Source organism: Entelurus aequoreus, linkage group LG05, assembly GCF_033978785.1.
Source record: "Entelurus aequoreus isolate RoL-2023_Sb linkage group LG05, RoL_Eaeq_v1.1, whole genome shotgun sequence".
Classification (NCBI taxonomy): domain Eukaryota; kingdom Metazoa; phylum Chordata; class Actinopteri; order Syngnathiformes; family Syngnathidae; genus Entelurus; species Entelurus aequoreus.
Window position 1 is genome coordinate 85,060,357 of NC_084735.1, and position 61,016 is coordinate 85,121,372.

Below are 61,016 nucleotides of genomic sequence, written 5' to 3' on the forward strand. Positions count from 1 at the left end.
TCCACAGTATTCTGGACATCTGTGTTGGTGAATCTTTTGCAATTTGTTCAATGAACAATGAAGACTGCAAAGAAGAAAGCTGTAGGTGGGATCGGTGTATTAGCGGCTGGCTGCAGCAACACAACCAGGAGGACTTTGAGTTGGATAGCAGACGCGCTATCCGACGCTAGCCGCCGACCGCACGGATGATCGGGTGAAGTCCTTCGTCGCTCCGTCCATCGCTGGAACGCAGGTGAGCACGGGTGGTGATGAGCAGATGAGGGCTGGCTGGCGTAGGTGGATAGCTAATGTTTTTAGCATAGCTCTGTGAGGTCCCGTTGCTAAGTTAGCTTCAATGGCGTCGTTAGCAACAGCATTGTTAAGCTTCGCCAGGCTGGAAAGTATTAACCGTGTATTTACCGGTCCATGGTTTAATAGTATTGTTGATTTTCTGTCTATCCTTCCAGTCAGGGGTTTATTTCTTTTGTTTCTATCTGCATTTAAGCACGATGCTATCACGTTAGCTCCGTAGATAAAGTGCTTCGCCGATGTATTGTCGTGGAGATAAAAGTCACTGTGAATGTCCATTTCGCGTTCTCGACTCTCATTTTCAAGAGGATATAGTATCCGAGGTGGTTTAAAATACAAATCCGTGATCCACAATAGAAAAAGGAGAAAGTGTGGAATCCAATGAGCCAGCTTGTACCTAAGTTACGGTCAGAGCGGGGAAAAAAAGCGTCCTGCACTGCACTCTAGTCCTTCACTCTCACGTTCCTCATCCACGAATATTTCATCCTGGCTCAAATTAATGGGGCAATCGTCGCTTTCTCGGTCCGAATCGCTCTCGCTGCTGGTGTAAACAATGGGGAAATGTGAGGAGCCTTTCAACCTGCGACGTCACGCTACTTCCGGTACAGACGAGGCTTTTTTTTTTATCAGCGACCAAAAGTTGCGAACTTTATCACCGATGTTCTCTACTAAATCCTTTCAGCAAAAATATGGCAATATCGCGAAATGATCAAGTACGACACATAGAATGGATCTGCTATCCCCGTTTAAATTAAAAAAAAAATTCATTTCAGTAGGCCTTTAAAATAGACAAAGTGCAAAGCCATAGGCTCACTCAATTTCAGTAAATAACTTCAATTTGGAACACAGCATCATCGTTTTCAATGTTGACTGGCGCAGGTGTGACGCCATGATGTCACAGTGAAGGATATGAGCAGAGTGGAAAGCTGCACTCACACTCAGTCAACACACACACACACACACACACACACACACACACACACAATGTAAGTCTGCCACACACTTCTGAGCGTGAATGCCCTCTCTGTTTCTATTCTTTTGACTTTTTCTTCACCCAGAAGGAAAGTAACAAGTGTTGCTGTGACGTGCAACCACAACATATGTAAATGTCATCTAACGTTCCTACAGTCACGTCTTGTGAGTGCCTACTGTAGGCGCCTTCACACTTACAGTAGAGGGGAACTGCTTATTTTGCCTATCATTCACAATCTTTATGTAAGACTCGGTTTATGTCCACGACCTTCTACTATCAAGATGAGAGGCATGATTTATATAATCTAGAATTAACTTTCACCAGCTCAGAGGTTACGCAGCAGCACCATGAATTGATTAACTTGGACCCCAACTTACCATTTAGTGGTCAATTGTACGGAATATGTACTGTACTGTGCAATCTACTAATAAAAGTTTCAATCAATCAATCAATCAATCAAGCTCAACATGTCATAATAGCAGCGTAAGCTAGTTAGCCTCAGACCTCGTCCTCCCCAAATTCAAGACTCTCATGGGAAAAAATGCATTCTACTATTTTGCCACCACACAGTGGAATGCACTACCAACAGACCTTGAACCTCTAAAGCAGGCCTGGGCAATTATTTTGACTCGGGGGCCAAATTTAGAGAGAAAAAATTTGTCTAGGGGCCGGTATATCTATTTTTCAGAACCTGGCCAATAATGTCTGATTGAAAGCTAGAAACGTTATGACAGACCGCCTTAAAAAAACGGAATGGAATTTTACTTTTTTTTTTACTGAATGAGACACCCACCATGTACACTACCGTTCAAAAGTTTGGGGTCACCCAAACAATTTTGTGGAATAGCCTTCATTTCTAAGAACAAGAACAGACTGTCGAGTTTCAGATGAAAGTTCTCTTTTTCTGCGCATTTTGAGCGTTTAATTGACCCCACAAATGTGATGCTCCAGAAACTCAATCTGCTCAAAGGAAGGTCAGTTTTGTAGCTTCTGTAACGAGCTAAACTGTTTTCAGATGTGTGAACATGATTGCACAAGGGTTTTCTAATCATCAATTAGCCTTCTGAGCCAATGAGCAAACACATTGTACCATTAGAACACTGGAGGGATAGTTGCTGGAAATGGGCCTCTATACACCTATGTAGATATTGCACCAAAAAGCAGACATTTGCAGCTAGAATAGTCATTTACCACATTAGCAATGTATAGAGTGTATTTCTTTCAAGTTAAGACTACGGTAGTTTAAAGTTATCTTCATTGAAAAGTACAGTGCTTTTCCTTCAAAAATAAGGACATTTCAATGTGACCCCAAACTTTTGAACGGTAGTGTGCATGAAAATAAAGAATGTGGGATTTACAAAATTAACTATGAAGGATAAAACACTGAATATTGACAACATATGAATGTCACACCCCCCTCTCCATCCACATATTTTACAATCAAGCGAAACACAACAAAAATGCAACAAACACAGCAAAATATGAACGCGAAGGGTTAAAAAAAACCCCACCTACAATCTGATATATTTGATGTATCACTAAGATTTACAACTTTGTTGTAAAAATCTCCTTCCATGTCTGTCCCTCACACCCACATTTCAGGCTCTGGAAACGCTCTGTGGAAACGCTCCCCACCCACACTGCTTGGTGCCTCGTCTGAGCTGCTGTGACTTATGTTACCATAGTAACTAATTATATTACTATAGTAACTAATTAGATTACCATAGTAACTAATTACATGACCATAGTAACTAGTATATCATGCAAAAGCGCAGATTCCAACTATTGAAATACTTTGTATAGTTCAAGACTTCCGGTCATTAGAAAACATCACTGCACATCATAATGGCAGCTACACTTTCCATCTTGAAGATCGAAAAAAATTATTTGGGATTGTCTGGCGGGCCAGATTGAAAAGCTTAACAGGCCGCATGTGGCCCCCGAGCCTTATATTGCCCAGGTCTGCTCTAAAGGCTTAGTGGCCACATGCGTGGACGTCACCTTTTAGCTCTTATTTCCAAAATTGTGTACACTACTGAATTGGGGTCTTATGGCTGCTTATGTGGACACTTATACTGCCATCTGGTGGTGTCAGAAGAGTATAACATACAATGGAATTTGGAAAAAAGAAGTGTAAAAATAAGAATTAGCATGTCACTAAACATGAAGTACACGTTTGTGTACATCATATCAAAAGATGATTCTTAGTTTTTATTCTAATTAGGGTCCAATAAGCCCAAATAGCAAAGAGAAATATAAAGAAGCATTTAAACAAACAGCTTGGGCCTTAAGAGGTTAAAATTTGAAATTCCCTACTAAGTTTTAAAACTGCCATAAAATCATGGCTCACCTCAACCTCTACCTGATCTGAACCAAAATTGATCCCCAGCAACTTTCCGAAGCATCAAACAGGTTTATATGTGGTTATAGTGTTTATATATATTCTCATTCTGTTTTGCACACTCTTGGAGTCAACATGTGTATAGTCATGTACATAGTGTGTATACCCCCCATGCATATATATATGTGTATGTATGTATATGTACACTACCGTTCAAAACTTTGGGGTCACATTGAAATGTCCTCATTTTTGAAGGAAAAGCACTGTACTTTTCAATGAAGATAACTTTAAACTAGTCTTAACTTGAAAGAAATACACTCTATACATTGCTAATGTGGTAAATGACTATTCTAGCTGCAAATGTCTGGTTTTTGGTGCAATATCTACATAGGTGTATAGAGGCCCATTTCCAGCAACTATCACTCCAGTGTTCTAATGGTACAATGTGTTTGCTCATTGGCTCAGAAGGCTAATTGATGATTAGAAAACCCTTGTGCAGTCATGTTCACACATCTGAAAACAGTTTAGCTCGTTACAGAAGCTACAAAACTGACCTTCCTTTGAGCAGATTGAGTTTGTGGAGCATCACATTTGTGGGGTCAATTAAACGCTCAAAATGGCCAGAAAAAGAGAACTTTCATCTGAAACTCGACAGTCTATTCTTGTTCTTAGAAATGAAGGCTACTCCACAAAATTGTTTGGGTGACCCCAAACTTTTGAACGGTAGTGTATACTAGTGTATATATGTACATAATTCATCTTTTTTTTTTAACATAATTTTTTATATACATGTTACAGGTTATATATATTTTATTATTGAATGTATCAAATGTGATGAATATTTAATGGTCCACAATGGAAACAAGCCTTTTGGCTTTTTGTGCCATCCATTTGCCTTTTTAAAGCATTACATGGCTTCAATTCTTTAAGATGTCAATAAACTTCTCAATCAATCAAAAAAGCTCTCTGTGATCAAGGCGCATAATAAAAATTAGCGCTTATAATAACAATATCGCAAATACTTGGTTAATATCCAGGTCAAGACATGTAAATGGGGTATTGTTTTGGCATTTTTTGGATGTATTTTTAGAGGGCTTTGCGGGCGGAATAGTACTTTTCGGACTATAAGTCGCAGTTTTTTTCATAGTATGGCCGGGGGTGCGACTTATACTCAGGAGCGACTTATGTGTGAAATTATTAACACATTACCGTAAAATATCAAATAATATTATTTAGCTCATTCACGTAAGAGACTAGACGTATAAGATTTCATGGGATTTAGCGATTAGGAGTGACAGATTGTTTGGTAAACGTATAGCATGTTCTATATGTTATAGTTATTTGAATGACTCTTACCATAATATGTTACGTTAACATACCAGTTGGTTATTTATGCCTCATATAACGTACACTTATTCAGCCTGTTGTTCACTATTCTTTATGTATTTCAAATTGCCTTTCAAATGTCTATTCTTGGTGTTGGCTTTTATCAAATAAATTTCCCCAAAAAATGCGACTTATACTCCGGAGCGACTTATACTCCGGAGCCACTTATACTCCGAAAAATACGGTACTACCATTAGCCGCATTGTTAGCCACCTTGTAGTTGCTGTATTTACGACTTAGAATGCATAAAAAAAAGACAAACATGTGTGTTCTTGTCTTACATAGGGATTGTGAATGATAGGCAACATTTTTTTAAAAAGCGCACTTCCCCTTTAAGTGTAAAGGCTCTTATGCACTTAAAAGCCTAAGTGCGCAAGTGCACCAATTGAGACACACCCAGACGCTACCAGGCTTGAAATAACGAGAGTCATTTTTAATGATTGTACAACCGACAAATGGGACAATTTGGGACAAAGCGACACTGAGAAAAGTTCCCCACTCCAGAACCAAGTACACAGTGTACGCACAGTAATCAATGTGTTCTTTCAGTGTTCACAAAGTACTTGTAAAGTTGTAGTGACATGCAGTAGCATGGTGTGTAAGTGTGAGCTTCACACAAGCACTAAAACATGCATCTGTCTCCAAGCTTGTGCGTTTTTTAAATGTATTTAAAAATTCCTTTGTTCTTCCGTCTTCTCAGCACATAGTTATGCAGTGAAATCCACTACAGTCGGCCACAGCTACGGCGGCCCAGGTACTGTAGCACACACACACCTTTCACCTTCAGCGGTCACGCAGTTGCGTAAGGATGCCAACTGGTGTTTCTGTGTGACAACACAATGTGTGAACCACACTTCCTTACAAGAACTGTGTTGGACAATGAGTTGACAGCACTGCTCTACTTAACTCAAAACGGTTAAGAACCCTCGTTTTAAAGTACTTCTCAGTGTTGACGCATTCACGCACTCGATAGCCTAAGTACAGAAGTGTGCTAACTGAGAACAATTAGCTCCAACTAGGTTGGAATATGTGCGTTAGAACCTGGAGGCCGATAAACGGACTAGGTGATTTCAGAGGCCAAGAATCAAGAATTTTTATATACAAAATGTACAATAATTGTGCAAAATAAGTAAGGAAAAAACTATTGGCTCTTAGTTCCTAAGTTTGTAAACAATAACAAAAACGACAACAAATATTTTGTGATGATAAAAGAATATCAATCTAATCACTGTAGTGTTGACCAAATACTGGTATTAATACTGTCAATAATTGTAAGGATCCGCCCATCTCTGTGTACATTTAAATGCTAGCGGTTAGCTATGTAGTGTAACAGGTTTAGCCTTCCTCGTCCTCCAGTGATCAGTTTACTTTTGGGAAACGCAGTTAAACTGCCGCCATGGAGGCGAGGATTAGTGATTTGAAAGCTGCAAAATGGAGAGACATTAGTCACTAGTTTGCATTATGACGATATGATGACAGTAATAAAAGCTCTATTGTTAGCCAAATTTAGATCATTAATATGGTAAATATTGTGCAACCCTAACATGGAACCATCATAAGACTTCAATATATGGAACCATCATAAAGTATATAGACAACGAACCATCATAAGACATATAGACATGAAACCATCATAAGACATATAGACATGAAACCATCATAAGACATATAGACATGAAACCATCATAAGACATACATACATGGAACCAGCATAAGACATATAGACATGGAACCATCATAAGACATATAGACATGGAACCATCATAAGACATATAGACATGAAACCATCATAAGACATACATACATGGAACCAGCATAAGACATATAGACATGGAACCATCATAAGACATATAGACATGGAACCATAATAAGACTTATAGACATGGAACCATCATAAGACATATAGACATGAAACCATCATAAGACATACATACATGGAACCAGCATAAGACATATAGACATGGAACCATCATAAGACATATAGACATGGAACCATCATAAAACATATAGACATGGAACGAGCATAAGACATATAGACATGGAACCATCATAAGACATACAGACATGGAACCAGCATAAGACATATAGACATGGAACCACCATGAGACATACAGATATGGAACCATCATAAGACATATATAGATGAAACCATCATGAGACATATGGACATGGAACCAACATAAGACGTATAGACGTGGAACCATCATAAGACATATAGACATGGAACCATCATGACACATACAGACATGGAACCATCATGAGACATATAGACATGGAACCATCATAAGACATATATAGATGGGACCATCATGAGACATATGGATATGGAACCATCATAAGACTTATGGACATGGGACCATGATAAGACATACAGTATATAGATGGAACCATCATGAGACATATAGACATGGAACCATCATGAGACATATAGACATGGAACCATCATAAGACATATAGACATGGAACCATCATGAGACATATAGACATGGAACCATCATGTGACATATAGACATGGAACCATCATAAGACACATAGACATGGAACCATCATAAGACATATAGACATGGAACCATCATAAGACACAGACATGGAACCATCATAAGACATATAGACATGGAATCATCATAAGACATATATAGATGGAACCATCATAAGACACATATAGACATGGAACCATCATAAGACATATAGACATGGAATCATCATAAGACATATAGACATGGAACCACCATGAGACATATAGACATGGAACCATCATTAGACATATAGACATGTAACCATCATAAGACATATAGACATGGAACCATCATAAGACATATAGATATGAAGCCATCATAAGACATATCGACATGGAACCATCATAAGACATATAGACATGTAACCCTCATAAGACATATAGACATGGAACCATCATAAGACATACATGGAACCATCATAAGACATATAGACATGGAACCATCATAAGACATATATGGAGATGGAACCATCATAAGACATATAGACATGGAACGATCATAAGACATACGTATATGGAGATGGAACCATCATAAGACATACGTATATGGAGATGGAACCATCATAAGACATATAGACATGGAACCATCATAAGACATATAGACATGGAACCATCATAAGACATACGTATATGGAGATGGAACCATCATAAGACATATAGACATGGAACCATCATAAGACATACGTATATGGAGATGGAACCATCATAAGACATATAGACATGGAACCATCATAAGACATATAGACATGGAACCATCATAAGACATACGTATATGGAGATGGAACCATCATAAGACATATAGACATGGAACCATCATAAGACATACGTATATGGAGATGGAACCATCATAAGACATATAGACATGGAACCATCATAAGACATACGTATATGGAGATGGAACCATCATAAGACATATAGACATGGAACCATCATAAGACATATAGACATGGAACCATCATAAGACATACGTATATGGAGATGGAACCATCATAAGACATATAGAGATGGAACCATCATAAGACATATAGACATGGAACCATCATAAGACATACGTATATGGAGATGGAACCATCATAAGACATATAGAGATGGAACCATCATAAGACATATAGACATGGAACCATCATAAGACATATAGACATGGAACCATCATAAGACATACGTATATGGAGATGGAACCATCATAAGACATATAGACATGGAACCATCATAAGATATATAGACATGGAACCATCATAAGACATATAGACATGGAACGCGGGACCTAAACAAGTGTTGGCTGTGATCCATTTCCCTCTGCCAAGAGAACCATCACAGCCAGGACCCCCGGGTGACTTTCTCCCCCTCAGAGGAACCCACCTCCAAATGTTCTATTTTTTGGCAGATACAAGAAAATAAATGTAGCCAGTGGGGGTTGAAGGAGGTGATCCAATGTGTTTTCTCTGCTTGTCTCTCTTGGTCTGAGCGTCTCTCGGCCAATTAAATTGTCCAGTCTAGCACCCGCTTGCTTGTTCCGCTGGACCCCCCCCTCCCCCACACACACACACACACACACACACACACACACACACACACCCTCCTCGCCCTCCCTCTCTAAAGGCCTGGTGGAGCCCTGGGAGGTTTGCTGGGGATAAAACGTGCAGCTTCAGAGAGGCCAGGGACATTTGGGAGCACCATGGCCAGAAGGACGGCGTGCACGTACCTCCGGGGGGTCGTCCTACTCGCCCTGTGGAGGCCGGCGCTGCAAGGAGGTGAGTCCACTTTGCTGAGATCAGCTCTCACACTCTGCACACACGCACACACACACAACGCTTATGTTTTATTCTCACTATTGGACAAACAGATGGATGTAACATGCAATTCATAGCTGCAAATAGTGATCATGCACGTGTGACTTTGCTTTGAGGAGGAAGTCGTAAAAAAAGGTGTAGCGTGAGAACCTTTGTGACTTCATGAAGTCATGGTGTGTTTTTTCGTCGGGGGCTTTTTAGCAGCTCTTTTAAAAGCCGCATCATCAGCCTGTTCTGCATCCTGCATCCCATCACAACCTGCTTGTCTCGTCCGACACGCCTCTTCACCATCTTCTTCACACGCAAAGTCTCCACTTCAGGGAGCATGATGAGAGTGTTTCCATGCTAACAAGCTTCAAGTCCAACACGCTACTATTGTTTTCATTATCAATGTTGACAAAAAGTTGCAAATCCTGAAAAATCCTAACCACTTTGTAGAAAATAACAGTAAATGTATAGTATGATAAACATCACTTTTTCTAAATGCTTTGTATGACTTTACCAACCTTAACTTTTTTTAACTTTAAAACATTTGTACGCATGTGCAGGACTAAAAAGATGTAGAATATTAATATAAAGAGTAAAATAATGCAAACTATTGAATAATGCACTACTAATAGGAAACCAATAAGAAACAGTAAAGAAAAAATATATATATATATGATTATAATATATCCTGAATTCATCATGTATTATTTATTAGGTATTATCTATCTTCTATTATAAATTACTATGTTTATTACAATGTTTCTGTTTATAATCTATAAAATTGTGTATTTACTTCTAATTAAACAATGCTTATGTCAGCATTATTTTTATTGTTTAATTTAGGTATTGTTATCTTACATACTGCACTTATTTCTTACGGGACAATGGTTCTGTACATTTGTATTTCTTTATTATTCATTAATTAGTAAATTAAGCTATCTGCAAACGTTGCTATAACTATGAAAAAAAGGTAATGTGATAGCAATTTGCTCAAAGTTAAATTAAAATTTTAAAAGCAAAAAATATAACTGTATATATATATATATACACATATAAATATATACATATACATATATATACATGTATATATATATATATATACACATACATATATATACACATATACATATATATATATATATATATATATATATATATATATATATATATATATATATATATATATATATATATATATATATACACACACACGCACACACCTGACCACCGAACTCATTACTATTACAGACAGATGAGTAATTTTTATCCGATATAATTAGTAATTGTAAAAAATATACGCATTTAAAAATATATGTGGTGTATATCTATCTATCTGTATCAATATATATATATATATATATATATATATATATATATATATATATATATATATATATACATACATATACATATATATATATACATATATATATATATATATATATATATACATATATATATATATATATATATATATATATATATATATATACATATACATATATATGTATATATATACATATATATATATATATATATATATACACATATATATATATATATATATATATATATATATATATATATATATATATATATATATATATACACATATACATATATATATATATATATATATATATATATATAAACATACATACACACACACCTGACCACCAAACTAATGACTAATTACGGACAGACGAGTAATTTTTATCCGATATAATTAGTAATTGTAAAAAATATACACATTTAAAAATATATGTGGTGTATATCCATCTATCTCTATCTATCTGTATCTATATATATATATATATATATATATATATATATATATATATATATATATATATATATATATATATATAAACATACATACACACACACCTGACCACCAAACTAATGACTAATTACGGACAGACGAGTAATTTTTATTCGATATAATTAGTAATTGTAAAAAATATACGCATTTAAAAATATATGTGGTGTATATCTATCTATCTGTATCTATATATATGTATATATGTATATTATATTTTAACACTGAATTAGTAATGTTACACTTTATTTTAATTGTACTCATGAATTATATCTAACCTACTTACAGTTTACAACCATGTCAAATTAAAGGCCTACTGAAATGAATTTTTTTTATTTAAACGGGGATAGCAGATCTATTCTATGTGTCATACTTGATCATTTCGCGATATTGCCATATTTTTGCTGAAAGGATTTAGTATAGAACAACGACGATAAAGATTGCAACTTTTGGTATCTGATAAAAAAAAGGCTTGCCCCTACCGGAAGTAGCGTGACGTAGTCAGTTGAACATATACGCAAAGTTCCCTATTGTTTACAATGATGGCCGCATGAAGTGAGAGAGATTCGGACCGAGAAAGCGACAATTTCCCCATTAATTTGAGCGAGGATGAAAGATTTGTGGATGAGTAAAGTGCAAGTGAAGGACTAGTGGGGAGTTGAAGCTATTCAGATAGGGAAGATGCTGTAAGAGCCGGGGGTGACCTGATATTCAGCTGGGAATGACTACAACAGTAAATAAACACAAGACATATATATACTCTATTAGCCACAACACAACCAGGCTTATATTTAATATGCCACAAATTAATCCTGCATAAAAACACCTGCGTGTTTGTTATGCTAGCTCCTAGCTCCTCTGCTAGCTCCTAGCTCCATAGAACACGCCAATACAATTCAAACACCTGATCAACACACACCATCACTCAGCCCAAAAGACCGTTTCCTTAACCCAAGGTTCATAAAGCTTATATATTTTTAAAAAGTTACGTACGTGACGCGCACATACGGTCAAGTTATCGAATGTTTAGCAGCCAAGGCTGCATACTCACGGTACCTGATATTCAGCTGGGAATGACTACAACAGTAAATAAACACAAGACATATATATACTCTATTAGCCACAACACAACCAGGCTTATATTTAATATGCCACAAATTAATCCTGCATAATAACACCTGCGTGTTTGTTATGCTAGCTCCTAGCTCCTCTGCTAGCTCCTAGCTCCATAGAACACGCCAATACAATTCAAACACCTGATCAACACACACAATCACTCAGCCCAAAAGACCGTTCACCTAACCCAAGGTTCATAAAGCTTATATATTTTTTAAAAAGTTACGTACGTGACGCGCACGTAGGTACGGTATGTGTTATGCTAGCTCCTCTGCTAGCTCCTAGCTCCATAGAACACGCCAATACAATTCAAACACATGATCAACACACACAATCACTCAGCCCAAAAGACCGTTCACCTAATCCAAGGTTCATAAAGCTTATATATTTTTAAAAAGTTACGTACGTGACGCGCACGTAGGTACGGTACGTGTTATGCTAGCTCCTCTGCTAGCTCCTAGCTCCATAGAACACGCCAATACAATTCAAACACATGATCAACACACACAATCACTCAGCCCAAAAGACCGTTCACCTAACCCAAGGTTCATAAAGCTTATATATTTTAAAAAAGTTACGTACATACGCAAAAAAAAGCCAAAGCTGCATACTCACAGTAGCACGTCTGCGTCTTTGTCATCCAAATCAAAGTAATCCTGGTAAGAGTCTGTGTTGTCCCAGTTCTCTACAGGCGTCTGTGTATCCAAATCAAAAGTCCTCCTGGTTAGAGTCTCTGTTATCCGAGTTCTTCCATCTTGACTGCATCTTTCGGGAATGTAAACAAAGAAGCGCCGGCTGTGTACTGTTGTGGCTGACTACGTTCGAAAAATACGTCCATTTCGCACCGACAACTTTCTTCTTTGCTTGCTTGGCTTCCTTCTCCATAATGCAATGAACATGATTGAAACAGATTCACGAACACAGATGTCCAGAATACTGTGGAATTATGAAATGAAAACAGAGCTTTTTCGTATCGACTTCAATGTGGAAGGCATACCCGTGTTCGCCGGGCTACGTCACGCGCATACGTCATCCTCAGAGGCGTTTCGAACCGGAAGTTTAGCGGCAAATTTAAAATGTCACTTTATAAGTTAACCCGGCCGTATTGGCATGTGTTATAATGTTAAGATTTCATCATTGATATATAAACTATCAGACTGCGTGGTCGGTAGTAGTGGCTTTCAGTAGGCCTTTAAATGAAAACATGTGTTATTACAAAGATAATTAACAAATAAACCTTAGGCTTCGGTCAGGCTGATTAGAAAAATAAGTCCAAACAAATACACTGCATAAAAAGGGACTCGTATGTAACTGGCGAAAAATACATTTACATGCATATACCTTGTGCTAAAATAAATTAACAAAATTAGTGAGGAATATGTATGTAAATATGTAAAGTGTAAATGAAAATATAGTTTCACCATTTGAGTCATAATTTTTGCGCTTAAGAAACTTCTCTATGACTTTAGCTGCGGACTTCTTCTGTTTGAGGTTGTCATTACTGCCACAAGTGGTGGAAAAGTGTATTACAACTGAATATTGTTGCGGCTCATACTGACCACAGCTGGGAAACAGGTGTTTTTTAGGTGGCCCTCTGGGGGTCGCTCCACAATGGGCCCCTTTAAAATGCAGGACGTAAACAAATGATCAGTTACTGCTGAGACATGGAGAGGTTGTTGGATTAAATCAAGCTCTGCTTCTTCCTACTCCTTTTTCGGCCATGTTGAATGGTGCAAGTGTCCCAAAATAATTACCATTAGCAAGGTGAAGAAGGAAAGTAAACTGTAAGAAAAAAAATCATGGCCTACAGCAGGGGTGTCCAAACTTTTTCCACTCAGGGCCACAGACTGAAAAATCAAAGCATGCTGGGGCCATTTTTATATTTTTCCTTTTTTAAAACCAATACAATATGTAGGTTTTTGTTTTTTTTAACCTTTATGGCTTTCCTCAAGTTTGGCCCCCGGTACCCGGAAGGGTCTCAGTCAAAAAAATGTTAGAAATAAGTCATAAATTATTATTTTTTCATTTAACGCTTGAATCTCGAGATCAACTTCAGGTCTGTCTGTCGTTATAACGATTTTTAAAATTTTGTTTTTATGTTTATGCCCTTTATGTCAAAACCCTTATTAATATGACAAACACACAAACTATGCAACATTTCCCCCCAAAACTAGGGATGTCCGATAATGGCTTTTTGCCGATATCCGATATTCCGATATTGTCTAACTCTTTAATTTCCGATACCGATATCAACCAATATATACAGTCGTGGAATAAACACATTATTATGCCTAATTTGGACAACCAGGTATGGTGAAGATAAGGTACTTTTTAAAAAAATTAATGAAATAAAATTAAATAAATTAAAAACATTTTCTTGAATAAACAAGAAAGTAAAACAATATAAAAACAGTTACATAGAAACTAGTAATTAATGAAAATGAGTAAAATTAACTGTTAAAGGTTAGTACTATTAGTGGACCAGCAGCACGCACAATCATGTGTGCTTACGGACTGTATCCCTTGCAGACTGTATTGATATATATTGATATATAATGTAGGAACCAGAATATTAATAACAGAAAGAAACAACCCTTTTGTGTGAATGAGTGTAAATGGGGGAGGGAGGTTTTTTGGGTTGGTGCCCTAATTGTAAGTGTATCTTGTGTTTTTTATGTTGATTTAATTTTTTAAAAAAAACAAAAACAAAAAAACGATACCGATAATAAAAAAACCGATACCGATAATTTCCGATATTACATTTTAACGCATTTATCTACGCATCTCTACCCAAAACATTTCAAAGTGGAATATTTGATGTGAAGTAATTGGAACCTTAAATAGGTCAATAATTCATAACAATAAAAAAATAAAAAGAATAAGTGTTGAAAATAAGCCAAATTTACATTTTTGTTTTACTTTTTACGCTTAAGTCTGTAGATCTGTTGATTATAAGATTTTATAATGTTTTAATTTTTTGTTTGTTTGTTTGATGCCCTTTTTGTGAAAGATGTTTCACACAAAATATGCAATATTTTCCCCCCCAAAATATTTCAAAGTGGAATTGTTCCAGTGAAGTAATTGGAGCCTTCAATAGGTCGATAACAGTCCGCATGGCAGCTTTGTGTTATTAGTGTCAACATTGCAACTTTTTCTTGTTACATTTCACCTGTTTACTCTTTTATTACACTTTTTCATGTTTTACATTTTTATTGTAGTATTTTCAGAATGTGCCGGGGGGGGCCGTTAACAAATTAGCTGGGGGCCACAAATGGCCCTCGGGCCGCACTTTGGACATGCCTGGCCTACAGGTGATGATTCAGTGGCCATTGAGGTGCTGCACAACCCCAAACCTTATTGAAGTGATTTGTTGACTTCAAATTGTGTGTTCATGAATCATTCCCATTCTTTGGGAATCCCCACCGACCTCAATCTTTTTTATATTTAAGCATTTCCTTTTATAGTCCTTCATTCTGCAACTTTCTATTTCTGGACTCGATGTTTGGGCCAACACTACATAGGTGCCGACAACTCTCAATTACACACAAAGAGTTGAAGCATGTGTGCTGGATGAGAGGCGCTGTGCTAGACACACACACACACACACACACACACACACACACACACACACACACACACACACACACACACACACACACACACACACACACACACACACACACACATTCCTGCATGTCTAGCATCTGATGTTGTTTATTTAAATTCTTGCTATTTTGATATCTTAAACCCCTCCAATTAAGCGCTAACAAAGCCGCTAACAAAGCCATTAACAAGCGGTGACTCATAAATTCCAAAAAAGTCCAGCCCAGAGGCAACAAAAAAACATCCTGTCTTATTTTATTTGCAAACCTAAGGTACATCTTTGAGACTTTTATTAGTAGGTTGCATAGTGAAGTACATGTTCCGTACAATTGACCACTAAATGGTAACACCCGAACAGGCCCGGCCCTAACCAATCTGGCGCCCTAGGCAAGATTTTAGGTGGCGCCCCCCCACATCGGCAGTGAAGTGCACAAGAAACCGAATAGCTTTGTCTTTGACCTTTTTTTTTACTTAAAGAAAGCAAATTAACAATCAGAATAGTTAACAAGATAAAAAAAAATATGGATAAATAAATGAATACAAAAAATAAAAAATGAATATATGAAATACAATATTTTTTACATACATAAACACAAAATTAAACGTGTCAACAAGTTGCATAAAATAAATTAAAAATACAATATAAATAAGGCACTGCACAAAACAAGATATCAAACCAGTATGACTTTAACAACCATATTACAAAAAAGGGGATCCTACAGAGTTCTCTATTTGTGCTTTTTAATATTGCATTAACTAGAATGACTTACAAATTACTGTACACCAGGGAGTACTGTAATTACCTAACGTTACATTATTATTTTCCATAACAATTTAGCCCCCTTCCACAATATTAACCCGACGTTAAAACAGAACTAGCTATTTATTGATTAGCAATTGCCGAATCATGTAACATTAGCTTAATGCTAAAAAGCCAGGTTACTATCACATTCTGTAACAGACAAATAATTTCATGTAGGCTAACGTTACCTACCTGCTACCTCTGTCTTTTTCTCGTTTCTCCTCTTCTTTTCTCCCCTGGGCACCTGACAGTTTTGATATCTTGTGTTGATTTTTTTTATGTGGTGACATCCAAAAAGAGTCATGATATAGGAAGGGAGGGGGCGCACCGTGCCGGGGGAGGGGGGGCGTAATGTTATAACAAATAATATTTCTATTAAATAGGCTTTACTTTGCATTTTAATTAACGTGGGATTATTTTATGTATTTAGAAATAATAGTACCAAATTTTTATTATTATTTTTTTTTCCTCCAACATTTGTGGCCCCTGATGGACGGCGCCCTTAGCATTTGCCTAACGGCCTATGCCACGGGCCGGTCCTGCACCCGAATAATCTTGTGGAAAGAAACAACCATATTAGCATGCTAACAGCAACAACGAGCGATTGATTGATTAAGTAAAGACAACCCCAACGTTTGTTTATGTTCTATTTGCATTCATTTTCTGAAAAACTGTACCTTGTCAAGTCCTCCTTACTTGAGCTAAAAAGGTTGAACTATTTGCATATGAAGGTGTGTTGGTACCTGCTGGGGGAGCAGCTGGAAAAGGCGCCAGTGCTGCAACTGGATTTGGACCGGGTGGCGCAGGAACTGGATATGGACCGGGTGGTGCAGGAACCGGATTTGGACCGGTTGGCGCAGGAACTGGATATGGACCGGGTGGCGCAGGAACTGGATTTGGACCGGGTGGTGCCGGTACAGGATTTGGTCCTGGAGCAGGAGGGGCCGGCCCTGGACAAGGAGTTGCGGGAGGTCTGTGTTGTTGGGTTTTTACGACAAGAAATATTAGCTGTCTGTTTGTAGTATTAACGTGGACTCTGTGCTTAAAACTGTACCCCTCAGGTGGCTTCGGTGGTCAGGCACCAGGAGGTTTCAGGCCCGGCACCTATGGTCCAGGCAGTGGTGGACCTGGAGGATTTGGTGCTGGTATGACAGAATTTGATCTAGTAGAATATGCTTCTTTTATACAGTATAATTCTCTAAAATTAGCATGACTATTTTAATTGGTCCTCTTTCGACAGGTGTCAAGCCTCCGAAAACAGGTAAGACTATCTGGTCCAGCTTGTTTACAATAAATGGAAATACCATACCATGTATTCAATCAATGTTAAATATCACTTTGATCATTCCAATTGAAGGTGGTGCCTATGGTGGTCAAGGCTTCGGTACAGGACAGGGAACTGGAGGTGGAGGTGGAGCTGTGCCAGGTGGTTTTGGCAGCTATGGAACTGGGCCTGGGGGAGCTCCAGCTGCTGGTTTTGGTCCAGGAGGTCAAGGCACAGGCATGTTAATAATAATGTAGATGACAGATATATTGCACTATGTCGTATATACATTTGCAAACTAATGAGATTATGTGTTGTCCACTTACAGGTGCTGGTGTCAAACCTGGGAAGTCAGGTAAGAAGTTTTACCTGCTGAGTAAACATGTTTCAGTGGGTCACCCTAAATCAGGAGTAGTCGACATACATCTACATCGGTCTTAAGAACCCTTGCTGAACTGCTCTGAAAATAAAACACATGTCCTTTACCCTTAATTAGGGTATGGAGGCTTTGGGGCAGGGGGCACAGGTGGAGCATTTGGAACCCAAGGAACTGGGGCCAACAGAGGTCAAGGTGCTGGAACAGGTCTCGTACCTGGAGGTGAGTGGTTCATTCAGACACAGCTTTTTCAAACATAATCAAATGAAATGATTTATGTGGCGTTAAATCAAGTCTACCTTTGAGTTAGGTGGCTTTGGAGGAGGTTACGGTCCAGCCAGTGGGAATCAAGTTCCAGGAAGTGGTGGAATAGGACCCAAACCCCCAAAGACTGGTACAGGACAATCAGTAATGTTACATCTAAAAAATAAATAAGACTCTGAATTTCTGATCTTGTTATACCTGGATCAGGTTATAGCTCAGGAGGGACAGGATTTGGACCTGGTGGTGGAGCAGCTGGTCCTGGTGCGACAGGATACGGGCCTGGTGGAGCAGGATATGGGCCTGGTGGAGCAGGATATGGGCCTGGGGGTGCAGGAGTTGGGCCTGGGGGAGCAGGAGTTGGTCCTGGTGCAACAGGTTTTGGGCCTGGAGGTGCAGGATTCGGGCCAGGTGGAGCAGGAGTCGGGCCCGGGGGTGCAGGGTATGGGCCTGGAGGTGCAGGATTCGGGCCAGGTGGAGCAGGAGTCGGGCCCGGGGGTGCAGGGTATGGGCCTGGAGGTGCAGGATTCGGGCCAGGTGGAGCAGGAGTCGGGCCTGGTGGCGTAAATACATTTTTGCCACAAGGTGGTGCTGCAGGGATGGGACCAGGTGGGAAGAGTAGCGGCAAATCATCAAAACAACTTCCAGGTAGAGTCTAATACAATAACTGTTTTGTGTTTGAAATATGACCATTTTATATGAACTTTGTTCCATGGCCTAAACTCTTATGCTGTCATACATACAGGTGTCGGGGTTCCTGGACTCTATCAAGGGGGATTTGTACCAAGTCAAGGTAAGCCATTTGACACATTTACTAAATACAGGTGTTGTAAATAAATTCCTTCAAGGAATACAGAAAAATAAAAAACATTTCCTATTTACTGGATAGACTTTGGAGGACGTGGTGTTCTCCCTGGAGTGGCAACTGGTTCTGGACTTGGGTCTCAGGCAGGTGGGTACCTAGACTTGAATTTAGACATCTCTTCGAAGAGCATACATTACAAAATGTAACTGCTGTTCTTTAACTTGCAGGTGCCAGAGTACTCGGCCAGGGCGGTGCCGGTCAAGGAAGCGACAGTAAGTGTGATCATGACGTCACCCACGTACAGGTGTATCCTCAGCATGTCTGAAATGGATTTCTCTCTTTTAGATGGTCGAGGACAGCAATTGCCAGGGATTTTTCGTGGGTACCCTCTGATATCTCCAAAGTCAGGTATGTCTGGAAAAGTATTGGTTTTTTCAACAAAAAGACTTTCAACTAAAATTGGAATTGCAATTATTTTTTACAGGAACAGGGAAGTCGAAGAGCCCGGCCAAAGCTGCAGCTAAATATGGTAAAAGCACCTTCCTGTGGGTTTCTGGCAAATGTTTAACAGCATTTTCCTAGACTGGCTAGTTGTTTTGGTAGCAGCTAAACTAGCATGTCGCGAGACCGGCGATACTGTGTACCCGTAATCACGTCTGCGCTAAGCAGATGCGCAGAGGGTTGAAATGGCATCTGTATGGTCTGTTGACAGCAATGTTTCTTTTCCCCACTCTATTTGAACCACTTTTTATGGATTTATTCTCGGAGAAAAATGAGAATGAAAGGGTTGAAATCCATATTCACACTTTCTTTTTTTTAGTCCCACAATCTATTTTTAGTCACAGATGCAAGTAAATTGGTTGCTCTGTACAGCCCTGTTGACTGTGGCTATTGTCCACCAGGTGGCGCTGGAGGAGGTGCGCTTGGTCAAGGTGGCAATTTAGGAGTTGGCACTGGGGGACTCCCTGGTGGAGGGCTAGGTTTTCCTGGCTTTGGAGGTGGAGCTGGAACAGCAGGTGGACCTGGAGCGGTTCCTGGATATGGGGGCGGAACTGGAACGGCTGGCGGACCTGGAGCGGTTCCTGGATATGGGGGCGGAACTGGAACGGCTGGCGGACCTGGAGCGGTTCCTGGATATGGCGGCGGAGCTGGAACAGCAGGTGGACCTGGAGCTGTTCCTGGATATGGCGGTGGAGCTGGAACAGCAGGTGGACCTGGAGCTGTTCCTGGATATGGTGGTGGAGCTGGAACAGCAGGTGGACCTGGAGCTGTTCCTGGATATGGCGGTGGAGCTGGAACAGGTACTGAGCTTCAAGCAGGCTCAAGTGTGCCTGGAGTAAAACGTGTTAAAACGCGAAGCATCCTTGGAAGCAACGTCCCTTAATCAGTCAATGTTTTGTGCCCTAGGTTATGGTCCTGGATCAGCCAAAGCACGCAAATATGGTGAGACACGGACGCAGTTCAGTGTCACACAATTTAACAAACTATCCGCAGTCACTGAGGACAGGTCTGGATTAACTTTATATCTAGGTCAGCCTGGTGGTGCCAACACTGGTACGACTGGAGGGTTTGGTGTACCGGGAGGAAGTGCTGGTGTTAACACAGGAGTTCCCGGATACGGTCAAGGTGGTGCGGTCACTGGTCCAGGATATGGTCCAGGTGGTGCCGGAAGTGGTCCTGTAGGAGGTGGTTACGGACCAGGTAGTACTGGCGCTGGACTAGGCGGAGCTGGGACAGGAATAGGATCTGGAGGTAATTATGACTCTTTCAATTTGGAACAAATAGACCACGACACAATCTATATTGATATCATGACGTTTAAATTTGAATACCTACTACAGGTTATGATGCCAATGCCAAAGCTCGCAAATACGGTAAGAAAATACCTCAAAATGTAGACATGGAAGGTTTAACTAGGTTCCATCGTATTTACTGAAAAGAGAAAAACATTTCCTTACAGGCATGTACAGTGGAGCACTTGGAAGTCAAGGAATAAGTACTGGAGGACAAGGTCCTGGTGGTGCTGGTACAGGCTTTAGACCAGGAGGCGGAGGTGGACCTGGAGGTGTTGGCACAGGTTATGGCCCAGGAGGAGTGGGGCCTAATGGTGTTGGAACAGGATTTGGACCAGGAGGAGTCGGACAAGGAAGTGCAGGAAAAAGCTACGGACAAAGTGGAGTTGGAGCTGGTGGTGCTGGCACAGGCTATGGACCTGGGGGAGTAAGGCCTGGTGGTGCTGGGACAGGGTTTGGACCAGGAGGAGTCGGACAAGGTGGTGCAAGTAAAAGCTATGGACCAGGTGGAATTGGAACTGGTGGTGCCGGCACAGGCTATGGACCAGGCGGAGTAAGGCCTGGTGGTGCAGGTACAAGCTTTGGACCTGGAGGCGTCGGACCCGGTGGTGCTGGCACAGGTTATGGACCAGGAGGAGCAGTTGCACCGGGTGGTACTAACACAGGTTATGGACCGGGGGGAGTAAGGCCGGGCGGTGTTGGTACAGGGTTTGGACCAGGAGGAGTCGCACCTGGCGGTGCCGGAAAAAGCTATGGACCAGGAGGAGCCGTTGGACCTGGTGGTGCAGGCACAGGTTATGGACCAGGAGCAGTTGGACCTGGTGGTGCTGGTGCTGGTTTTGGACCTGGCAGGGGATTTGTGCCTGGCGGTGCAGGTACCGGCTATGGACCAGGAGCAGGTGCTGGGCCTGGAGGTGCTGGCACTGGATTTGGACCAGGAGCAGGAGTTGGGCCTGGAAGTGCTGGCACTGGATTTGGACCAGGAGCAGGAGTTGGGCCTGGAGGTGCTGGCACTGGATTTGGACCAGGAGCAGGAGTTGGGCCTGGAGGTGCAGGATATGGACCCGGAGGTACGACAAAATTCTAACATAGAAGGCATGGATATAATGTCAACTGGCTAAATGTCATCACTCTTTTTGTTATGTCTCAATTTCACAGGTTATGCTGGTGCCAAGGCTCGCAAATATGGTAAAAAGAAAACAACTTTGTAAAACATGATGCTACTGAAGTCTAGAACACCCTCAGTAACTCTGTCCTCTCTCTAAGGTCTTCCTGGGGGAACCAAGGGTGCAGGAGGACTTGGTGTTGGAACTGGACCAAGTTCTGGCCTAGGAGTGGGAGGAGGGTTCCAAGGACAAGGTCCTGGACAAACAGCTGGACGAGGAGCCGGTGCAGGACAAGGGGCAGGTGGATTGCCTGGTTCTAGTGTTGGAACTGGAAGAGGACCTGGTGGGTTTGGACAGGGTAGCACAGGAGGTACGAAAAGTGGAAAATAATCATCTTCAAACATTTGTGCTGTTACATTTGCCCAATTACTTATTTCATGAACCTTCTCTTCACAGCTTCTCCTGGTGGGGCCAAGTCTCAAAAATACGGTGACTTTCATCTTTAAAATAAAGCTTATTCATATTAAATAATTTATATGAGGTATATTTAAATTGGCACTAATTGTCTGTGATCTTGTCCATAGGGCTTCCTGGTGGCAGTGGAACTCCTGTGTCGGGTCAAGATGGAAGAGTAGGTGGCACTGCAGGGACTGGAGGAGCACTGGGGACTGGTGGAAACGGATATGGACCTGGGGTTGCGCCTGGTGCAGGTTTTGGACAAGGCGGAGGCTACAGTGCAGGGACAGGAACTGGATATGGACCAGGTTTTTATGGAAATATAATTTACAGCTCTCCTAAACAAAATCCTAAATATGAACTTAACAAATTGCCATTCACAGGTTATGGAGCTGGAGAAAAGGCTGCCACATACGGTATCAATACGTCACTTAATTCAAGTGAACATTTGAATAAACTTTACTATACAGCTTTAGTGTTTCTAAATGTTCTGTTTGATTTCTTTGCAGGTCAAGGTGGGGCCGGTGGTGGGGCAGGAGCAGCACAAGGTAAGAGATTTTTGCTAGAAGCTTTTGATGTATGATACTGACCATGGAACGATGGGAATGCATATATTTTCAGTGATAATAACTTCTATGTATTGTAGTCTGCCTTTGGTCTTTCAATTAACATTTTGTCTGGCCTTATTTAATAGGAGGCTTTGGAACGGGAGGTTTTGGAACAGGCACAGCAGGTCAAGGTTAGTAAAAATGAAATGTAGCCCATTACTGACCTCCAGTGGCATTAGCCAGAATGGCAGCAACACAGACCTTAAACTTACCAGCCATGATGATCAGAGAAGCTGAAAAAATATGCTACAAAATAGAAGATAGAACAATATATCTTAATTTGTTGTTATTATTGTTCTATCCATCACAAGAATAATCATTTATTATGGTATCTTGTGTTCAGGTTATGGCACAGCAGGATCCAAGGCTGACAAATACGGTAAGACATTGTGTAAATGACAATGATTCCCGGTAGTGGACGCACTTTTATATTAACATATTTATACACATACACCCCATAGGTCTACCTGGTGGAGTGTCACCTGGAGCAGGAGCCGGTACCAGTGCTCCAGTCAACGGCACTGGCGTTTACACGAACGGAACCCACGCCAGGGGTGGTGCTCGCACAACAACCAGACCTGGTGGTAAGTTACTGTCACAGTAAAAACTGAGAGGAAAGGTTTAGAAATCATATAAGGAGATTGCAGTCAGTAATCCAAGTCTCTGCTGGGTCAGGACGTGATGCTGCACGAGGCACGCTAGCGCCGTTACCAGCAGGTACACAACACGACAACGTCTTTGTACAGCACATTGAAGAAATATGCCTGATGTGTTGTTTCATCCAGGTGGACGCGGTGCTGAAGTGGGAAAGGATGGAAAAGACATTGATGGAGGTGTGTGTCCAAGAATGAGGACAGAAAAGGAGACAATAGGGTGTCCAAATAAGAAATGTGATATCATATCCTATAAACTTAACTTCCTCAATACTTGTCAGCTTTAGATACATTTCTAGAAACAATCTTAGCTGCCAATATGATCATCCAATTGCTATTCTGACGATCAATTTCAATTTTAACAATCTGTCCAATTCCAGGTGAGGGTGGTCCCGGCGGTGTGATTGAGGGGTCTGGCATTGCTGCAGGAGAAGGTGTGTTTAAATAGACTGAGTTCTTCAGAACCTCTTTTTAGTTGTAAAGTAGGGCTTGAAGAGCTACACCATTAAAGGTGGAGACAAAAGACAAATTATTTTTAAATATTGAAAAAATTCAAAAAAGTTGTTCTACATGTAGAACAGTATAAGATGTTGGATGAAAGTGTGCACACAAATTCACCACTATTGCAACAGGGGGATTTGGAGGAAGACCATTTGGCGCTGGAACTGATGGAGATGGTCTGAAGGGAACAGGAATTCCCATCCTTGGAGCAAGACCAGGTACTGAGTCACAGATTTTACACATCTTCCATATGTTGCCCTAACGCTGCTATTTTGTTCCTGGTGTTTTCAAACAGGTATCGGTGGGACTCCACTTCCAGGTCAGTGTTTACTTTGTAGACTGAGATCTTGGCGGAGTCTTAGTGCCCTTTACATGTATGCTGTTGTGTTGTCCTACAGGTTCCACAGGAGCTGCACCTGGTAAGTTAGCATCTAAACCAGTGGTTCTTAACCTTGTTGGAGATATCGAACCCCACCAGTTTTATATGGGCATTCACCGAACCCTTCTTTAGTTAAAAATAAAATGTTTTTTTTCAAATTTAAAGGCCTACTGAAATTAATTTTTTTTATTTAAACGGGAATAGCAGATCCATTCTATGTGTCATACTTGATCATTTTGCGATATTGCCATATTTTTGCTGAAAGGATTTAGTATAGAACAACGTCGATAAAGTTCGCAACTTTTGGTCTCTGATAAAAAAAAACCTCGCCCCTACCGGAAGTAGCGTGACGTTGTCAGTTGTTCACTCCCTCATATTTTCCTATTGTTTTCAACGCAGCTAGAGCTATTCGGACCATTACCCCATTAATTTGAGCGAGGATGAAAGATTCGTGGACGAGGAACGTTAGAGTGACGGACTAGAATGCAGTGAAATACATATTTTTTTTCGCTCTGACCGTAACTTAGGTACAAGCTGGCTCATTGGATTCCACACTCTCTCCTTTTTCTATTGTGGATCACGGATTTGTATTTTAAACCACCTGGGATACTATATCCTCTTGAAAATGAGAGTTGAGAACGCGAAATGGACATTCAGTGCCTTTTATCTCCACGACAATACATCGGCGAAACGCTTTAGCTATGAGCTAACGTGATAGCATCGTGCTTTAACTGCATATAGAAACAAAACAAAAAAAACCCTTGACTGGAAGGATAGATAGAAAATCAACAATACTATTAAACCGTGGACATGTAACTACACGGCTAATGCTTTCCAGGCTGGCGAAGGTTAACAATGCTGTGCTAACGACGCCATTGAAGCCTACTTAGCAACCGGACCTCACAGAGCTATGCTAAAAACATTAGCTCTCCACCTACGCCAGCCAGCCTTCATCTGCTCTTCAACACCCGTGCTCACCTGCGTTCCAGCGATCGACGGAAGGACGAAGGACTTCACCCGATGTGTTTGGCGGCCCGGAGACGTAGGAAGTCAAGGTGAGGTCGCCGGCTAGCGCGTCTGCTCTCCAACAAAGTCCTCCTGGTTGTGTTGCTGTAGTCCGCTGCTAATACACCGATCCCACCTACAACTTTCTTCTTTGCAGCCTTCATTGTTCATTAAACAAATTGCAAAAGATGTCCAGAATACTGTGGAATTATGAAATGAAAACAGAGCTTTTTGTATAGGATTCTACGGGGTACCATAACTTCCGTTTAACTGACTACGTCACGCGCATACGTCATCATACCGCGACGTTTCAGCCGGATATTTCCCGGGAAATTTAAAATGTCACTTTATAAGTTAACCCGGCCGTATTGGCATGTGTTGCAATGTTAAGATTTCATCATTGATATATAAACTATCAGACTGCGTGGTCGCTAGTAGTGGCTTTCAGTAGGCCTTTAAGACAAAGTTATGTTTTTTTACTGGTGCACAAAATGAACCGTGCATCAACATCACCTTGTTCAAAGAAGAAAACCAACACAGTGCATGAACTCACAACAAATTACACACATGCAAATCAGTCTGACTTCTGTTGTTGCCGTATCCATTAAGCCGATAGGGAGAAGTTTTTATTTACACGATGAGTCGGGTGTGTCTTGACCTCTGCGGCGGAGGCTCCGTCGAACCCCTGAGGCCGTCTCACCGAACCCCTAGGGTTCGATCGAACCCAGGTTAAGAACCACTGATCTAAACATATCACATTGGTAAGAAGACCATGTCTGCAAAAAAGCTTCAGTGGATGATCTGTATCTGCTATCAATGCAGGTGGTGGAAGAGCTGTCCAACCAACCGGTATGTAAACCCGACAGTTTTGGTCTATTTCCAAATTCTGTGTCCATTAATGGCATTTGACTTTGAAAATACCCACTGTATCTATGAATAGGAATCTCCAACAGCAAAACTTCATGATCTATTGTTTTGCAGGTGGAATCGGCGTACTGCCTGGTGCCAAACCTCTCAAACCTCCAGGTGAACAAACACAAATACGATAACACAAATTAAGAGTCTTCACTCAGCTCCCACTAGCAAATTAGATTTCTTATAAACCTTAATTGAAGCTTACTCAGTGGCCTAGTGGTTAGAGTGTCCGCCCTGAGGTCGGTAGGTCGTGAGTTCAAACCCCGGCTGAGTCATACCAAAGACTATAAAAATGGGACCCATTACCTCTCTGCTTGGCACTCAGCATCAAGTGTTGGAATTGGGGGTTAAATCACCAAATGATTCCCGGGCGCGGCCACCGCTGCTGCTCACTGCTCCCCTGTGGGGGTGGGTCAAATGCAGAGGATAATTTCACCGCACCTAGTGTGTGTGTGACAATCATTGCCACTTTAACTTTAACTTTTAAGTTGTAAAACAGGTTTGATGTTCTCCTGTACTTTACCTAAAGGAGTCCCAAGAGGGGATACACCAGGTGAAGGAGAGGGAGAAGCGGGTCCTTTTGGAGACAGATTTGGCACAGGAGGAAGACTGACAGGAGTAGAAAGTACTCCTTCCAGTGCAGGAGCGGTAGGAGGAGTTTCAGGTGGTGTGAGAGGAACTGGAAGAGGAGGTGGCCCTGCAACTGGAACTGGAGTTGGACCAGGTGGCACAACTGCAGCAGTAGGAGGAACACTAAAACCCTCCAAAGGTGCATTTTCTGTCTTACAAATGTTCACATCTGACAAAACTTTGGAAACTGATCTATTAGTCTGTTTCTGAATGCAGCATACAACCCCGATGGCACTAAAGTTGGAGCTTCACCTGGTGGAGTAGGGGGTGGCACTGCAGTATTTGGAGGAGGTCCAGGAGGAGTTGGTTTCGGTCCTGGTGCAGTTGGAGGAGGCCAAGGAGGAGTTGGATTTGGGCCTGGTGCAGTTGGAGGAGGCCAAGGAGGAGTTGGTTTCGGTCCTGGTGCAGTTGGAGGAGGCCAAGGAGGAGTTGGATTTGGGCCTGGTGCAGTTGGAGGAGGCCAAGGAGGAGTTGGTTTCGGTCCTGGTGCAGCTGGAGGAGGCCAAGGAGGAGTTGGTTTCGGTCCTGGTGCAGCTGGAGGAGGCCAAGGAGGAGTTGGTTTCGGTCCTGGTGCAGTTGGAGGAGGCCAAGGAGGAGTTGGATTTGGGCCTGGTGCAGCTGGAGGAGGTCCGGGAGGAGTTGGATTTGGGCCTGGTGCCGTTGGAGGAGGTCAAGGAGGACTTGGGGTTGGCCCTGGTGGCATGGTGCCTGGCGGAGCAGGAACAGGTGCCGTGAAACCTGGAAAAAGTAAGCTGCTTAAGAATTGTTGAGGTTGAAACGTGGGCAATGAACCAGATTTATTCATTAGTTTTGCACATTATCTTTAATAGGTTATGGTGCTGGTGGAGCGGGAGCTTTACCAAGTGGAGGTATGCTAATTGCATTTTACTTGCCACCTGAAATGACTCCTATCTGAGGCCCTCAAACTCTTTTTTCCCCACTCAGGTTTACGCTTTCCGAATGGGGCTGGAGTGGGACAAGGAGGAAAACCAGGCAAAAGTACTTTTTACGATTTACTTGCTAAAACAGGAAAACTGATCAATTTTACATTTCTGTGTCTCTATCAGCATATGGAACTTTTGGAGCAGGAAACCAAGGTGGTGTTGGGCCTGGTGGCTACGGTGGTCCTGGAGGTGTTGGTGCTACACCCGGGGGATATGGCACAGGATTAGGGGGTTACGGTACCGTACCAGGAGGTTATGGTGCTGGACCTGGAAGTTATGGGGCCAAGACAGGAAGCAAGGGTGTTGGTGGTGGTGTCGGTGGAGCTGGGACCCTTGGAGCTGGAGCTGCTGGAGTTGGTCCTGGGGGTTTAGGAGGCGGAGCACGTTATGGTGCTGGTGCTGGTGGAGTGGGGGGATATAGCGGTAAGCTGATATTTTAAATAGCAAGGTGATGTATACTTAAAAACATTAAATATTATTTCATGGTTGTGTGTGTTCTCTTTTTCAGGTTCAAGATATGGCGCTGGAAAACCGTCAAAAAGTATGCAGACCTAAACATAGTCAAGCCTTCACATCGGCAACTTAAACAGAACCATTGTTTATTTGTAGGCTATGGGGCAGGACCTGGGCAAGGTGGCTATGGAGCTGGACTGGGTGGAGCTGGTTCAAGTCCAGGTCGTGTTGGAGCTGGGACAGGAGGTTATGGACCCGGTGGTTTTGCCACACCTGGCATTAATGGGAATGGTGGCATAGGTCAAGGACAGGGTATAAGGAAACCAATGAAATCTGGTATGATAACATAAATTTGGACTTCTGACATTTAAACATGTATAGTGACAACATAATAAGACTTATTTTCACTTCAACAGGTTATGGCTCACCCTCACTGGGTGGACCTGGCTATGGCAATGGTGGCTTTGGCCCAGGCAGTGCAGGCACAGGAACCGGTGGCTTTGGACCTGGCGGTGCTGGCACAGGAACCGGTGGCTTTGGACCAGGCGGTGCTGGCACAGGAAGAGGTGGCTTTGGACCAGGCGGTGCTGGCACAGGAACCGGTGGCTTTGGACCAGGCGGTGCTGGCACAGGAAATGGTGGCTTTGGACCAGGCGGTGCTGGCACAGGAACCGGTGGCTTTGGACCAGGCGGTGCTGGCACAGGAAATGGTGGCTTTGGACCAGGCAGCGCTGGCACAGGAAATGGTGGCTTTGGACCAGGCAGCGCTGGCACAGGAAGAGGTGGCTTTGGACCAGGTGGTGCTGGTTTTGGACCGAGTGGTTCTGCTAAAGGAAGGGGAGGCGTCGTACCAGGGTTTACCGGCGTCGGACCAGGTGGCTATGGACCTGGTGGTGCTGGCACCGGAACCGGTGGCCTTACACCTGGTAGTTTCAGACCTGGTGGTGCCGGTACAGGCGGGTTTATACCAGGCAGTACTGGTACGGGAACAGGTGGATTCCATCCAGGCAGTGCTACCAAAGGTACTGGAGGCTTCATACCAGGTGCTGGTGGTATGGGAAATGGTAGATTTGGACCAGGAGGTGCTGGAACAGGCAGCTTTGGACAAGGTGGCTTTGGTCCAGGGGCTGCCGGTCCAGGAGCCGGTGGCATTGGTCCAGGCGGTGCCCGCACAGCAATAGGTGGCTTTGGACAAGGTGGCTTTGGACCAGGTGGCCAACAATTTGGAAAAGTGAAACCACTTACACCTGGTAAGCTATGATCATATACTTCCCACATATAATGAAACAAATAAGAATAACTGGGGATGGAAAAAGTGTTAACATAATATACTGAAAGACATACCCAATCACTTTGTCCCATTTATTCACAATTAAACCCAACCAGTTTTTTTTTTACAAAAAGCGTGGGTTAATTTCCTATAACACGTGTGTGTCAGTGTTAGAAAGTATGAATGTTTTCCAACAGGAGGTGCTGGTTCTGCTGGCGTTGGACTTGGTGGCTACGGCTCACGAGGATATGGCCCATCTGGAACTGGGACAGGCTCTTTTGGTTATGGGCCTGGTGGACAAGCACTTGGAACAGGGAAACCTGCTAAATCAGGTTATGGCTCGTCGCTAGGGGGAGCAGGATATGGACCAGGTGAAAAAACTGAAATGTAATACGTTTCACAGCTGTAAAGTCTGAATCTTGTTGTTAAGTATCGCCTTGTCCTTAATCATAACTGGACTGTAATCTGTGGTGTTAGATACTGCTGGTATTTAACACTGATATAAGCATTAAATGCAATACAACTAAAAATGTATCTGTGTACCAGGCGGAGCTGCAATGGGTGTTCCAGGAGCAGGAACTGGAGGACTTCTTGGAGGAGGTCAAGGTAAGTTCGATTGCTCAAAAGAGAAAGAAAAGTTGAAGTACTTACAAGTAGGGATGATACTCGAAACCGGTTTTCCCGGTTTTTTGATAAGAAAAGAACCGAGTCCTCGGACTCGAATCCCTTTTTGAGAACCGGTACCCGTTATCGAGACCACTATAGTAAAGGAAAAGAGTTGATTCTTTATTCGAATCCCGTCCCGACCAGAAATGCTCCGTGGGACATCACAATAAATGACGTCACGTAGCTCAGTCATTAGGCGCAGATAGCGAAAGCAGGAAAACAATGGGCGGGAAAAAGCGCTCCAAGGTGTAATAAAGTTCAAAACAAAAGCTATAATCCATCGAATAACTTTACTGAGAGATTTGAGCAGGGTAAAACACATGACCAACACTTTTACGACCAACCGGAAACATAGCAACGCACCTCCTTTACGGCAGCTGTCGCAACGTTCTTAAAACAACCGCAGCACATACATATATATACAACATATCTCCCTTTTTTAACTTTTGTTTTTCTTTCCTTGTAAACGTTACAAAATCACACTGTAGATGTGTTGTCTGTCTAATTATAAATAATGCAGACGAGGCGTGTTGGCTGACTTCTTGACGTTTACTTTCACAGCGTGGCAACATGCAACACTTTTCGGGGCTACCGCGCATGCTCGTAACTCCCGTTGCATGCTGGGTAGTGTAGTTGTTATATTCTCTCGCTCATAACATTTTTCCCCCTATAAAGAAATAATGTTAACTCAATAAAGTGTATTTCTTTTTTTAGCTTTAACTTGTCATTTTTTAGCATTGTAACCACATTTGCAAAACACTTTTCTCTTCATAGAATGTTCTTTCAATAAAGAAATAAAGTGCAAAAATGTCAAAGCATCATAACAAACAGTTATGTCAAATAGTAGCAGAAGTGCACTTTTTGGAGAGCTGTATTATTTTCAGTTCTGTGCCCAAGGGACTGATTTTATTTAACACTATATTATTATTTATACACCTATAGTGATCACAGAGACAGCTTGTTTTTGTGTTACTGTATATATTTGTTTCTCTGAAAAATCCCACTTAATATACTTTGGGTAACAACAGTCAATATTTATTTATTTTATTTTATTTTTTTAGGTGGGTAACAGTCAATATTTATTTATTTATTAAATTTTATTTTTTTATTATATAATAAAAGTGAGCTTTTGTTAAACCAAATATTGTGTGTTTTTTTTTCCATATACAACAACCTATCTGGACTCCATAAGAGAATCGATAAGGAATCGGTTCGATAAGAGGATTCGATAATAGGCTCGAACTCGATAATTCCTTATCAAACATCATCCCTACTTACAAGCACATAACATGAGATAAGGCACTTCTGTAGGCCAATCATTTACTCTAAAAAGCCTAATGTGTGTCTTTGCCTCCAACAGGGGGGGCTCTCAATAGCTTCGGTGGAGGAGCTGCTGGAGGCTATCAAGGTAAAAAAAAAAACAAGCGCTAACCTGCTTTGTCCTGTGCTTCTCTTTCATTGGTAAATAATTACAATAATACAACACAAACATTACATTGGGGCACACCCAGTCATAAACAGCAACCGCAGTTCCACAGTTTTAGAAACAGAATGTTTTCAAATGTGGCATATTTTCATTGATGACATTGCTCTTTCCTGTTTTTATCCTTTAGGATATATGGGGGCTGGACAGAAATGTAAGACATCACACTATGTCCTCAAAAACATGCACACATACACACTATGTGGACTCGAGTATTTGGACACAGCTTCTAATCAATTGATCAATCACATGTGTCATTATGGTTGACATAGTAAAAATTCCCAAGAGAAATGTGGAAGCTGACCCAGTTCTTTGGGTCGTATGGTTAGAGGAGGTATGGTGACAGAACCTTCAGAGTAAGAATCTTTGCTTCCATATGTCTTACAGCGAGCGCCCAGAAAGCAGCAAAGTACGCAGCCATGCAGAATTTCCTGGGAGCTGGAGCCTACAGAGGTAACAGACACTACACAACTTGACATAACTATAATATCATTAGAGATGTGAGACTTACAACAACTCACCATTCAATTCCATTACGATTCTTGGGGTGACAAATCGAATCCCTCAATATGTCATTTGTTATATGAGTTATAATAAAACCTTTTTTTTTTTTTTTTTTAAACAGATTAGAGTTTTACAGAAGCTTCTCTTTTCAGTCCAAAAGTTTATATATCAATGATGAAATGTTAACATTGCAACACATGCCAATACGGCCGGGTTAACTTATAAAGTGCAATTTTAAATTTCCCGCGAAACTTCCGGTTGACAACGTCTATGTATGATGACGTATGCGCGTGACGGGAATGGTTGAAACGGAAGTATTCGGACCCATTGGATCCAATACAAAAAAGCTCTGTTTTCATCGCAAAATTCCACAGTATTCTGGACATCTGTGTTGGTGAATCTTTTGCAATTTGTTCAATGAACAATGAAGACTGCAAAGAAGAAAGCTGTAGGTGGGATCGGTGTATTAGCGGCCAGGAGGACTTTGAGATGGATAGCAGACGCGCTATCCGACGCTAGCCGCCGACCGCATCTATGATCGGGTGAAGTCCTTCGTCGCTCCGTCGATCGCTGGAACGCAGGTGAGCATGGGTGTTGATGAGCAGATGAGGGCTGGCGTAGGTGGAGCGCTGTTTTTATCATAGCTCCGACGAGGTCCCGTAGCTAAGTTAGCTTCAATGGCATCGTTAGCAACAGCATTGTTAAGCTTCGCCAGGTTGGAAAGCATTAACCGTGTAGTTACATGTCCATGGTTTAATAGTATTGTTGATTTTCTGCCTATCCTTCCAGTCAGGGGTTTATTTCTTTTGTTTCGATCTGCATTTAAGCCCGATGCTATCACGTTAGCTCCGTGAGGAGTAGCTAAGTTAGCTTCAATGGCGTCGTTAGCAACAGCATTGTTAAGCTTCGCCAGGCTGGAAAGCATTAACCGTGTAGTTACATGTCCATGGTTTAATAGTATTGTTGATTTTCTGTCTATCCTTCCAGTCAGGGGTTTATTTCTTTTGTTTCTATCTGCATTTAAGCCCGATGCTATCACGTTAGCTCCGTAGCTAAAGAGCTTCGCCGATGTATTGTCGTGGAGATAAAAGTCACTGTGAATGTCCATTTCGCGTTCTCGACTCTCATTTTCAAGAGGATATAGTATCCCAGGTGGTTTAAAATACAAATCCGTGATCCACAATAGAAAAAGGAGAAAGTGTGGAATCCAATGAGCCAGCTTGTACCTAAGTTACGGTCAGAGCGAAAAAAGATACATCCTGCACTGCACTCTAGTCCTTCACTCTCATGTTCCTCATCCACAAATATTTCATCCTCGCTCAAATTAATGGGGTAATCGTCGTTTGCTCGGTTCGAATCGCTCTCGCTGCATTGTAAACAATGGGGAAATGTGAGGAGCCCTTCAACCTGTGACTTCACGCTACTTCCGGTACAGGCAAGGCTTTTTTTATCAGCGACCAAAAGTTGCGAACTTTAACGTCGATGTTCTCTACTAAATCCTTTCAGCCAAAATATGGCAATATCGCGAAATGATCAAGTATGACACATAGAATGGATCTGCTATCCCCGTTTGAATAAAAACAATTCATTTCAGTAGGCCTTTAAATGACAGAAAGGGTTTGGAAACTCTTGCTTTTTCTTGGGACAATCATGAGCCGTGGCTCTCACTAGACAAAGGCTGTGCTACACAACATTTCTTGCAACAAACACTTCCTGTCCCTCACCCAATGTATACTGTGTAGGAAATTGGTATGCCTCTGCACCAAAGTTAATGCGCTAAACTGAAAGATCTGATTACAAATACTTGACTACACCCCTAGTCCAGGGGTCGGCAACCCAAAATGTTGAAAGAGCCACATTGGACCAAAAATACAAAAACAAATCTGTCTGGAGCCGCAACAAATTAGAAGCCATATTACAAACAGATAGTGTGTCATGAGATATACATTGAATTAAGATGACTTAAAGGAAACTAAATGAGCTCAAATATAGCTACAAATGAGGCATAATGATGCAATATGTACATATAGCTAGCCTAAATAGCATGTTAGCATCGATTAGCTTGCAGTCATGCAGTGACCAAATATGTCTGATTAGCACTCCACACGAGTCAATAACATCAACAAAACTCACCTTTGTGTATTCACGCACAACGTTAAAAGTTTGGCGGACAAAATGAGACAGAAAAAGAAGTGGCATAAAACACGTCCTAGAAAGTCGGAGAAAGTTATACATTGTAAACAAACTAAGGTGAGTTCAAGGACCGCCAAAATTAGTAGGACAAAACGGCGCTGGCCAAATACTCGAATCAGTGAAGCATGTTTAATACAAACAGTGTGCTTTATAACAATTAGGGAGGTTTGTGTCATGTTTGTCCTCCTACACAAACCATATTTAAACAAAAAATATATATTTTTTCCCCTCATCTTTTTCCATTTTTCATACATTTTTGAAAAAGCTTCAGAGAGCCACTAGGGCGGCGCTAAAGAGCCGCATGCGGCTCTAGAGCCGCGGGTTGCCGACCCCTGCCCTAGTCAATACTGTTAACGTCAACATGTTTCCATCATTGCTGTGTGTTCAAAGCGTGTCTTCTGGTTGTAGGCGCCGGCTGTCAAGGTAAATACTGCGGCCGAATGAGGAAGTGAGAGAGCGGCAGACAGGATGTGACCTCATTGCAACAACAGCGGTGCTAGACTGATTCCATAATCCCAGGCTGTACACAACCTACCTTGCATTGGAGCCAGAGCTTCGGAACATCACTGAGAAATCACCAGCTTAGCGCCGTGGTTCTCAACTTGTTGGCGTCAAGATTCCTTTATTGAAGGGATCCTGACATCCATGCTGAGAACCGCTGGAATGAGGACTAGATATTTCTTGTATGAAGTATTGCTAATGTTAGCCTGATACCAACTGGGCTCGGAGAGGATGTGCTGAGGACTCGGTCTAACTTTGACACTGCTGATGAGGAACTACACACACTCAATGTGAGATGATAATGTAACACACACTAAATGTGAGGTACTACAACAACCGAGTGGCCTCCATCCATTCATGTGTTTGTTTGCTGTCTACTGTGCATCACTGTACTAGTCTTTAACTTATACTGACAACCCAGCTCGTTATCTATTTAGTCAAGTGTTACAATTGCGTATTATTTTGTGCTACGCTCTACAAGTTTCCTACATGGTCGATGAATGTGTGTTTCATCACAGTGCTGCGTGTGAACTTTTTTTTAGGGACTAAATGAATCTCATCTTGCACTCAACTTGTGATTTTCATTGTTTCTAATGAACATATGTTGCCAATGGGCAAACACTTCCTGGTAGTGCTTTTCAATAAAAGAAATGTCGAACAAATATTTTTGCTGTTGCTATGTTATTTTGCAAGACTCTCCTAAGACTTTGGAGAGAGAAGTCCGTCTGTTATTGTTGTCACCATTTGTGCGATATTACCGTTCAAAAGTTTGGGGTCACATTGAAATGTCCTTATATTTCAATGAACTTTAAACTAGTCTTAACTTGAAAGAAATACACTCTATACATTGCTAATGTGGTAAATGACTATTGTAGCTGCAAATGTCTGGTTTTTGGTGCAATATCTACATAGGTGTATAGAGGCCCATTTCCAGCAACTATCACTCCAGTGTTCCAATGGTACAATGTGTTTGCTCTCTGCCTCAGAAGGCTAATTGATGATTAGAAAACCCTTGTGCAATCATGTTCACACATCTGAAAACATCTTAGCTCGTTACAGAAGCTACAAAACTGACCTTCCTTTGAGCAGATTGAGTTTCTGGAGCATCACATTTGTGGGGTCAATTAAACGCTCAAAATGGCCAGAAAAGGAGAACTTTCATCTGAAACTCGACAGTCTATTCTTGTTCTTAGAAATGAAGGCTATTCCACAAAATTGTTTGGGTGACCCCAAACTTTTGAACGGTAGTGTATATCGTAATACGACATAAAAATGGTTGAACGTACGATGTGAAATGATTGTTTATATCTTAATTTTACGTCTGCAATAGCATTTTCACGCCACTTGAAATAGGTTTACGGCAAGCCTCGGAGCCGGTGGGAACAAGGATGTCAACAATATTGCACAGACGGCGAGCACAATAGAAGCTAAACCAACAAGACCCGAGGATAAAATGGTGCCAAAATAAGCAAAGAGGAACTCCTTTCAGTGTTTCCCATAAACTGCCAAAATACCTGTGGCGGTGGGGGCGTGGCTATGGGCGTGGTCACCATGATATCATCGAGTATTTGCATAATTTACTACAATGATTTGATTTTCTCTAAAAAGGCTCAAAAAATGTATACTTACTAATTAATACTAACAGTTTTGTTTTAAACGTCCATCCATCCATCCATTTTACAATATAATTACAACACTTTATGTACATATTTATATACAGATTTGAACAATAAGTTATTCACTGAAATATATATATTAATTGTGATTCTTACAAAAAATATATCTTATAAAATATAAAAGCTAAAATGTCTCAAAGCTCTGCCCCTTTAATTAGTGCATACTAAATAATTTAACTTTAGCCTACTACTACAACCATATTATTTACCAGCAACATAAAGTGAAACAGAAGCAGTCAGTAACAAATAAACAGAAAACAGTAGTGGTGGTAGATAGACACAGAGCTTAATCAAACATCTGATCCACTGAACAAAGAGCTCCAAAAATGTTGAACTTTAAACTGCCATCAGTTTTACTCCCTACACTTAACCATGTGTTTCCTACTGCCTGCAGACTTTGCACCCTTTGTTATATACACATGTTGTGTTTCTAATATAAATACATTTAATAAAGTCAAATACAAATAATGCAACAAGAGAAGTATCCTACACTTCTCTTTTGTAAAGTAAATCTGAACAGCCGATATGGGCATCTACATCAACTATATGATTTGCCTGAGAAGCTGGAGAGGACAAAAAAAAAAAAATTTTTTTTGGACACCCCTGGTTTAGGCAATGTCTGACTTTTCTCAACCAAACAAAGGCAGGGTTTCCCACACATTCATTTATTTGTGGCGGTCCGCCCCGAAAGAATTACGTCCGCCACAAATAAAAATTAAAAAAAAAAAAAAAATTTTTTTTTTTTTAATTTAAAAAAAAAAAATTTTTTATTTTTGTGGCCCGCAGCTAATTGTTTACCGGCCCGCCACACATTCTGGAAATGCTGTTGCACAAATAAAAAAAAACATTAAAACAAGTGAAATGAGGTGAAATCTAACCAGAAAAAGTTGCAATGTTGACACAAAGCTGCCATGCAGGCTGTTTTTTTTTTCTTTTGTCTATCTTTCTTTTTCTTTTTTTTTGCCATTGCTCAAAAAGAATAAAACAATTCAATGTTATAATGAATTATTTACTTATTCAAGGCTCCAATTATTTCAAATATTTCACTTCAAAATGTTTTGTGTGGAAAATATTGCAAATATTGTGTGGTTGCCATACAAAAACATCAATGTTTTATTTGACAAAAGAGCATAAAATAAACAAAATAATAGTTCAAATCGACTGATATATCTGAAGTTGATCTCGTAACTTAAGTGTTGAAAGTAAAAAAAATAAGATAAGATATTTACAGAGCGATACGCAGATCATGCGCTGTGTGTAGGGCCCCGTGAACCGTGGGGGTCCCCCGGTTCTGCGGGAAAAAGCGCAGTTAACTTTTCAATTAATGAATGGGAAAAAAATACATTACAGTTCATCACCCTCCCTTGAGAGTTCCATGCAGGGTTTCACCAGCGTTGGGTAAGGCTGGTTATGGGATAGGTGAGGGACCAGACCAGAATTACTAGGGAAAAGCTGCTCCTGCTGTTGCGCAGTCGGCAAGAAAAGCATTAGTAACACACTTTGCTGTAATAGTTGGCGTCCTACAGTGCTCAACAAGAGACATGTACAGGCCCGCCTGACAAGCAACACCTGAATGACTCACACCAGGCTTGGGAGAACATGAACTGGTCACATGACGGCAAAAATGAAAGTGTTTGGCATCAAGTTGCCTGGACTTATTTGAAGGCAGTGAAATGAATAAATAAATATGAGTTTAAGGACACCGTCCCTATGGCAAACATGGTAAACATGTTTCTCACAGCAAACTCCATTCCTGACATTCTCCACCAAGTACTAAACCTTTGGGATCAAACACTTATGTCTTTCAAATACAAATGCATTCTTAAACTTTATTTAAAGGGGACCTATCATGCAAAACTAACTTTTCTTTTCCATCGGTACCTGTGTTTGTGTATTTGGGATCATGCCATGGAGGCATGGCGCAGATATCTATAAAGCAATCTTGCCTTCCTTCAACTTCCTCCAAACGAGCCGTTTGGAATTTCCCCCAATTGTGACCTCAGCCGCCCTCTCCATATATGGTAGAGGTTTACCCAAAGAGCTTTGCGCGAGTATGCCATTGCAGTCCGCACTGTGGTCAATAAGTTCCTTCTTTTTTGCTGTCCTCTTGTTGTGGGGCAGACTGGCTCGTACATGTACGTGCATCCTCCGTTGTTACCATTTCTAATACAAATTAACGTATAGTTCAAACTTTTATCTCCCACAAAATGGCGCCTCCTGAAGAGGTCAGAAAGCGGCTTGAAACATTCTATGCAACATTTTGACCGAAGAACCACCATTACATGTATGTTATGCAGACAAGGGGTTCTTAACCCAGGGGTGTCCAAAGTGCGGCCCGGGGGCCATTTGCGGCCCGCAGCTAATTGTTTACCGGCCCGCCACACATTCTGGAAATACTATTGTAAAAATAAAAAAGAACATTAAAAAAAGTGGAATGAGGTGAAATCTAACGAGAAAAAGTTGCAATGTTGACACAAAAGCTGCCATGCAGGCTGTTTTTTTTTCTTTTGTCTTTCTTTATTTTTCTTTTTTTTTGCCATTGCTCAAAAAAAAAAAAATAATGACAAAAAATCCATGTTATAATGAATTATTTTCAGGGCTCCAATTACTTCAAATATTTCACTTTAAAATGTTTTATGTGGTAAATATTGCATATATTGTGTGGTTGCCATAGAAAAACATCCAAGTTTTCTTTGACAAAAGCGCATAAAACAAACAAAATAATAGTTCAAACGTAAAATCGACAGATATATCTGAAGTTGATCTCGTAACTTAAGTGTTGAAAGTAAAAGAAAAACCTAATAAAAATGTATCACTTTATGAGTGGGGCACCTTTTGGATCCTAAATATATTTAGTGATTTTTTTTTAATCTTTTCACTGTGATTACTCAAAAATATGAAATAATTCAAATCAATGGTGTCCTGCATTATTGATATTTTAGAGCTCTAATGACTAAATACTGCATATTTCAGTTTTACCATAAAAAAACAGAAAAGCCATAAAACACTTTTTTTTAATTTGTATTACTTTATATCAACTTGAAGTTGATATAGAGATTTACTGTAAGCGTTAAAATAATTTAAAAAAAATAATAATCTGACTTATTTTTAACATTTTAATGACTGGTACCCTTTATGGTCCGCGGGACCCCTAAAGGTAAAATGAATAAAAAATTAATATATTTTGTTATGGTTTGAAAATGAAAAATATCAAAATGGCCCCCACATGCTTTAATTTTTCCGTGTGCGGCCCTCAGTGGAAAAAGTTTGGACACCCCTGTCTTAACCTTTCTTTTTTTTTTTTATAGAGGTTTATTTGAAATAGGGACAGATACAAAAACATAGATATCTGAAACAGTTATCTGATGCATGCATCATAGTGTTTGTAGCCAAAGCTAATTTACAACACTTGTCCCCAACAACAACAACAACAACACAGATCCAACATCATTAAAATAGGAAAATAAAAAATAGAATAAGTTGATAATAATGATAATAGTAATAATACAGACAAAGTGCAAACTAGATAAAAGCCAATAATAATAATAACACAGACAAAGTGCAGACTAGATAAAAACCAATTAGTAAAAATTAGTAAAAACTAAACATGGGAACACGATTGTTGCTCAACTAGCCATAATTTTGTTTGTTTTTTGAAAGTGACAAGTGCAGGTATACTTTTTAAAGTGTCAGGTAGAGAGTTCCATAGTTGTGGTCCTTTTATCGAAAAGGCAGTCTGTACTCGGGGCCCAACTTTTCCACTACTTAGAGGTTCGGAATTAGTAATATTTATTTTGACTTTAATGGTATTCAATAATTATATCTAACCTACTTACAGTTTAACATGGTATGAAAGCGTGTGTTAATGACAAAGATTATTATCAAGGCTTAGGTCAGGCTGATTACAAAATAATGCTGATCAAATATACTGCAAAAGGCACTCATAAAAACTGATTTAAAAAAATGTAATTAGGAAAATTGTAACTAAATTGATAACAAATGATAATATAAATGTGTCTGAAATAAACTGTCAACAAAATTTAAGTGCAAAGGAAAAAATACAGTTTCACCACTTAAGTCACTTGTTCCACGCCTGTTGCCGCAAAACCAAAGTACTGACAACACTTTTCTTTTCTGTGGAAAAAAAGTCTCGCTCTCAGTAGCATTAGCTATGTTTTGCTATGTGAGCCACTAAGGAAGTACGCAAGCTACGGAAGCTCCAGAGGGACAAAAAGTATGCCTGTGCAAAAGGAGAAAAAATTTGATTATTATTTATATTTTTTAATCATCTGCAACAAAAAACTTGAATATATTGATAAAATCGATATATCGCCCAGGCCTAATCCAAAGTCGTGTATAGCGAGGGTATGGCCGACCCGGTTGCAGGCGATCTTCTCAATGATTGGTCAAAAGGCACTCACTTGACTGCAGGGCGCCATGACTGTTACCAACTTTGAGCTAATGCTATGTGTTTGTGCAGGGCCGGCCCGTGGCGTAGGCCGTATAGGCAAATGCTAAGGGCGCCGTCCATCAGGGGGCGCCACGCCAGTGCCACAAATGTTGGAGAAAAAAAATAAAAATAAAATAAAAGTTGGTACTATTATTTCTAAATACAAAAAATAATCCCACGTTAATTCAAATGCAAAGTAAAGCCTATTTAATAGAAATATTATTTGTTACAACATTACGCCCCCCCCTCCCTTCCCGTATCATGACTCTTTTTGGACGTCACCTCATCAAAAAAACAACACAAGATGTCAAATCGGCCAAAACTGTCAGGTGCCCAGGGAAGAAAAAATAGAAAAGAAGAGGAGGAGAAACGAGAAAAAGACAGAGGTAGCAGGTAGGTACCGTTAGCCTACATGAAATTATTTGTCTGTTACAGAATGTGATAGTAACCTGGCTTTTTAGCATTAAGCTAATGTTACATGATTCCGGCAATTGCTAATCAATAAATAGCTAGTTCTGTTTTAACGTCGGGTTAATATTGTGGAGGGGGCTAAATTGTTATGGAAAATAATAATGTAACGTTAGGTAATTACAGTACTCCCACCTTACATTCCTCAGAGACATTTGTATTAGATCTTTTAAGCAGGTGTTTTTTGTTTACATTGCTATTGCCTTCTGGTTAGCTAATGTTTGCCCTGCAGGTAATAGTCACTTTTCCACCCCTTTATATATTAGGTATAGTTGTAAGTCTAGTTGTTAAAGTGCACATCATTAATGTTAATTAAGCAATATCACATGAGAGGGAATGCTGTTTTTTAATTTGAGCACTGCTGTGATTCGGTTAAAGATAATCATAACGTAACATTCTCATATAATATGTTATACTGTTACTTTGCATTCTGCTATTCAGCATTTCACTGTAATTACTGATACCGATATCAACCGATACCGATACTGATATATACAGTTGTGGAATTAACACATTATTATGCCTAATTTGGACAACCAGGTATGGTGAAGATAAGGTCCTTTTTTTTTTTAATTAATAAAATAAAATAAGATAAATAAATTAAATACATTTTCTTGATTAAAAAAGAAAGTAAAACAATATAAAATCAGTTACATAGAAACTAGTAATTAATGAAAATGAGTAAAATTAACTGTTAAAGGTTAGTACTATTAGTGGACCAGCAGCACGCACAATCATGTGTGCTTACGGACTGTATCCCTTGCAGACTGTATTGATATATATTGATATGTAATGTAGGAACCAGAATATTGATAACAGAAAGAAATGGGGGGAGGGAGTTTTTTTGGGTTGGTGCACTAATTGTAAGTGTATCTTGTGTTTTTTTATGTTGATTTAATTAAAAAAATAAAAATAAAAAAAACCAACAAAAAAAACGATACAGATAATAAAAAAACCGATACCGATAATTTCCGATATTACATTTTAACGCATTTATCGGCCGATAAAAGGTGAGTGCCCCTAAGAAAAGGCAGTGAAACTTAGGGAAGGCTTTGCAGAACAAAACTGGCTACAAAGTAAACAAAAACAGAATGCTGGACAACAGCAAAGACTTACTGTGGAGCAAAGACAGCATCCGAATGTACATCCGAACATGACATAACAATGTCCCCACATAGAAGGATAAAAACAACTGAAATATTCTTGATTGCTAAAACAAAGTAGATGCGGGTAATATCGCTCAAAGGAAGACATGAAACTGCTGCAGGAAAATACCAAAAAAAGAGAAAAAGGCCACCAAAATAGGAGCGCAAGACAAGAACTAAAACACTACACACAGGAAAACATAAAAAACTCCAAATAAGTCATGGCGTGATGTGACAGGTGGTGACAGTACACCTAATTTGAGACAAGAGCTATAGTGATGCATGCTTGGTTATGGTTTAAATTCATATCCAACAACTGCGACAACGACTTTTTATTGTCAACTGAGTTTTTTTTTTTTTATGATTTCTGCTGGTGGTGTGCCTCCGGATTTTTTCAACGCAAAAAATGTGCCTTGGCTCAAAAAAGGTTGAAAAACACTGCTTTAGGGTTCATATGTTTGTAAATCTGACTGTGATGAAGTCAGTGCCTCACCAGCCATGAACCTCACCGCACGTCACTGATATATAGATATATTATTTTGGTGTATTTCATCAGAAAAACGAACGTCAAAACGACAATTGCTTGCATCAGGGCACTGCTGCATACGTCCTCGGTAGCAAAAATGGCAAACGTTGTTTACTTGCCCATACTCTGGGGGGGGGGGGCGTAATGTTTTAACAAATAATATTTCTATTAAATAGGCTTTACTTTGCATTTTAATTAACGTGGGATTATTTTATGTATTTAGAAATAATAGTACCAACTTTTTAATTTTTTATTTTTTTTCCTCCAACATTTGTGGCACTGGCGTGGCGCCCCCTGATGGACAGCGCCCTTAGCATTTGCCTATACGGCCTATGCCACGGGCCGGCCCTGACGACTAGGAAATGTTTTAAATGTAGAAAAAAAACATCATGATATTACCCCTTTAATGTTATTTTACTGTTTTACATAATGTTTCTCTCTGTTACAATAAACCTACCATAAAAGTTTCAGCTGTTCACATGTTTACAATTTGGTCAACTTATAAAATCATCAGAGGATCAAATACAAACTTTTCCAACAGTGCATTTCAGTGATGGAAATAACGTAGTAAATTTTTTTTTAATCAAATAAGTGAAGTGTTCAAGTCTTATGTGACTATTCTGTTAAATGTATAACTGTTAGGACTTGTTTGTGCTATGAATCTCTCCTATTGTTTGTTGTGTGTGAATAGCACACACCACAGCAGGCTGGGGGGGGGGGCGGAGTATTAATTGGGGCGTTCATAACAACTTTCCTTCTGCTGGTGGGAACCTAACTATAGTGTAAAACACACACACACACACTTCAATGTGACTTCCTGGAAGAAGCACACAGATGTGACTGTAAGTAGATCTGCCACAGGACGATACACTAGGAGTAACAGGACCAGGAAGGCGGAGCTTACGACCTATACTGGGACAGGTCCACTTTTTGGCGGCCAAAAGAGGAAGACTGACCATCGGGTGTCAATGGGTCAAGGGAGTTTTGTTTTTTCTTCTTCGCACGACCACTCCGGCACATTTTCAGGAAGTCTCACACACAGACTGACGTCACGGGGCGAGTGAAAACTTGCGCCAGCGAGCAGTGGCAGCGGAATATGTGTACGCACGGTTAACACACATGTGCACGTCCGCATGCGACCATAAAGCTGCTGGTGTCTTTTGCTGCTGCGAGACGGAACCCCGACTGCACACATTGACGGGGGGGTGGGGGCCATGTCTCGGCGAGACCAGAGGTTTCGGAGAGGGATGAAAGGACGGTAAGAGATGTTGTCATTCTCTGCTGAGGCGTGCACGTGCAAGTTAGAACCAGAAAAAGAAAACAAGACAGAAAAAACTCCCATTTCCTTAATAGATGTGTGAACATTATGTCTTTTTAACATACATACAACTAGGGTTCAATGGTGTACCGGTAGGGGTGTAACAGTACGTGTATTTGTATTGAACCGTTTCGGTACGGGGGTTTCAGTTCGGTTCGGAGGCGTACCGAACGAGTTTCCACACGAACATATTAAGTAGCCGCCTCCACTTCCTTCTGCCTCTGTCTGTCAGTCCTCTACACAGCATTGTCCCACCCACACAACCATTTGATTGGTTACAAACAGAGCGGTAACAGCCAATCAGCAGTGCGTATTCCGAGTGCATGTAGTCAGTGCTTAGCGTTTAGCAGGTAAGCATCAGGCAGCGGACTCTCCCCAAATGATAATAAACACCTCCCAGTCAACTACTAGTAACATCACTATGAGCCCGTTGACTTTCTAGAAATATAAAAGGCAGCGCAGCTCGCTCGCAGTCCTGGCTTGAGGTGAAGGCTAATTCGCTTTTAGCGTAACGTTAGCTCATTTTGCAGTGTGTGTGTGTTACGGACAGCAAAGCCCTGTCTGTCTGTTAATTTCACTTTACCTTTTTCTGTGTTGATTGAGCTGTGTTGAAGCAACAAAAAGGGACATTATGTTAAAGGCCTACTGAAATGAATTTTTTTTATTTAAACGGGGATAGCAGATCCATTCTATGTGTCATACTTGATCATTTCGCGATATTGCCATATTTTTGCTGAAAGGATTTAGTAGAGAACATCGACGATAAAGTTCGCAACTTTTGGTCGCTGATGAAAAAAGCCTTGCCTGTACCGGAAGTAGCGTGACGTCGCAGGTTGAAAGGCTCCTCACATTTCCCCATTGTTTACAATGCAGCGAGAGCGATTCGGACCGAGAAAGCGACGATTACCCCATTAATTTGAGCCAGGATGAAAGATTCGTGGATGAGGAACGTGAGAGTGAAGGACTAGAGTGCAGTGCAGGACGCATCTTTTTTCGCTCTGAGCGTAACTTAGGTACAAGCTGGCTCATTGGATTCCACACTTTCTCTTTTTTCTATTGTGGATCACGGATTTGTATTTTAAACCACCTCGGATACTATATCCTCTTGAAAATGAGAGTCGAGAACGCGAAATGGACATTCACAGTGACTTTCATCTCCATGACAATACATCGGCGAAGCACTTTAGCTACGGAGCTAACGTGATAGCATCGGGCTTAACTGCAGATAGAAACAAAAGAACTAAACCCCTGACTGGAAGGATAGACAGAAGATCAACAATACTATTAAACCATGGACATGTAACTACACGGTTAATACTTTCCAGTCTGGCGAAGCTTAACAATGCTGTTGCTAACGACGCAATTGAAGCTATCTTAGCAACGGGACCTCACAGAGCTATGCTAAAAACATTAGCTATCCACCTACGCCAGCCAGCCCTCATCTGCTCATCAACACCCGTGCTCACCTGCGTTCCAGCGATCGACGGAGCGACGAAGGACTTCACCCGATCATAGATGCGGTCGGCGGCCCGGAGACGGAGGAAGTCAAGTTGAGGTCGGTGGCTCGCGCGTCTGCTATCCATCTCAAAGTCCTCCTGGTTGTGTTGCTGTAGTCCGCCGCTAATACACCGATCCCACCTACAACTTTCTTCATTGTCCATTAAACAAATTGCAAAAGATTCACCAACACAGATGTCCAGAATACTGTGGAATTTTGCGATGAAAACAGAGCTTTTTGTATTGGATACAATGGTGTCCGAATACTTCCGTTTCAACGATTGACGTCACGCGCATACGTCATCATACATAGACGTTTTCAACCGGAAGTTTCGCGGGAAATTTAAAATTGCACTTTATTAGTTAAACATTGGCATGTGTTGCAATGTTAAGATTTCATCATTGATATATAAACTATCAGACTGCGTGGTCGCTAGTAGTGGCTTTCAGTAGGCCTTTAAATGAAGAGTTTCTGTCTCTGATAGTTGATATAATAATGTAAGTGCATCATTAAGCCTACATGAACTCCATGGTGTGCAGGGATTAATAGTCTCTCCTATTGCTATTGTACCATTTTTTCAGCTATAGTTACATTAATTATTAGTAATGCAGCAGTCTAGTTTTGAATGGCAGGGTCCCTGCTGTCACATGTTGATAAAAATACAACATTTACATAATAAAAATCAACTACAGGCTTCCCGAATCCTGTAATAAATTAAGCATGATGAGTTGACTTAAAACTGTTTAATGTTGCACTTTTTATATGTAGAAGAAAAGTTTTGTCATTTTATTTAATCTGAGCAACAACTTGAGGCAGTTTAATGTTGATTAACGTGGGCAGAATTATTATAGTGTTCCCAATGTTAAAAGGATAAAGCCATTGTTTACAAATTTGGTAAATAAATAACCAAAAAATTCATATTTTGTTGTTTTCTTACTGTACCGAAAATGAATCGAACTGTGACCTCTAAACCGAGGTACGTACCGAACCGAAATTTATGTGTACCGTTACACCCCTATGTACCGGTACTAGTAAAGTACCGCTATACTAATGAATCATAAACGGTACTATACCGCCTGTAAAAATCACCGGTTCCCTTTTTTTAAAGTTTATTTTTTATTAACGGGCATGACAGCGAGCCGTTGTAAGTTGTGACATTAATGATTTTACGAGCAGAGGAGCGTGTTCGGCAGCGCACAATCACGGAATACTTAAAAGCAGACAGTGTGTGGACAGAAAAGGGAGAAGGAACGCATTTTGGCTTAAAAACGAACGATAAAGGTGAATGTATAACACTGAAACTCCGCTTTAACATGGCTTGCTAGCTAGCGGGTTTTGATTGATTGATTGAGGCTTTTATTAGTAGGTTACACAGTGAAGTACATATTCCGTACAATTGACCACTAAATGGTAACACCCGAATAAGTTTTTCAACTTGTTTAAGTCGGGGTCCACTTAAATTGATTCATGATACAGATATATACTATCATATATACTATCATCATAATACAGTCATCACACAAGATAATCACATTGAATTATTTACATTATTTACAATCAGGGGTGTGCAGGGGGGGGGAGGATATGGACATCAAGTAGTGGACATAGAGAGAGAGAGAGAGAGAGAGAGAGAGAGAGAGAGAGAGAGAGAGAGAGAGAGAGAGAGAGACAGAGAGAGAGATCAGAAGGCATAAGAAAAAGTATTTGATTGTTTACATTTGATTATTAGCAATCCGGGGAGGGTGTTAGTTTAGGGTTGTAGCTGCCTGGAGGTGAACTTTTATTGCGGTTTTGAAGGAGGATAGAGATGCCCTTTCTTTTATACCTGTTGGGAGCGCATTCCACATTGATGTGGCATAGAACGAGAATGAGTTAAGACCTTTGTTAGTTCGGAATCTGGGTTTAACGTGGTTAGTGGAGCTCCCCCTGGTGTTGTGGTTATGGCGGTCGTTTACATTAAGGAAGTAGTTTGACATGTACTTCGGTATCAGGGAGGTGTAGCGGATTTTATAGACTTTTTTTTTTTTTTTTTTTTTTTTTACATAAATAAATACAATCATGTGTGCTTACGGACTGTATCCCTGCAGACTGTTTTGATCTATATTGATATATAATGTATATATTGTGTTTTTTATGTTGATTTCATAAAAAAAAAAATTTTTTTTGTTTTTGTTTTTTTTTTTTATTTAAATTTCTTGTGCGGCCCGGTACCAATCGGTCTGCGGACCGGTAGTTGGGGACCACTGGTCTAGTATGTTCACTATTTTATTCAAGCACAAAATTGTTCTTGGATTGGAATGAGAAACATATGTTTATTAGTTTAATTTTGTTAAAATAAAGCAAATAATGCCTTTTTTTGTGATCCCCTTTATTTCGAAAAGTATCAAAATACATTTTGGTACCGGTACAAAAATATAGGTATCGGGACAACCCTACATACAACTTACTCCAACCCATCACTGTTTCACATTCTCATCTCAACTAAATACACTTTTATGAGGTACAGTACCATGGTCATATTCAAATGTTACTCTCCTGATCAAATTCAAGTTGTCCAGCTCCTTACAATTGTTTTAAATCAGTGGTCCCCAACCACCGGTTGGTACCGGTCCGCACAAGAAATTTAAAAAAAAAAAAAAAAAAAAAATTTTTTTTTTTTTTTTTTTTAATGAAATCAACATAAAAAAACACAATATATACATTATATATCAATATAGATCAATACAGTCTGCAGGGATACAGTTCGTAAGCACACATGATTGTATTTATTTATGTAAAAAAAAAAAAAAAAAAAAGCATAGATGATGGTTTGAAAACTATCGATACGATGATGTATCTACAGTGTCATCTCATTTTCTCTCACATTCCTTGTGGTGGCGCTACCCAGCTGAGTTTATTTTTGCTGGCAATAAAACAGGAACGTGCAAACTTACATCTCTTGGCGTTCACTCAACTAAAAAAGGAGAAGGAACAAATGAAGCAACCTCAATGCAACCCAAAACACGTAACGCTAACCTTAGTGCTAATGATGAGTAGTCGTAGTGCACAGACGACTGAATAAAAGGCTTCCGTGTTGTCTTAGCTCTCATTGTGCTAGCGTGACCTTTTTGGTTCTGACCGGGAGAGGAAACACGGAGTTGTCCAGGAAGTCACCTCCCACTCTGCTTGCGCCGCTCAGATAAGCAGCAACTCTTTCATGCTGGACATAAGCATTGTTCTAAAGTCTGCTCACGGATGTCAAAAAGAACATACCATACCTATTATTGCCAACTAATACCTAATTTTCTGTTTTGGCAAATGGTCCCCGAACCACATTTTGGGAAAGAAGAAGTTTTAGTTAGCAACAGAAAAGTGTCTCCAAGCTCTGCTAGTGAAATATGAATGTGAAACACTGCGTTATATCCAACATTATGTATTTAAAGGCCTACTAAAATTATTTTTTTAAATTTAAACGGGGATAGCAGATCCATTCTATGTGTCGTACTTCATCATTTCGCGATATTGCCATATTTTTGCTGAAAGGATTTAGTAGAGAACATCGACGATAAAGTTCGCAACTTTTGGTCGCTGATAAAAAAAAGCCTTGCCTGTACCGGAAGTAGCGTGACGTCACAGGTTGAAGGGCTCCTCACATTTCCCCATTGTTTACACCAGCAGCGAGAGCGATTCGGACCGAGAAAGCGACGATTACCCCATTAATTTGAGCGAGGATGAAAGATTCGTGGATGAGGAACGTGAGAGTGAAGGACTAGAGTGCAGTGCAGGACGTATCTTTTTTCGCTCTGAGCGTAACTTAGGTACAAGGGCTCATTGGATTCCACACTTTCTCCTTTTTCTATTGTGGATCACGGATTTGTATTTTAAACCACCTCGGATACTATATCCTCTTGAAAATGAGAGTCGAGAACGCGAAATGGACATTCACAGTGACTTTTATCTCCACGACAATACATCGGTGAAGCACTTTAGCTACGGAGCTAACGTGATAGCATCGTGCTTAAATGCAGATAGAAACAAAAGAAATAAGCCCCTGACTGGAAGGATAGACAGAAGATCAACAATACTACTATCAGGAGACACTGAACCAAACACTGGACCTGTAACTACACGGTTAATGCTGTGCCGCCCGTCGAAGCCTAGCAATGCTGTTGCTAACGACGCCATTGAAGCTAACTTAGCTACGGGACCTCGTCAGAGCTATGATAAAAACATTAGCGCTCCACCTATGCCAGCCCTCATCTGCTAATCAACACCCGTGCTCACCTGCATTCCAGCGATCGACGGCGCGACGGAGGACTTCATCGATGTGGTCGGCGGCTAGCGTCGGATAGCGCGTCTGCTATCCTAACTCAAAGTCCTCCTGGTTGTGTTGCTGTAGCCGGCCGCTAATACACCGATCCCACCTACAGCTTTCTTCTTTGCAGTCTCCATTGTTCATTAAACAAATTGCAAAAGATTCACCAACACAGATGTCCGGAATACTGTGGAATTTTTCAATGAAAACAGACGCTGTTTGTATTGGGACACAATGGTGTCCCAAGACTTCCGTTCAATCCGTGACGTCACGCGCAAACGTCATCATACCGAGACGTTTTCAGCCGGATATTTCCCGGGAAATTTAAAATGTCACTTTATAAGTTAACCCGGCCGTATTGGCATGTGTTGCAATGTTAAGATTTCATCATTGATATATAAACTATCAGACTGCGTGGTCGGTAGTAGTGGCTTTCAGTAGGCCTTTAAGTATCAAGTACAAAGGCCTTCCTTCTCTACGAAAAAGTAGTCTACAACAAGTGAATCACATGCTGAGCAATGATATCAGACCATCACGATGACAACACTCATGACATTTGCGTCATTATACAGTATTTCCAATGATTTGTGAGTGGCTTTTCTTACAAACTCATATTACCTGCGGACTATAGTCATTCAGTAAGTACATTATCAATAGGCATCTTGTTGACAAAGATGGAGTGCATAAATAAACTATTACTTATGTGTAGGGTCACAGGGAGCTGGAGCCTGCCTAGACCAGCTGACTTTGGGTGAAAAGCACACTGCACCCTTGACTGATTACCAGTCAATGGCAAAACACATTTTAACAAGCCATTCAGTCACATCCCTGAGTGGGAACTGAACCTAAGATGCTTTTGACAATTTAGACTTGGGCACGATGCATGCAAACCCCGCAGAACAGAGAGCACCAAAACAAAATACAACTTTCGCTTTCTTTATGACTGCCGGGCTCCCGTTGAACACCATCATGTAGCAAAGTGGTGCACGTTTCCCCTTTGGTGTGCAGGTGCTGCGACTGTGGCTGCATCCTGTCTCAATGGTACTACGAAAAAGACGGACAACTCTACTGCAAGAAGCACTACTGGGAACGTTACGGCGAACACTGTCACGGATGCAGGGAGACGCTTGCCACAGGACTTGTGATGGTAATGATCAATTCCACTTCCATTTCAAATCAGAGGATATCCTGACATCTCTGCACTGTAAGGACTTGATGAAAGAAAGAACAGAATGAACCGCCCAGGGTCTTTTGCCAACAATTTCCACCTGTCCAAACACGATTAATTAACATGCTAACGTGTGATAACAGGTTGCTGGAGAGCAGAAGTACCACCCTGAATGCTTCACCTGTATTAGGTGTCAAATGTTTATTGGAGATGGAGACACCTACACACTTGTAGAACGTTCTAAACTTTTCTGGTAAGTCAATGGAAGTCAGTGTTGTACTCTCAGCAATTTATTCCGTGTCTTATAGTCGGGTCTTGGCATTATCTTGCAGTGGCCACTGTTTCTATCAGGGTGTAGCGACGTCACCTTCATCACCCATCAAGAGCCCCCACATAGTGGCGCTGGTGTCACTTCCCCCACAAACAAGCGGCCACCGCGGTCTGACTGTAGCCACTGAACTCAGCCAAGAGTCTGGCCCTCTTTTTACTGTGAAAGCGTGAGTCACAAATCTTTAATAAGATATTGTTTTACTTTATTCTAAATAATTATATCTTACATGCATCCTCTTTCAGCTTAGACCCAGAAGTCCTCGGCTCAGACCTGCTGTCCTCCGTCCACATTGGGGACCGCATCCTGGAGATTAACGGCAACTCTGTTTGCAGCGTTAGCCCCAATGAGGTTACTAAAATGAATGATCCATTAATGAATAATCAGACCAAATAAAGCCAACATAAGGTCATCTTTCCTTTAGGTAAACCGTGTGATCCAGGACACGAGCAAACCACTACAGCTGACAATTGAACACAATCCACAGTCCAAGAAGTCAACAGAAGCGCAGGAAGACATCGACTGTGTCCATGAAAAACTAGCTTTGGCATACACTCTCCCAAAACTGGAGGAGGAGCCAGGATCAGGTGTGGAGACATATGAACCAATGAGAACGAGTCTACCCTCACCTCTTCACCAAGAAACAATGGGAATGCGATCCAGACACATCCTGTAATGTTGGTTCTGGAATAGCTTTGATTCCTGATCATCTGCCTGGCTAAGGTTGCTTTCTTCACTCAGGCGGAGCTGTAGTATTGAAAAGTGTTCCTTGTTGCCCAGAGCACTGACGCTCATATCCCAAAAGAAGGACAACATGGTTCGCTCTGAGTCTCTGCGCACTGACACTGGGGATCGAACCCATCGCATCTTCAGACCATCAGACCTCATACATGGAGAGGTGCTTGGCAGAGGGTTCTTTGGACAGGCTATCAAGGTAGTGCCGGTGTTTATTGGTCAGAAGAACATGGTTGATTTTTTATTTTTTTTTAATGAAAGTGTACTGTGACTCTCATGGCGCTGTGAAGGTGACACATCAAGAGACAGGAGAGGTGATGGTGATGAAAGAGTTGATAAGTTTCGATGAAGAGACCCAAAAGACCTTCTTGAAAGAGGTAGATTATTTTTCCATATGGGGAGAGAGCTGGAGATGAATGCTTGCTCATGCTTGGCTTTAGGTGAAGGTGATGCGTTGTCTGGACCATCCTAACGTTCTCAAGTTCATTGGACTCTTTTACAAAGACAAGCGGCTACATATTGTCTCTGAGTTCATCCAGGGGGGGACGCTGAGAGAGACCATCATCAAGATGGTACAGTAAAAAAAAAACTAAAAAACTGAAGTGAATGGTGCAAACAATGTTCATGTGTCAGATCTATCGTGTTGTTTTAGGATAAGAATTTCTCGTGGAGCCTAAGAGTGAGTTATGCCAAGGACATTGCAGCTGGAATGGTGAGTGTTTTGTGACTATCAAACAAATAACATTAGGGATTTATATAAATCAGGGGTGTCCAAACTTTTCCCACTGAGGGCCACACATGGAAAAATTAAAACATGCGGGGGCCATTTGGATATTTTTCATTTTCCAACCATAACAAAATATATAGGGTTGTTTTTTTTTAACATTTAGGGCTCCTTGGGCCCGTAAAGGGTCTCAGTCATTAAAATGTTAAAAACAAGTCAAATTATTATTGCCTATTACTAGGGATGTCCGATATTATCGGCCTGCCGATATTATCGGCCGATAAATGCGTTAAAATGTAATATCGGAAATTATCTGTATCGGTTTTTTTATTATCTGTATCGGGTTTTTTTATTTTTTATTTTATTAAATCAACATAAAAAACACAAGATACACTTACAATTAGTGCACCAACCCAAAAAACCTCCCTCCCCCCATTTCTTTCTGTTATCAATATTGTGGTTCCTACATTATATATCAATATATATCAATACAGTCTGCAAGGGATACAGTCCGTAAGCACACATGATTGTGCGTGCTGCTGGTCCACTAATAGTACTAACCTTTAACAGTTAATTTTACTCATTTTCATTCATTATTAATTTCTATGTAACTGTTTTTATATTGTTTTACTTTCTTTTTTATTCAAGAAAATGTTTTTAATTAAGTTATCTTATTTTATTTTATTTTTTTAAAAAGTACCTTATCTTCACCATACATGGTTGTCCAAATTAGGCATAATAATGTGTTAATTCCACGACTGCATATATCGGTTGATATCGGTATCGGTTGATATCGGTTTCGGTAATTAAAGAGTTGGACAATATCGGAATATCGGATATCGGCAAAAAGCCATTATCGGACATCCCTACCTATTACTATGTATGCCTTTTCTGTCAAAGACAACTTTGTTTTTTATAGTAAAAGTGAAATATGCAGTATTTCCCCCACTGCCCAAAACATTCAGAAAGCAATGTTTGATGTGAAGTAATTAGAGCCTTAAAAACGTCAATAATGCATGACACCATTGATTTTATTTTCATGTTATTATTTTTGATTAATCACAGTGAAAAGATAAATAAAATCCCACTAAATATATTTGGGATCCAAAAGGTACCCCCGCTCATAAAGTGATAATTTTGTATTATTATTTGTTTTACTTTCAACAATTAAGTTACGAGATCAACTTCAGATATATCTCTCGATTTTACGTTTGAACTATTATTTTGTTTGTTTTATGCTCTTTTGTCAAAGAAAACTTGGATGTTTTTATATGGCTACCACACAATATATGCAATATTTTTTCCACATAAAACATTTTAATGTGAAATATTTGAAGTAATTGGAGCCTTGAATAGGTCGATAATTCGTTATAACTACAGATATCCGATAATATCGGCCTGCCGATATTATCGGCCGATACATGCGTTAAAATGTAATATCGGAAATTATCGGTATCGTTTTTTTATTTTTTATTAAATCAACATAAAAAACACAAGATACACTTACAATTAGTGCACCAACCCAAAAAACCTCCCTCCCCCCATTTCTTTCTGTTATCAATATTCTGGTTCCTACATTATATATCAATATATATCAATACAGTCTGCAAGGGATACAGTCCGTAAGCACACATGATTGTGCGTGCTGCTGCTCCACTAATAGTACTCACCTTTAACAGTTAATTTTACTCATTTTCATTAATTACTAGTTTCTATGTAACTGTTTTTATATTGTTTTACTTTCTTTTTTATTCAAGAAAATATTTTTAATTTAGTTATCTTATTTTATTATTATTTTTTAAAAGTACCTTATCTTCACCATACATGGTTGTCCAAATTAGGCATAATAATGTGTTAATTCCACGACTGCATATATCGGTTAATATCTGTATCGGTTGATATCGGTATCGGTAATTAAAGAGTTGGACAATATCGGAATATCGGATATCGGCAAAAAGCCATTATCGGACATCCCTAATTATAACATTGATTTTTTGTCTTTTTTTTTTGAGCAATGACAAAAAAAGGAAAATAAAGATAGACAAAATAAAAAAAAACAGCCTGCATGGCAGATTTGTGTCAACATTGCAACTTGTTCTAGTTAGATTTCACCTCATTCCACTTTTTTAATGATTTTTGCAATGGAATTTCCAGAATGTGTGGCGGGCCGCTAAACAATTAGCTGCGGGCCGCAAATGGCCCCCGGGCCGCACTTTGGACACTCCTGATATACGTAAATGTTCTCATTCATCCAGTTCATTGTATTCTCAGGGCATCTCTGTTCAGTTCAACCGGTTCAGTTTGTCTTAGAAGGCGTTTCACCTCTCATCCACGCCGGCTTCATTAGATCATGCTAATAGACTTACATTTGTCAGATCTAGTCCTGGTCTAAGTCTATGAAAATGAACTGATACAGCCTGCTCGGATGAGAGACGAATCGTCTTCTACTGAACAGTCCAGTTGTGATCGAGTAAACGCCCTGTGAATCATAAAACATATTGGACACATCTCTTCCTTTAGGCATATCTACACTCCATGAATGTCATCCACCGAGATTTAAACTCACCCAACTGCCTGGTGAAAGAGGTAAAATTCAAGGATTCAAGGAACTTTATCGTGTACATTTAGTTTAAATATCACAATGTAGGTCAAGTAGTCTGTGATGCTTAAGCAGACATAGCATTAAAAGGTTATGTATACATTTTCAAAGAGCTAATCTATCAATGTTCTATAGCGCTTGTCATTTATGGAGTCACTGGTAAGTTTCAGTCTATCCTGGAAGACCTTGGACCCTGGACTAGTTGCCAGCCAGTCGCAGGGCACATAGATACAGACAAATAAGTACTGACACTCACAGGGACAGCATAGTTCAGTTGGTAGAGCCACCTACTTGAAGGTTCCAGGTTCACTTCAAGCTTCTGCCATCCTAGTCACTGCCGTTGTGTCCGTGGGCAAGACATTTTACCCTTGCTCCCAGTGCCACCCACACTGGTTTATATATAGCTTTAATGAAGGTAATGGGTTTCACTATTTTTTAAGCGCTTTGACTCTCTAGAGAAAAAGCGCTATATAATTCACTTCACTCACATTTACACCTATGGATGACTTTGAGTCTCCGATGAACATAGCATGCATGAGGAAACCGTAATACCTAGAAAAAAAACACACTCCCTGACTACCTGAGGTCCACTTGCTAACCACTAGACCAGTGTGCACACCAGATCAATTTCTAACAATACAATTTTTTTTTTAAATAACATCAATACTAGCTAAAAAAAAATTTCATCTCATCAAATTGAACGCTGGCTGTGAAAATTGTGTATTCGATGTGAGAGGTGTCACTCCTCTTTATTTTTGTTGGCCAAACTGTTGCACTGAACTACAAGGAGACGTCGTTGGAGAAGAACAAAGTTTGTTTATTAGACTTCATTATAATTAGCCAAACTGCTTTGAGTGTTATATGAATATCAAAAAGTAAACGCCATGTTTTTTTTTTACATTTCTTGTGCTTCTTTCCGTGTCACAAAGGTTTTACTTAAAAAATCATTCATGGGAGACATCATTTTGTTAATGTTTTATTGTGTTTAGTTAATTCCTATACAACATTTTTCTGCTCAAACTCTAAATGGCTCTGTCCCGATACAGCATCTACATGTACATATAAATGTACACTACTGTTCAAAAGTTTGGGGTCACATTGAAATGTCCTTAAATTTGAAGGAAAAGCACTGTACTTTTCAATAAAGATAACTTTAAACTAGTCTTAACTTTAAAGAAATGCACTCTATACATTGCTAATGTGGTAAATGACTATTGTAGCTGCAAATGTCTGGTTTTTGGTGCAATATCTACATAGGTGTATAGAGGCCCATTTCCAGCAACTATCACTCCAGTGTTCTAATGGTACAATGTGTTCAATCCTTGAACAAAGTGAGAGTGAAACTCATGTGAATAATCACTGAATGGAGAACTGGGGGTGGGATTAAATAAGTTATCTTCTTCCCACTCCCTTTCAGGCAAAACTGGACAATAATGCACTATATTAATATATATTATTATGTTTTGTCAACTTGTACGTCTTTGTCATTGCCTGAAATAAATAAAAAAAATGGCTCAGAAGGCTAATTGATGATTAGAAAACCCTTGGGCAATCATGTTCACACATCTGAAAACAGTTTAGCTCGTTACAGAAGCTACAAAACTGACCTTCCTTTTAGCAGATTGAGTTTCTGGAGCATCACATTTGTGGGGTCAATTAAACGCTCAAAATGGCCAGAAAAAGAGAACTTTCATCTGAAACTCGACAGTCTATTCTTGTTCTTAGAAATGAAGGCTATTCCACTAAATTGTTTGGGTGACCCCAAACTTTTGAACGGTAGTGTACATAACTTTAAAACATAAATAAATCATTTTTAAAAATACCTCCCTCTATCAAAATGTAAAAATAGAGATAAAGGCATCATGTAATGACAAAAAGCTGACAGCCTTGGTGCACTTCCAACTTGCCTTGGTGCCCTAATATATGGGCCCTCCTTTAAGGCAACGTCCAATAATTAATTAGTTATATACATTGATCGTGGACCTCTAAAAAAAACTTCATTTTTTTCTTGTTTAGAATCAGTCTGTAGTTGTGGCAGATTTTGGGCTTGCCCGTTTGGTGATGGAGGAGAAGAACCGGAGCAGAACATCGTCTCTGGAATCGTCTCCAAAGGGGGGGAGGTCTGGGCTCCGTAAACCTGACCGTAAAAAGCGCTACACGGTGGTGGGGAATCCTTACTGGATGGCCCCCGAGATGATCCATGGTGACGGTGCACACATGCGTACACGCCATATAAAATGTTGACATGTTTCACGTGATTCCAAAATGTGATTTTATGGTAAGAAAGTTGAGTTCTTTCAGGACAAATCTACGATGAACGAGTGGACGTCTTTTCCTTTGGAATCATGATCTGTGAGGTACGAAAGTCCTTCTTGGCATTTGAAGATGTTTCCATAGACACCAAGACCAGCTGTTCACCACACAATTGAATTCAAATCGGCATTTTATGAACTGATATTTTTAGATCATAGGCAGAGTGAGCGCCGACCCGGACTTTCTTCCACGGAATAAAGACTTTGGTTTGAATGTTGCGGCTTTCATTGAGCAATACCAACCTGCACAGTGCCCCTTGACCTTCCTGCCACTAGCTGCCCTCTGCTGTGAACTAGATTCGGATAAGCGGTATGAGCATATTGACATACTCAACAAACATTTGAATATTGTAACGCCATGTCTTTAAATTCTTCTAGGCCTTCCTTTTCAAAGCTGGAGGAGTGGTTGGAGAACTTACTGATGCACATAGACATCGGACTGCCTCTCCTCTCAGAGTTGGAGCAGCTTTGCAGAACTTTCTGGAGGACCCACAACCAGAACACAGTATTTGACTGCCCAGGCCAAAACCATTCTCCACTTCCACAAAGGTCCAGTCTAATACTAACATCTCCAGATAATGCAAACAATCAAAATGGGACACTTTACCATCCTGAAAGCCAAGAACCAACTAGCACACCTCCGGACCAGGTGGACAGTGGCTACACCCACGTCGACAAAGTACATCAGGGTGAAAAAGCAGATGCTAGCCAGATGTGCTGCTTATCTACAAACAGCTTGTCAGCGTTGGACACTTGTGAAAATGACGGACATGACCCCTCGGAACAAAACCAACTAAAACCTCCACAACCCTTAAAGACCAACAGTCCACCCACAGGACCGACCAGCAGGCCCAGAAGGATCTGCAAAGTGTTGTGGAACACAACCACAATGGATGACTCTTTGCTATGACTGTTTCATCTTTAAGGGTCCAAAAAAGGGTCCAATCTCAGAACTACTGGAAAAGAACTGAACGTCATATAATGTTGAGCACAACCAGCAACTTACGGCCGGTATTAATAAATTGAAGATGTTAAGCTAAAAGTATCTGTGGTATTCATTGTCATAACTGCAAAGTACACTACCGTTCAAAAGTTTGGGGTCACCCAAACAATTTTGTGGAATAGCCTTCATTTCCAAGAACAAGAATAGACTGTTGAGTTTCAGATGAAAGTTCTCTTTTTCTGGCCATTTTGAGCGTTTAATTGACCCCACAAATGTGATGCTCCAGAAACTCAATCTGCTCAAAGGAAGGTCAGTTTTGTAGCTTCTGTAACGAGCTAAACTGTTTTCAGATGTGTGAACGTGATTGCACAAGGGTTTTCTAATCATCAATTAGCCTTCTGAGCCAATGAGCAAACACATTGTACCATTATAACACTGGAGTGATAGTTGCTGGAAATGGGCCTCTATACACCTATGTAGATATTGCACCAAAAAGCAGACATTTGCAGCTAGAATAGTCATTTACCACATTAGCAATGTATAGAGGGTATTTCTTTAAAGTTAAGATTAGTTTCAAGTTATCTTCATTGAAAAGTACAGTGCTTTTCCTTCAAAAATAAGGACATTTCAATGTGACCCCAAACTTTTGAACGGTAGTGTATATTATAGGTATGTGTGTATTTGCCGCTTACTGGATATCGTCAGTGGTCACTCAGCGCGTCTCACACGTGATACCGCAATCTGAATATCGACGGGACCGCTGTATTCAGTGTTCAACTACGTTTGTGTTGTTTTCATCATCACTATACACCCGGGGTCACCAACCTTTTTGAAAGCAAGAGCTACTTCTTGGGTAGTGATTAATGCGAAGGGCTACCAGTTTGATACACACTTAAATAAATTGCCAGAAATAGCCAATTTGCTCAATTTACCTTTAACTCTATGTTATTATTAATAAATAATGATATTTATCTTTGTGGAAACACTGATCATCTTAATGATTTCTCACAATAAATATATATAGAAACAGATAAATATCAATATGCAACACTTTGTTTTTATATTTTCTCTAAGTGCACATTTTTCAAATTGAACATTTTCAAATGATCACTTCTAAGACAGTCTTGTGAAATCACAATATCCCATTTTAACGAGCTAGCCACTGACATTTTTGAACAAATCATGAATTACTTTGCACCATGTTTGTACAAATAATAACTCATCTAAAATACAAAAGTCAACTCTCAAATTTTTGAATAAATCATGTCACACTTTGAACTTTGTCAGTTAGTGAAGACCACGTCTTTAAAATATTTTCTTGGATTTTCAAATTCTATTTGAGTTTTGTCTCTCTTAGAATTAAAAATGTAGAGCAAAGCGAGACCAGCTTGCTAGTAAATAAATACAATTTAAAAAATAGAGGCAGCTCACTGGTAAGTGCTGCT

General features: G+C 40.3%; 2 protein-coding genes across 2 annotated transcripts; both read left to right on the forward strand.

Annotated features, from left to right (window-relative positions):
* The first annotated feature begins 9,139 nt into the window (after window positions 1-9,139).
* Window positions 9,140-36,037, forward strand: LOC133649978 (fibroin heavy chain-like). The gene is made up of 50 exons (XM_062046694.1): window positions 9,140-9,254; window positions 17,353-17,592; window positions 17,683-17,766; window positions 17,862-17,882; window positions 17,979-18,122; window positions 18,214-18,240; window positions 18,382-18,483; window positions 18,572-18,655; window positions 18,733-19,170; window positions 19,268-19,315; window positions 19,412-19,474; window positions 19,555-19,599; window positions 19,673-19,735; window positions 19,812-19,856; window positions 20,230-20,628; window positions 20,735-20,770; window positions 20,858-21,079; window positions 21,169-21,201; window positions 21,288-22,190; window positions 22,279-22,308; window positions 22,387-22,596; window positions 22,683-22,715; window positions 22,811-22,990; window positions 23,066-23,098; window positions 23,192-23,230; window positions 23,377-23,421; window positions 23,634-23,669; window positions 23,752-23,874; window positions 23,966-24,007; window positions 24,076-24,123; window positions 24,324-24,377; window positions 24,576-24,662; window positions 24,740-24,763; window positions 24,843-24,863; window positions 26,651-26,677; window positions 26,810-26,854; window positions 27,273-27,512; window positions 27,590-28,120; window positions 28,204-28,242; window positions 28,319-28,372; window positions 28,441-28,740; window positions 28,826-28,858; window positions 28,927-29,106; window positions 29,187-30,020; window positions 30,238-30,411; window positions 30,587-30,646; window positions 32,067-32,114; window positions 32,320-32,343; window positions 32,577-32,642; window positions 35,295-36,037. The coding sequence occupies exons 1-50, from the start codon at window positions 9,179-9,181 to the stop codon at window positions 35,336-35,338; spliced, it is 6,777 nt and encodes a 2,258-aa protein (XP_061902678.1). The 5' UTR covers window positions 9,140-9,178; the 3' UTR covers window positions 35,339-36,037.
* An 8,432-nt stretch (window positions 36,038-44,469) lies between these two features.
* Window positions 44,470-60,729, forward strand: LOC133651167 (LIM domain kinase 1-like). The gene is made up of 15 exons (XM_062049149.1): window positions 44,470-44,910; window positions 51,771-51,909; window positions 52,074-52,183; window positions 52,263-52,427; window positions 52,504-52,609; window positions 52,683-52,930; window positions 53,000-53,192; window positions 53,284-53,370; window positions 53,434-53,565; window positions 53,646-53,705; window positions 56,238-56,303; window positions 58,333-58,519; window positions 58,618-58,673; window positions 58,781-58,938; window positions 59,007-60,729. The coding sequence occupies exons 1-15, from the start codon at window positions 44,867-44,869 to the stop codon at window positions 59,536-59,538; spliced, it is 2,283 nt and encodes a 760-aa protein (XP_061905133.1). The 5' UTR covers window positions 44,470-44,866; the 3' UTR covers window positions 59,539-60,729.
* The last annotated feature ends 287 nt before the right edge of the window (window positions 60,730-61,016 follow it).

What these genes read in the sequence shown, in the direction of transcription:
- LOC133649978 (XM_062046694.1), top strand. Translation starts at nt 9,179, where the DNA reads ATGGCCAGAAGGACGGCGTGCACGTACCTCCGGGGGGTCGTCCTACTC. An exon ending in CAAACCTCTCAAACCTCCAG is followed by an intron (nt 26,855 to 27,272) that starts GTGAACAAACAC and finishes CTTTACCTAAAG; the next exon opens with GAGTCCCAAGAGGGGATACA. An exon ending in ACTTCTTGGAGGAGGTCAAG is followed by an intron (nt 30,647 to 32,066) that starts GTAAGTTCGATT and finishes TGCCTCCAACAG; the next exon opens with GGGGGGCTCTCAATAGCTTC.
- LOC133651167 (XM_062049149.1), top strand. Translation starts at nt 44,867, where the DNA reads ATGTCTCGGCGAGACCAGAGGTTTCGGAGAGGGATGAAAGGACG. An exon ending in CGGAGAGGGATGAAAGGACG is followed by an intron (nt 44,911 to 51,770) that starts GTAAGAGATGTT and finishes TTTGGTGTGCAG; the next exon opens with GTGCTGCGACTGTGGCTGCA. An exon ending in AAAAGACCTTCTTGAAAGAG is followed by an intron (nt 53,371 to 53,433) that starts GTAGATTATTTT and finishes GCTTGGCTTTAG; the next exon opens with GTGAAGGTGATGCGTTGTCT.